The sequence below is a fragment of the Lissotriton vulgaris genome, chromosome 5 (genome assembly GCF_964263255.1).
Source record: "Lissotriton vulgaris chromosome 5, aLisVul1.2, whole genome shotgun sequence".
Taxonomy (NCBI): Eukaryota; Metazoa; Chordata; class Amphibia; order Caudata; family Salamandridae; genus Lissotriton; species Lissotriton vulgaris.
The window spans coordinates 1,446,527,684-1,446,599,772 of record NC_141693.1 but is presented as its reverse complement, the minus strand read 5'-3'; the positions used below and the strand labels follow the sequence as shown (position 1 = coordinate 1,446,599,772).

General features: G+C 44.1%; 1 protein-coding gene and 1 pseudogene across 1 annotated transcript; one reads left to right on the top strand and one right to left on the bottom strand.

Moving 5' to 3' along the window:
- The first annotated feature begins 4,362 nt into the window (after nt 1-4,362).
- Nucleotides 4,363-6,550, top strand: LOC147712718 (histone-lysine N-methyltransferase SMYD3 pseudogene; annotated as a pseudogene).
- Nucleotides 6,551-19,198: 12,648 nt separating this feature from the next.
- Nucleotides 19,199-47,567, bottom strand: LOC147712717 (uncharacterized). The gene is made up of 2 exons (XM_086919695.1): nt 45,926-47,567; nt 19,199-19,219 (listed from the first exon to the last, which is right to left on the bottom strand). Exons 1-2 carry the CDS (start codon nt 47,360-47,362, stop codon nt 19,199-19,201), a joined length of 1,458 nt encoding a protein of 485 aa, XP_086775821.1. The 5' UTR covers nt 47,363-47,567.
- Between the last annotated feature and the right edge of the window lie 24,522 nt (nt 47,568-72,089).

The following is a 72,089-nucleotide window of genomic DNA, read 5'->3' as shown; positions in this document are numbered from 1 at the left end:
TGATTCTTTGCTATAGGAGTTGGATTTAATTAATGAGGAGCTACTCAAATTTGAACCCAATGATCTTATTATATCAATGAGAAAGGAGATCCAGGAAAGGGTCAACGCACATGAAGAAAAAATCAAGGTGCGCAAAGCGTGGAAGTTTGCGCGCAAATTTGATGATGCAAAACGGTTGAAAATCAATCAAAATAAAGCACCAGTTCAAGCAGGTGGAGGAGCAACCTCATCAAATACCAGTACACGTGAAAATCTCATTGAACGAGCACCCAGTACAAGTGACTCCAATTCCAATTTGAGTAGCAACTATAGTGAAAACTCAACAGTAGGAGACGAACATGACGAACCTTCAATGGTTTTGGATTTGGGCGAAGAAATTGATTTTTTAGTCAATGCACGATTGCAAACTCTACGCCCAAGGAAGCAATTACAAAAACAAAAACAGCAGAAAACAGGGCCAGAATCAATCGCCGCAGAAAAGAGCGACGCCGAAAAAACAGGCACAAAAAACAACAACAAAAAGAAAAAATTCTGGCGCAAGAACAAAAATCAAATGAAAAAACAATAATCAATCTTTCATCTACAGTACTGACAACAGTGGAAAAACAGTTGCTCAGTCTTGGTCTTACCTACTGTCCACTTACATACAGACTTCAGTTACACTGCCACAAGAATAGATGTGTTCCGCTACATTCGTAAACTTAAGTTGTCCAAATTCTTCAAAATTAAACAAAACCCTAACTCCACGGAATCAAACTTAGCAATACCCTCCACTTCAAGTCTCCAATCTAGTGATGTTAGAGGCTTACTCACTCTATGCCAGATGGGTGAAGGAGTGAATGACACGAGTGATGACTTGACAACGCAAGAGGAGCTAAGGACTGCTGAAATCCAACAAATTGGAGCAGGATCAAGTCCTTTCAAACCATCGTCCAATTTCATGCCCATCATGCCTAAGGATGCAATAGATGCATTCCATGATGTAGTGATCTCAGACCTCAAGAAATTACACCACCAGGTGAAACATCGAGGCAGAATCAAGCAAGACCAAGAAAAACAATATTGGGCTTTGGTTTCGAAATTGAAAAACAACCATCGCAATGTGGTGTGCAGTTCTGATAAGGGAGGTAATATTGTGATCTGGCCTCAAGAACAATACATCGCGGAGGCCAGTCATCAACTATCAGATACTGCCTGTTACACTAAAACTTGTGTCAAGCAATATGACCTAGACAGGGAGAAATTAAGGAAACTCCTCCTTCAATACAAGAGGGAGGGTTTAATTTCCACTCAAGAATTTAAATTCCTGCATGTTGAACTACCGGTCATGGCACGTTTTTATCTCATACCCAAGGTCCATAAGGAAACATTCCCCGTACCTGGACGGCCAATTATCTCGGCCATCAACAGTATGGGTGAACATCTTGCTCAATACATAGATTACTTTCTACAACTGTTGGTGGTCAAGTTGCCCATCTATATTAAGGATACGGGACATTTCTTGAATAAAATCAACAATACCACTTGGATAGAAGACTCTCTTTTGATTACGCTTGACATTGAGGCTCTATATACGAGCATAGAACATCAAATTGGACTTAGGGCTCTTGAATACTTTCTGAGCACCAGGCCTGTAGATTGCTATAACCATAGTAAGATACTGGTTGCTTAAGTTGCATGGAGCCTCAATCATAATTTTTTCATGTTTGGCAAGGACATCTATTTACAAAAGAGGGGAGTGGCGATGGGGGCCTACTTTTCCCCTAACTACGCGTGCTTGCACGTGGGCTATTGGGAAAAGCAGGTCCTCATGGGCACGCATCATGACATCTTTACAGAAAAGTGCAAATGTGGGTACGATTTATTGACGATGTGTTTTTAATTTGGAGAGGGGATGAATTGAGTGCACTTGCTTTTATTGACAAACTTAAAGCTAATGAGTATAATCTAAAGTTCACCCACCATATCAGCAGTAAATCAGTTGATTTCTTAGACGTTAAAGTATTCCATAAGTCAGGCAAGTTGGCTACCACCCTCCACAGAAAGGCCACTGCGGGTAATTCTACTCTGCATGCTAGTAGTGCGGATACGTACCACACAATTGAAAATATCCCTTATGGGGAACTGCTCCGGCTTAAAAGGATTTGTAGCAGTGAAGAAGAATTGGAGAAGTGTACAATGGAAGCTCTGAATAGGTTCAAAACAAGAGGGTACCATGTTGATACTCTTAAAAGAGCAGTCAATAAAATGAATCAGAAGTCTAGACACTGCCTCCTTCAACAGAAAGGAATGAGATCAACACTTAGTGAAGACCCTGAAAAATTTGTGTTGAGATTTATTACACCATACAGTTGTCAAAATAGGAAAATAAGATCAATCCTAATGAAGAGTTGGCCAATTCTTCAAACAGATAGTGTTATCTCACCTGAACTCCCTGATAACCCTAAAATCACTTTCAGGAGAGGACCTTCTTTACGCAACCATGTCACCAATCCATTCCCTGAAATTCTAAAACAGAAACCCTGGTTCCCGCAACGTCGAGGTTTTTTTAAATGCTCGAGTTGCCGAGCTTGCAAGTTCGGTGTCAACACCAGCACCTACATGACTCCATTCAGTCCAACACCAATACAGATCAAGGGTAATTACAATTGCAGGACGGAGTTTGCCGTTTATGTCCTGGCTTGCAATTGCGGCCTGAGGTACGTCGGTAGTACTCGGCTTGAGGTGCATGCCAGGATATTACAGCATCTCCGTGCAATTGTCAATAATGACAATTCTTATCCAGTGGCGAGACACTTCAAGAGTGTACACAACAACAATCTGGAGTGTCTCAGCTACTACGTTTTGACATCTGTACCCCAACCCCGCCGGGGAGGGGACAGAGACAAAATGCTTCGCCAACTCGAATCTAAAATGATATTAGAGCTTGATACGAAGGTTCCAAATGATCTTAACACTACAGAAGACCTATATCATTTTCTTTAAGATTACCCTGTTTCTGTAACCCACTGAGATTTTATAATTTGTGTTCACTTTTGGAGTATAAGTCCGCCTATTTGAAATCATATTGACTTTCCTCGAAACCCAAATAGAAGATTTTTTGTTCCCTTCCTTTTTTAGTTTTCATTCTTCATTTACCCTGACTATATATTTTCTCATTCATTGAATTTAAGAGTGAACCCAAATTACTAGTCTTTATTCGACTATATAAAAAAACATAACTATATAGAAAAATGATTTTTCTTTTGTTTATTTCACTTATTAGATGTTGGGCACACATCTCACTAAATTTGGAGATTAACTATCAGTCGTAGGAAATGGGTTTGACAAAGGAGGGGTTGCCATCATGTTTAGATGTCCCCTCAATATCAACACCGAGTAGGGGTTGCCATCAATATTAGATGTCCCCACAAGATTGTAAATAGGGCTTAGGGGTTTTTTGTGTATATATGTATAGTATTTATTGGCAATTTTTGTACATAATATATCATTTTTATTGTATAGGTATATGCTACATTTTAGAACGTTTGTTCATAATGATACCTTTTAGTGATATAGTATGTGTGTTCAGCGACATTAGCTTGTTTGTATATGCTCTTTTCCGTATTACGTTTTATGGAAGTCAGTATGTATCCATCATGCAAAGCTGCTGATATATGTAATTGCCTATAGTATATACATGTTTGTATTTTACCACCTTTCCCATTTTTCAAGCATTTATGCAGAAGCAATCTTGGTTTTATACATAATGAATTTATTCAGATATCAATTGGTGTTTGGGAGACTTAAAGCATGCATAGTAATTGTCTTCCTTCCTGCCTCAAATCCATGCCAGTGATACGTAGTAATAGTATTTTTTCCTTCTCTATTGTTATCACATGGTGTGCACTAGCACTTTAAAAGTTCAGGCATGAGGGGTTAAGATTTGACTGTGATCAAGGGCATCCGCTCGAAACGGGTCAGTTTTTGCTTCTGTCCAGCTTTGCTCAATAAAGTCACCTGCCTCAGATCGGATTCGTTGAGTCATCTGTTCGGCCCTGGGGATCCGGGGCTGCAGTGTGGCTTTCTTTGTTCTATATATATATATATATCTCAAAGGATCTAGCCGCTTATCAGCTGCATCATATTCTTACATTCACAATGTTGTGATAGTTGAAATGCTGCAGTTGATATTCTTGTACTTCAATATTTTTAACTCTGATATTCTAACATACAACCATAGCCTATTGTTTGCTGCATTAAGTAATTATACTAGATAGTAGTAATCACTGTAGGATATAATTTCGTCATCAATTTCAGTGCCATGACACTTGGTGGCCAGTAAGCAATTGTAACTCATTATCTGTCTTTATTCACAGCGAAAGTGTCCAGAAGATTGTTGCTGTTCATTCAGCTCATGACCTGAGCTTTCACACTCAAACATAACAGTGACCGTCCCTGAAAAAGAAGAAAAGGAAAGCTTCACGCCCTCTTCAGACAGTCTGGTCCCTAGTTTCAGCAGATCACAATTTGATGATGAGCCAGTTCCCTACTATGACGCGCAAGATGGAGAAATTTCTGAGTGTTGGCAAAGGAAATGGGTTACGGGCTACTGTGCATATGTCACCCGGAGAAGTGCTGTATATTGCTGAGCCTTTTGCCTACACTGTCAACAAGCAAGGAAGGGGACTAGTGTGCGAGTGCTGCCTGCGCACTACACAAAAACTCCTTCAGTGCTCTCAGTGCAAGTTTGCCAAATACTGTAGCAAAGCATGCCAGACAGAAGCCTGGCTTGACCACAAGAGAGAGTGCAAATGTCTAAAGAGTGCCAAGTCTAAATTTGACACTGACACAGTGAGGCTTGTTGGCAAGATTGTCTTCAAGATGAATCGAAAATCACCTTGTCCTTCAGAAGAGCTCTATTCTGTGTCTGAACTTGAGTCTAATTTTGGAAAAATAAGCAAAGAATATAAAAATGAGTTTGAATTATTTTCAGACATGTTAGAGATGTATCTGAAAGAAGAAATCTCAGATCCCTCCCAGTTCCTCGCTGATATAAACCTTCCTGACTTCTTTGCGAAAGTGACCTGCAACCGTTGCTCAGTTGTTAATGGAGAACTGCTAGGTGTTGCAGTTGGTCTGTATCCGAGCATGTGTCTTCTCAACCACAGTTGTGAGCCAAACTGTACAACCATTTTCATAGGACGGCACCTCCACTTGCGGGCAATCAGAAAGATTCAGGCAGGAGAGGAGCTTACTATTACCTACATTGACCAACTGATGCTCACAGTAGAACGGCAGAATCAGCTCAAGGTCAAATATTGCTTTGAATGTGACTGTCGTCTGTGTCAGACACATGCCAATGATGAGAGGATGCTGGCAGGCGACAGACAAGCTTCGAATAAGACCAAGGACTTGGTATCAAAAGTGCTTGAACTACAATCAAAGAAACAGTGGAGGGAGAGCCTGGCTCTGTGCAGGGCTCAATTAGAGAGGAACACTGGACTAGTTCCAGACGAGAACATCTATCAGCTAAACATACTGACTTGTGCTATGGAGGCCTGCATGATACTCAATTTACCAGAAGAAGCTTTGAGCTATGGATACAGAGCTCTGGAACCCCTTAGACAATATACTTCAGGAATCAATGCTTCGCAAGCAATGCATATGATGAAAATGGGCTCATTACTAATGCAGCAAGTCAAGTTCCCTGAATGTATGTCTGTGTTTCAAGAAGCATATGGTATTATGAAAATATTTTATGGCAAAGAACATCCAATGACACAATTACTGATGAAGATACCAGGATGTTAACAAGGCGACTAAACACATAGTTTTTTCATCTCTTCAACTGTGCATATTTACGAAGTACAGAACAATGGTGATACTTACAATTGCACACATTTTTTCCATCACCCAACCAAATAGATATCCTATGTTTATATCCTTGAAATAAGTGACTAAATTGGTCGTTCTTTTCACTTTCCTTCTGTACTTCCTTTTGTTGTGATTTTAGTGATCCATACGAAATCCAAACCACATCTTTCCCCTCTGTGATCAAGAGGTGTTGTGGTAGGATGGATATCCAATTGATGACACTGGCCTCTCTTGGCAGTTGATGGAAATCCGACCATTTCGTAATGGTCGCTTTCTTGTCTATTAAGCATATCTGTTGGGGTTCTGTACTCTTTTTGTGTGGTATGTAACTAGTCTTTTTGCTCCCCTTTTGCCCCTGCTTTTGACCACCAGATTTGTTTGTAATGGATATCATTTAAATTGGGGATTAAATCTGTGAGTTAGTCGGTAAACTGTCCCTAGGACCCTCTTCCCTTTGTGGATTCTCGTTAGTTATATTATATAGATACTTAAAATTGGGCATTACATGTGATTTGCGTTTGCTTAGTGTGGCATTGCTCTTAGGTAGAGCTATTTCAATGAAAATAAATCGTTTTTGGAGTACACTTCCAACATGTAGGAATGCTCATGTGGCATAGATTTTGAATAGGTAGAGAAGGAAGGAGGAAGAGAAGGAGGGGGTAATACATCCGTATGGAGTGCCTAACTAGTTGAAATGGATGTTTCTGCTGCAGCAACATGCCGTATTGTCAATTAAACTGTTCAAAATTGAAACTGTAATTTGCTTGCATTATAGAGAAATATGGGTGTTTGTATTAATGTAACTGTGATGACAATAAAGGCTAAAAGAATCCCTCATACTCAGTGTGGTCCATGAAGGAAATGTTTAATTTCTGACTCAAACTCACCTCTTTTCAACGTGCTAAGGTCAAGTGGAGGACTATCTAAACAGAACAGCCAATTAGAGAGCACAGGAAGCAGGGCACAGATCATACAGAGGAAGCTGAGAACAGGTTTGGCCCTGCATACTCTCATGGTGTTATCAAGTCTGTCATCATTTCATCTGTTCACGCTGTTGTTAACATTCAAAAGCATATGATAGCGACATTTAAAAAAAGTGAATGGTTGACACAAATTCATTTCGGTTAGACTGTACTGTATAGCATTCAAGTTTATATGGAAAACACAGATGTGGCCTACTTCTCAAAGTAGGTTATATGTTGCTTATCTGGCTGTAAGTTATTAACCACACATTAGCTTGCTGCCATGGTAGTGGGCTGTTCTGTTAAAGTTCCAGCACTCAGTGGGGTTCCAATGTTCGGTACTGTTTGGGCCTATAAAGCTGCCAGTTGGCGCTGGAAGTCAATGACCCACCTCACTATGCTGTTTAATAAATACCCCTCCATAGTCTGACAGCCTGTGCCTTATCCCATCTTTTGTGCTACCACAAAGTGATAATGTACAGACTGTTAAATCCAAATTAGTTCTTTTGGCCCAGGATGGTCATTTGGGCCAAACACTGACTAAAGGCGGTTGAGAGAGACATTTTGGTGGACCAGAATAGATGGTGAAGATTTACAGTGGGTAGTGAAGAGTACTGATTGCAGAAAGTGTGTGAGTAGAGGCTCATGGTTGAGAGTCTAGAGTGAGAGTAAAAGAGGACCCCGGTAGCGGTGAGGTTATTCAAGGAAATTTACCTCATATTCGGTAACTGACAAGAGTGTCCAATTAGGCTGTGAGATAAAGCACATTTGCTACTCTCTGCACAACACAGAGTTTAATGGTGTTGCAGAGCGTTCTAATAATATATTGATCCATTGCTGTGGTGAGGAGACTTGGGGCCTGATTCACAAAGGTACGTTTACAAGGTAAGATCTACTCACATGTAGATCTACTCCTACACCAGGTGTACAGCTCCACCTTTTTGCTATACACCATTTTCAAGTGAGGAACTACCCCAGATGTAGACTCCAGAGTCTCCACCTCTTCAAACAAAAGGCAGTGAAGTTAAGGATCTGTATATTGAAGTTAAAATGTATGAATGCAAGAGTGAAGCTGAGTTCAAAGCAGCTTTTAGAGGAAGCCCAGCTGAAAAATAATTTTGAAAATTGATGCAAGATCCAACTAGCACTTCCATAACTGACTGAATGTTTTTTGGAGATGGGAGAGAAAACTGCCTCATTTTCATCTCTAAGGAAGTGTGCGGGTGTAGATTCCATGATTGTTTTTTTTATGCCAGAACCAACTGTGTTGAGCATCAACGATAACTCAGAAGATTTGACATTGAAGCTGTAACTACTGTGTCGTCCTTTAAGCAAACAATTAAACTGATCTGAATGAAGAAACCACCCATTGCCACATCAACTCATCACTTATATGATTGGAGTTCTTTGCCCCACCAACTACCTGCTGGACCTCAATGGACCATGGTAGATTTTACCGATGTCATGGCCATGCTTTGCTAAATTTATATGAGGTTTCTAGATTACTCCATGTCACCAAGGATACAATGCACATGTCCTGGAATTATATTTTACAGATCATTGTTTTCAGGTCTGTTAGTTGAGTGAGTCAGCTGAAGTGAACCAGCAGTACAGTTACCAGGACGTATTAGGAGGAAAACGAAGCACTGCCCTGCACGGTGACATTGAGTCACCTATTACCTATAATTACAGACCCTGAATTCCAATCTCTTCTTCGGTACCACTGTGTTTTATATTCTCCTAGATTCCTTGTCGCAAGCTTACAGTTATGACTCTGTGCAACATTTCTGTTCAAGATGCCCCAAAACATGAACAACATAATGAATCTTCTCCAGTAATATACTATATGAGGAGTTATAATTGACGATACCTAGCCTTTGTAACACTTTAATCTGGATGGCAATATTCACATTTATGATTTTTATTAGTGATACACTGCTACCAGTATGTCATTTGGTCTGGTAGCAAGCTCATAAGAGTTACTGCAACATTATTTACACTGGCCTCTTCAAGAACCTCATTGCCAGGCTACAAAGATTAGAGAACTTGGCAGGTGCAATAAGACTCCCCTTCAGCTTGTGCAACCATATCAAACCTGCCCCACAGGTCACAAAGCATATGGAAATAAAGGCACAGAATGCTTACAGACACTAACACCTCATTATGCATCCACCCCGAATCTCTGTCAGCATCCTTCCACATGATCACAAGAGCTTTCAAGATGATGAGGTTTTCAATTGGGCCCGACTACTCAAAGATAGAGTGCCTACGCTTACATTTAGATCCCAATCCAAACACTAGCTGTTCCGGAAAGTTCTACAAACCTAACTATTCACACTTGCTCTCAACTGAACCTCTATATACATTCAACAGACACAACATAAGAACATCAGATGACGTTTTTAACTTTTTCAATCAATTCTAACTTACTCTTCCTCTGTATGTGTGTGTCTTTATTTCCAAGTCAGATTTGATGTGACATGTACCCAGGTGGCTACATTAGAGGATGCTTGCCTGGTTGTCCCAGCCTTTCCTGTGCCCTGGCTGGCAGCCTGCAGCTGCTGCAACCAAGACAGGAATCTGGCCAACTGCCAGGAGGTGTGAACACTCCCAGGAGTCAGAAACAAATGTCTACCTGGGCGGAAGGTGTCACCTTCCCCCCTGACAGGATGGCTTATGAAGTAGCACCTCAAGTCGGTGAGCTTTAAAGCCCACAGCACTTCTGATATGCAATCTGGCTGATTCCAAAAGGAGGGCAAAGCAATCCCCTTCCCCCAGGCACATTTGCAACCTGGCAGACGGGAAAATTAGGTTGTCAGGAAGTATAAGCCCCCAGAAGGCTTGCCGCAAACCTAGGGTGGGCTGCCTGGTCGGTGTAGAGGAGGATGGGTTCTGCCATTTTGAAAAGTGGTAGGACAGAAGGTTCTTGGTAGAAAATTTGGCTCCCCCCAGATAGCCAGAACCCGTTCCTAGGAAGCTGAATTCCTTTCCAGGAAAGACATGGCTTGGCAGTTCGAGGTGGATTGTTCCCATGAGGCGCAGGGTCAAGGCTGATTTGCATATGGCCATGTCTGAACTGGGGTGGTGTGGAGTGCAAAAAACGATGGATTTAGGCCCAGATCTCTGTACTGGGGTGAATGTATGACATTGTTTTGCATTCTGTCCATCAATTGTTGTTTTTGCAATTGTCACCCCGAGTGGGATGGGTATGCTCAGACGGGAGTCCCATGCTCTCCACACCACTGGAGTCAAGCTATCCTGGCTGAAGACGGCTAATAGCCAGAAACCGGTCCTAGTATGCTTATTTCCGGTCCAGGAAAGACATGGCTTGGCAGTTCGGGCTGGACTGTTCCCATGAGGCACAGGGTCAAGGCTGATTTGCATATGGCCATGTCTGAACTGGGGTGGTGTGGAGTGCAAAAAAACGATGGATTTTGGCCCAGATATCTGTATGACATTGTTCTGCATTCTGTCCGCCTGTGACGACTCCTGGTGGCCCCCTGCCCTGGGCAGCGCACCCAAACCAACAGACCACGCACGCAACCTGGGCTTCATCTTGGACTCCTCCCTCTCCATGACCAGACAAGTCAACGCCGTCTCCTCGTCATGCTTCAACATCCTACGCATGCTACGTAAGATCTTCCAGAGGATCCCCACCGAATCCTGGAAGACGGTCACCCAGGCCCTCGTCACCAGCCGACTGGACTACTGCAACTCCCTCTACGCCAGAACCACCGGAAAACTCCAGAAAAGACTCCAGCGCATTCAGAACGCCTCAGCACGACCTATACTGGACATCCCCCGACACAGCCACATCTCCGCACACCTGAGGAACCTGCACTGGCTCCCTGTCAACAAGAGAATCACGTTCCGACTCCTCACCCACGCACACAAAGCTCTCCACAACCAAGGCCCAAGATACCTCAACGACCGCCTGAACTGCTACACTCCCATCAGCTGGCTTCGATCGACCAGCCACGCCCTCGCTGCCGTCCCCCGCATCCGAAGAGCCACAACGGGAGGAAGATCCTTCTCCCACCTGGCCGCCAAGACGTGGAACTCCCTCCCCACCCACCTCCGCCTGACCCAAGACCACCTCGCCTTCAGGAAGCAACTCAAGACCTGGCTGTTCGAGCAGTAGCGGACCCCCTACCCCAAGCGCCTTGAGACCCTCCGGGTGAGTAGCGCGCTATACAAATGCTTGATTGATTGATTGATTGTCGATCAATTGTTGTTTTTGCAATTGTCACCCCGAGTGGGATGGGTATGCTCAGCCGTGATCCCATGCTCTCCAAACCACTGCAGTCAAGCTATCCTGGCTGAAGACGGCTGATAGCCAGAAACCGGTCCTAGGATGCTTGATTCCAGTCCAGGAAAGACATGGCTTGGCAGTTCGGGCTGGACTGTTCCCATGAGGCACAGGGTCAAGGCTGATTTGCATATGGCCATGTCTGAACTGGGGTGGTGTGGAGTGCAAAAAAAGATGGATTTAGGCCAAGATCTCTGTACTGGGGTGACTGTATGACATTTTTCTGCATTCTGTCCATCAATTGTTGTTTTTGCAATTGTCACCCGAGTGGGATGGGTATGCTCAGACGTAAGTCCCATGCTCTCCACACCACTGGAGTCAAGCTATCCTGGCTGAAAACGGCTGATAGCCAGAAACCGGTCCTAGGTTGCTTGATTCCGGTCCAGGAAAGACATGTCTTGGCAGTTCGGGCTGGACTGTTCCCATGAGGCACAGGGTCAAGGCTGATTTGCATATGGCCATGTCTGAACTGGGGTGGTGTGGAGTGTAAAACAATGATGGATTTAGGCTCAGATTTCTGTACTGGGGTGAATGTATGACATTGTTCTGCATTATGTCCATCAATTGTTGTTTTTGCAATTGTCCCCTCCAGATTAGCCACTGTGGCTAGTAGCTCATTGGCTACTTGCTCCCACATTCCTAATGTCCCTAAATCTAGGATTTAAGGGGCACCCCTGGCACCACATCTGAATCGACTTGCAAGAAAGGACAAAGAAAAGACCTGAGTGAAAAAACCTGCACCTGTGGCAACCACCCTGCAACTGCACGACTGCAACTCATCCTGGATCAGAGACTGATTCCAAAAAGAGAGAACCAAAATCAACTCCAGTACTCCCTTGGACTAGTGGTACTAATCCCCTGCAGTCTGCAGGCACAGAATGCTCTCAGAACCAAAGAATCATTGGCCATCGGGCCTGCCAAGGGATCACCCAAAAGTAAATGGTTTAGTGCATATTGGGAAACTATTTTCTACTGGACTCCAGGACGTTGAAGTTACCCAAATCTGAGCTTACTGCTGCCACGGCTTGTTGGTGGCAAGTCCGGCTACTACTACCTTTGTTCTACACTGCACCTCGAGGGAACACCGCAACACCTTCAGCTCGCCACCTCAGGGGCCCAGTTGCAGAGCTTTTCCATCTGTTTCCTCACCTGCACCGTCTAAATGGTAGAATTAGCTCTCCTGCATCTCCCACTTCAGCACCAAGGATAGCCAGGACAACTCTGCACCCAGGCCCCACCAGCCAGGTAAAATTAAAATGACTGCTGAGGCATGGTCCTGGGACCTGCATCATTTTAATCTCCAGTGGTTTCTACAGGACTCTACATGCCAATGATAACTCTGGTTATACTCATCTGATTATGTTAGTTTTAGTGTCTCAATTTATTTAAAAAACCTGCCCTGTTTTTATAAATTGGGGTGAAATTCCTTTTGACTCATCATTTAATTATCATCCATGTTGGTGCTATGAAATGCTTAACACATGTTCCTCTAGTTAAGCCTGACTGCTCTGTGCCAGGACTGAGCTAGGGCTTTATTAGCGTGAATTGAAAGGACACATTTTGGGGTACTGTGAGTGTATTGCATAGAGAAGCCTAACTAGACTCACTGCATAATATTCCACTTTACTACATTAGCGTTACAGCGGTGGGATTCTGAACTTTTGTTTCGCATTACCACTTGGACATGCAAGAGAAATCCACTATTGGCATTAGACCCAAATTGATATTTCAGATTTTTTTCAAAAGAGTTTTTTAATTGGAATTGTTAGGGCACTGTGTAGACCCCCATTTTACCATAATCCAAACGTTTTAGAAAGTTAGCCAAAATGTTAAAACGTTTTTAAAAGTTTTTAAAAGGTACCAATTTTCAAGTAAAGTTATTGCACAATGGAGGTTGATAAGAATCTTGACCTGTCTGTCATGCCAGCTCTGACGATCAGTGATCCAAGTGTGTTTTGCTAAGCTAGGCGCATTGACTATAGAGCAACAGCCAAAAGGAATGACTGAAAAAGCCCTCAGCCTCTATGAGAAAGTATAGCTATAGAGACAGGGCCATTATTCAAAAGATCACCCTGAAGAAGATACCCAAGCCTAAACTGATGATTGGGAAGAAGGTGAAGACCACAACTGTTAATAGGGAAAAAGAGGAAACCTTTGACCCTAAGATCCCATAAAGTAATTGTCTCAAAGTTTAGTGATAGTGATGACATCAACAAATGGTATGCAGTCTTTGGGATGCCTGCAGAATGAGGATAGGTTGCCAGAATTGAGGCTCTCTATTGTGGGAGTTATTCTCAGTGAAGCGCAGAGACAGACTTCTGACCTTTAATGAGGATGTGGCTGAGTCCTATCAGCATATGAAGGCAACTTTGATAGAAGGATTTTAACTCTGCGCAGAAGAGTACAGAGTGAAGTTTAGGGGCACACAGAAAGGTCAAAACCAGACCAAGGTAGACTCCTCATTCAAGACAGTGGAAGGCTGGATAAAAGGCAATTAAGTGGACACTTATGATGGACTATATCATTTAATTATAAAAGAGAGCATGTTAACTAAATGTACCACAGATACATTGCATCAGCATCTGGTGGATTTTAAGTTGTCTACTAGAGAGTTGGGAAATATAGCTGACAAGTGGGTCAAAGCCAGGGAGACCATGAAGGCCCTTGGTGGTAGTAACCACAAGAAGGGTGCTCAGAATCCCCAGCAGGTGAAGGAGGCACACAGCAACAAGGATAAAAAGGAGGAGTTTTCAAAAGTCCGTAAAAGTTCTTCCAAGGAGGGTGGGCACAAGACTATTCCCAGTCCAAGGGCAAGGGTTATCAAGGTAAAAACTGGGATCCTACAAAGGCAGGTGGATTATGATATGGCTGTCAGCAGCCTGGGCATAAGAGAGAGGACTCAGCATGCCCTAAAAGTCCCACAGTGGTGGAGAGTCCAAGGGATTGCTAGCGTTAGAGTGAGGGTTGAGGGTGGAAGTGTAATCTGGAGAGCCAGAGGTCACACTGAGGTGTGTGGATATTGAAGCCCTGGCAGTCTTACCTCCAAACATGGAGAAGTAGAGACAAAGGCCTAACATCAATGCGACTGACGTAGACGCTCTGAAGAATACAGGTGCCAGTGTCCCCATCGTGGCAGGTAGACTGGTTTCCCCAGACAAAATTACGCCTGATGTCAATCACCAGGTGAGCAATGTTGATAATGAGACTAAGCTCCATTCAATGGCCTTCTCAAGTTTAGAGCAAGAAGGGGGTTCTGGCCCAAGGAAGGTGGTTGTGTCCCCTGCCATCCCAGTAGAGTGTCTTTTGGGATCCTGGAAACTTATGATTGGGCAGAAGTAAATAGGAAGGCTAATGCAGAAATGCTGGGTCTCCCTGAGTGGGTATGTGTGATAATCAGAGCACAAGCTGCACAACAGGGAGGTCAAGGGCATTATAGAGCCTGAAATAATAGTGCATGAATCGAAGTACAAGAGGACTGTTAAGACAGCTTCAAAGAGGACACAGGACTGTATATTGAGGCGAGGAACCCTAAACCAGGGCCAACCAGAAGAGCGGTGGTCACCCAAGTGCACAGTGTTTATTCTGACCATAGCCCATGACATTCCCCTAGCTGGACATTTGAGAGAAACCAAAACCTAGAACAGGTTGGTTGCCCATTTTTATTGGCCCCAGATGTCTGAGATAGTGAAGGAGTTGTATCACTCCTGTGTCACCTGTCAGGCCTGTGGCAAGATATGGGGATAAATCAAGGCTCCCTTAATTTCACTTCTAGTGGTTGGGACTCACTTTGAGAGGGTAGGAATTGACCCTCAAACTGCATCTGGGAACAGATTCATACCAGTGGTAGTGGACTGTCCACTAGGTACCTAGAGACAATGCCTCTCAGGACTGCCACTGCTCCGGCAGTTTTTGCTAGAATAAAAAGGGCAACCCATGGACCTGGGCTGGACAATTATTCAACAATAAAGTGGTCCATATGAGAGAATTTGATGGTGGATATAAACGCTTGTTTTACGGGTGTTGACTTCAAACATTCTGTTGTCCCTATCAGCCACATATATATATATTACTTATTTATTTATTTATTTATTTAATTTTGTGTTTTATAGAGCGTGAACTTGACACGTGAGGGTATCAGAGCGCTTTACATGGTATGAAGTGATACAAATAAAAGTTTAAAGTGCAGAAATATACAAGATTAGCATGTAGAGTTACAATCACTAATAAAGTTTGTAATAATACAAGGACCCATATGATCTCGGCGTGAGGATTTGGTGATCTGGGAAAGCGGTAGTCTTGGATTAGTCAGGCAATGCGGTGGTTCCGAGTAGGCCTTAGACAAGGAATTTACCCATGAGGAAGGCTGTGGCCTCGTTTTTGAAACATGCTAGAGAAGGGATTCTTCTGATGGCAGGTGGAAGAGAGTTCCAAATTCGTGGCGCTGCTCCGGTAAACGCCCTGTTGTAGGTTTTATTTTTCTGAAAGGAGGCGGGTTGGAGTAGGAGGTTTCTAGCAGACAGCGAGTTCCTGCTTCCTCCAGATATCACTCATTTCTGTGCCAGATAGGCGGGGGAGTTTGTGTATAGGGCCTTGTGTGTAATGCATGCAAGTTTCAGCTGAATTCTGGCCTCTAGAGGGAGCCAGTTCCGAGCTTTCATGTGTGGCGAGATGTGGTCGAACTTCCTGGTGCCTGTAAGTAGCCTGGCGGCCGCGTTTAGGGCATGCTTTTAAAGGCGCTAATGAGATCTTGGGCAGTCCAGTGAGGGTGGAACAGCCATATTCCACTCTGGAGATGACTAGTGCTTGAACTGCCAATTTTAGGTCAGGAGCATCGATGAAAGGTTTCAGCTTCCAGAGGTAGCTCAAGTGGAATCTGTCTGCTTTAGCCATTGAGTCAATGTGGTCTTGCATGTTCAGGTTGCAGTCGAGGATTATGCCCAGGGATTTGGCGGAGTCCACCACGGTCGGTGGACAGTTCAGGGCTGTGATGGACTTGATCCAATTTTGAATCTCCGGGTTGGCTTTTGAAGGGGAGATTAGGAGAAATTCCGTTTTCTTTGCATTAAGTTTGAGTTGGGTATCGACTAGCCACTGCACTGTCATTTTCAGGGTCTCATTCAGGCAGCGAATCTCCATGAGCGAAGAGATATTGATGTATATTTGGGTGTCATCCGCATACATATGGTAGGAGATGTTGGCAGTACGGAGAACTTTGGTGAGTAATTCAAGGAAAAATTAAAGAGGGTTGGAGACAGGGTTAAGCCTTGGGGGACTCCAACCGTGACCGGGGTGGGAACTGATAAGTTGTCATTAATGAGGCAGCTCTGAGAATAGTTGTGGAGGAAGGACCTGAACCATTCTAGGGTTATTAGAGATAGGTCTGAAATTATCAGGGGAGGCTAGGTTCAGTGAGGGTTTTTTCAAAATGGGAGGACTTGGTGGTCCGGGATTAAGCCTTGCTGAAGCGAGGCGTTGATAATTGTAGTCCATCAAGGGACGATGGATTGGGAGACAGCAGCGAGGCAGTTTGAGGGTAACGGTCGTTGAAGTGGTTATTAGGCTTTAAGGTAGAGAGGATTTTTGAATTAGCATCTTCGGTATAGTATTCTAGGTCAGTTCAGTGGGCTTTGTTCTTTGGATGGGCTAGAACGGTTGGTGCGGAAGAATGGGGCAGGACGGGAAGAGGTTGGGAGTAGGTGGTGGTACGGAGTTCAATTCCTAGTGCCGATATTTTATCAGCGAAGAAAGAGGAGAATTCATATGACGATATTAGCGTTTGGGGGATTCATTCGGTGTTTTTGCCAGTTTATTAGATTGGAGTTTGACTAGTTCGAAGAGCTTTTGGGGTCTATTCTTGGCGTTCCCCAGTTCCGATCTGAAATATTCTTTTTTGCAATTGAGGATGTGCTTATTGTAGGCATTTCTCGCCTGGCGGAGGAGTTTTAGATGCGTTGCAGAGAGGTGTTGTCTCCAGATTGTTTCAGATTGCCGTAGGGATCTCCTATCCATATTGAGGGAGCCAGTGAACCACGGGTTTCTGTCTTTGATTTGAGTTCTTTTTAGTTTAAGGGGGGGCAAGGTTGTCAAGAATGTTTGGGATGGATGACGAGTAATGCTCATTGAGGTCGCTGACCATGGTTATGTGCGAGGGGGGGGAGGTCGGATTTGCAACGGGACTTTGGTCTCATCAGGTCGAGATTCTTAGTATCTCTGGTCCAGCGTTTGGGAATCACCGGTTGAGACGACTTTGTCTTGCGGGCCCCAGGTAAAATGAAAGAGATGGAGTGATTGTCAGACCAGTCACAAGGGTCTATGGAGATGAGCTTGACTGCGGCGTCCTTCGAGATGATCCAGTCGAGGATGGCCCCTTTTGAGTGGGTTGGCAGTGAGCAGGCTTGAGTCAGGGCTAGGTCACTCAAGAGGTCTTTTATGGTGTTGCAGTGGGGATCTTTAGTGTTGTTCCAGTGCAGGTTGATATCACCCAAGAAAACCTCTGTGGCATTGGAGGAAATCTTTGTTGTCATGATTTCCAAGAGGTGATCAGTGAAAGAGTCGTTGGAACCTGGGGGGTAGTAGAATATGTGCAGGTTACAAAGGTGTAATGAGTTGCTGCTGATGGAGAGTGCGAGGTATTCGCAGGAGTCAGTGGAGACCGTTGTGAGTTCTGTGACAAGCAGGGAGGATCTGTAGATACAGGCAATGCCTCCTCCTTTCTTGTTAGAGTGTCTGTCCAGTCTGGCTATGTAGTAATTAGGTGGGATTAATAAGTCCAGACAGGGGGTAGAGTATTAGTTTAGCCAAGATTCAGTTAGTATGGCTAGGTCTAGGTTTTTGTCCTGGACGAGTTCCACAATATCAACGGCATGTTTGACTGCTGAACGGCAGTTGAATAATAGACCAGATTAGGAGGTGTCTGGAGGAGTGTCAGGAGTTTGGGCTGATAGAGATACAGGTGCGAGGTTGCTTTTTACCACACTTGTGTTCTGGAGAGTGGCTCGCCTGTTAGGGTTGATGGTGACTGTGCTGATGGGATGTTCAGGACTCATATCTAGCAGACGGGGGATGGCTGGGATAGAGTTGTGGTCTTGGAGGATGGCTAGGATTTCGCTTCCTGTGAGGTCTAGAGGATTGGAGGAGGCAGTAGGTGCGTTGTAGGAGAGTGCAAGAGCGCGGGATTCCTCCTCAGATAGGAGGTAGGGTGGTTAACGTGGGCGAAGATGTCTCAAAGGCAGCGGGAGTGGATGCTTGGGAGGCTCGGTGTTCGGTGGGGGGGAAGTAAGTGGTGGTTTGAGGTTAGCAAGTGAGATATCGGCAAGGTGAAGGAGGTACAAGAGGTCCAGAATGGAGCTATGAATGCTCTGGGTGAGTTTAGCCGCTCTGGAGTGCAGAGTTTCAAGGTCGTTATAAATAGGGGGAATCTAAAGGACAGGGGTTCAAAGTTTCAGGAGCCGTCACAGGGGCATGTAAAGGTGGAAGGGGAGAAGTATTGGCTAGAGCAGGCTCCTGGGTCTTTGGGAGTATCTAGCTCACAATGTTGGCGGATGGCTGGCGGGGAGGAGCTCGGAGGTCTAGGGGTGGAACTGTTATAGGTGCCGGGGGGACGAATTATAATGGACGGGGTGAACGGTGTTGGGAGCTATTGGAGGGTTAGCTTTTTCTGAGACAGGGGTCAATGGGAGCGTATCGGTCTCCCCATCAGTGGGGGGCACTAGGTGGGAGGGGATCATAGGTGTAGGGGAGATTCTGTAGTCGGGGACAGGAGACATGTTGGGGGGGATAGGGTGGGCAGAGGAAGAGGCCCTTGGAGGGTTGGTCTGTGGATGGCTAGGCATGTTAGGCTGGCAGGACGGAGGGTCATTGGTGCGGGTGTTGGTTACTCTATCCGAGTTATTCAGGTGGTTTATGAGGAGGGGGAAAAGGTCTGAGAATTTATTGATGTTGTTGGTTAAGGCTTGAATTAGAACAATGCCGTTTTTGTAGAGGGTGATGGTGAGGTCAGCTCGCAAGGTATATGAGGGTGCTATTGTGAGCTTGGTGCCGTAAGTGAATATTGAGAAGGTGCGCAAGGGTTTTACGCCAGAAGGCGGTTCTTCTGGAAAAGAAGATAAGGTCATTAATGACGGTGCCTATATCCGCTCTGTGGCGCAGGTTGGTTATCAGCGTCTCTAGGTGTCTTTTTAGGGTAGCGTGTTTGAATGATTTAGTTGCAGTTTTGGAGAGCTTTGGGGGGTAGACTATGGTATAGGAGTTGTCACCGGACACAGATAGGTCAGGGTTCGACATGATGTTTGTGTGGGGAGGGAAAAGGGGCTCCAGGTAGCGCGGCGTGATGGAGCTAAGTCGGCTGAGTTAGGTCACTCGAGAGAGATGCTTGTCAGTCACCAATTGGGCAACAGCTCAGGTGAGCAGGGGATGATGAGGTCAACATAGATCAAATTTTGAAGAAGGTCATCAGAAAGGACAAAGACAGACAAAAGTGCTGCTTTCCAGCAAACCGGAAAAAGAGAATTAGTCGGAGTTAACCTTAACAAGATACCTGCTGTACTAGTTGTAGTCCAAATTAGAGGAAGGGAGCTGTTTAGGGTGTCCATTGGGTGAGAGTTAACCCTTGTATGGCGGCTGCCAATTTGATAGGGGACCCTTTTATGCCCTGTATGTGGTGAATTTACTTTAGTTTACACTGCTGCAATAGCAGTATCTCATGTCTCTTGACACTGTAGTGTTGTTGGAGTATTTTTATTCCAAACTATTTGTTCCAGGCTGTTGTTATGCACCATTCCAAGATGGCCACCGCTTTTCCTTTGTGTATATAGTCCTCTTTCTATGTTCATTAATGTGGGGTCTTCCCATCGAGCCAAGTGCTCTTATGGCAGCAGAGACCCCAAAATTGAGGATTTGAGTCCTGGTCACCCGGGGTCCCCTCTCCCCTTGAAGCCAGTAACTAGGGGGGGAGCTGGCCCAGATCAAGATCATGGCCCCAGGAAGGTCCGCTGGTTGAGGGAACTGTGGTTTCAACGCAGCTCCTTGGCTGATGGGAACACTTTCTTCCCACCTCAATCAGCCAGATACAGTCTCTGAGGCATGGTTATTAGCCTCTTATCCTTCCCAAGCCCATCCTCACATAGCCGGGCTCCGCTGTGCGCGCCCAGAGCACTAGGGCTCAGCGCGCTGCTGTCTCACCTCACAGGCCGTGTCTGAACACCAGGGCTCCACTGCCGATTCTGCCTCGGTGCGCGCCTCAGCCTCCACAGATCCTGGAGCTGGCTCTGGCTTCCCCCGGCAGGGCTCTGGCTTTCACAGCTGCCGTTGTCTGTATTGTTAACTGGCGAGCTCCAAGCGCTGTAGATCCTGTAGATCGGGTGAGAGCAACGCCGCCATTTTAGGTCCAGGCGGAGATACGGTGCAATATCCCGGTGAAGCTGCGTTGTGTGCGACAGTTGATGAACAAGGGTGTTAGATCTGGGGGTCTCTAGTTGGCAATGGTTATCACCTTTGTCCAAATCGGGACCCTTAATAGTAAGTCAGGCAAAGGGGATTACACTCCTTAATAACCCCTGATTACCCCCTTGGTAGCTTGGCACGAGCAGACAGGCTTATCTCAGAGTCAGTGTGTTAAGCATTTGTGAAGATACACAGTAATACAGTGATAACACTACAGATGGACACAACACCGGTTTTATAAAAATAAGTATTCTTTATATAGACTTAAACACAAGACCACAAACAACAAAAATCCACAATATTACACTTAAGATTGCTTAAAAGATGATTCAAGATGATGATAAATGCGGCAAAGTTCTCAACAAAGTACCTGGATGCATGAAGCAAAGTAAACAAAAGGCTCGCAAAAGGGGAGATGCGTTGGTTCCGTGATCCGGGAGAGATGATGGTTAGTGCCTCAATGCTTGAGCAGAGTAGGGGATGCGTCGTGCTTCTTACCGGTGCGGAGGTGATGCGTAGATTCTCGTTCTGCGGCCCCGTTGCGGTGCGCAAGATGGCGCTGTGATGCGATGCGATGATCCAGTTGCGATGTGAGAAGATGATGCCCTTGATGCTGCGATGCGATGACGCCCTGGCAGCCTTGCGATGACTCTCTACTTTGGATCCACGACAGGCCCTGCGACGCACTTCTCCGGTGATGCAATGACGGCTCTCTCGATGCGTCACGCTTCTCCGGCGATGCGACAGCAGGCAGCTTCGATGGACACACGCTTTCAGGGAGATGTGACAAAAGCTCGCTTCTCCGGCGTTGCGACGATGTCAGCTGCGGCGGCGACACGCTTCTTCTCGATGCGTCGCGCTTCCAGCTCCCAGCGGCACGCAAGTGAATGGAGTGGGAATTCCCAGCAGGAAATTCAGGGGGGAGCTGGAGGTGAAGTCTTTTGGCCCTGAAACTTCAGCAGGAGGCAAGCACAGTTCAAGCCCTTGGAGAATATTCTGTAGATAAATGAAAGTCCTTAAAAGTTCCTTCTCCTTTCCCTTGGCAATGAAGCAACCACTGCAGGCCAACCCAGGAAACAGCACACTGGCAGAGGGGCAGTCCAAACTCCTGCATCTTCCTTGGTTCTTCTCCTTGGCCGAAATGTTTCTTGTTCCAGAAGTGATCTAAAGTCTGTGGGACTGGGTTCCAATATTTATACCTCAAAATCCTTTGTTCTCTGAAGGCAGAGAGGTCTCTGCCTAGTTCACTTCAAACCAGTTCCTGAGCACTGTGTTTACATGACTCTTCTCTTCCTTTCACTGTGCAGGGCAGAAACATCAGACGCCCCACAGGAGTTGTAGCTAGCACAGGAGAGGGAAGATACAGCTCTGGAGCACTCTGTTGACATGATTCCCCTTCTCCTTTCATAGTGCAGGGCAGAGACATCAGACAAGCCACAGGAGGTGGAGCCAGTATTGTGGAGGGAAGGCCTAGCCCTATTCAGGTCCCAGCTGCACACCTCCCTCCCATCTAGGTGCTGATCTCTTTATTCACCACTGGGCTGCCCCAGCCTGTCTCCTGGAATTTCCCCAGCCCTGTCACACACAAACCCAGACAAGGAATACACAAGTCAACAGAGGCGGGCTCAAATGAATAGGCAAGCAAATACCTACTTTCTAAAAGTGTTATTTGCAAAAACAGGATATTAAAATAAACTTTACTAAAAGATGTATTTTATTATTCTGAGTTCAGGCATACTAATTTCGAATTTCTACCATGTTGCCTGAGTCAGTTAGGATTGTAGGAATTTAACAATCTTAACTGACCATTCTGGACTATGAGAACAGGTAGCCTTCAATAGTGAAAAATGAAAATGGCTGTAATTCACTATTAGAACATGCTACACACACCAGAACATGTCCTACCTTATACTTACAATGCGCCCTGCCCTTGGGCCTACCAGAGGGGTGTCTAATATGAAGCAAAGGGAAGGTTTAGGGACTGGCAAGGGGTTGCCGTTGGCCAAGTCAACATGGTAGTCACAGACTACCCATAGGCCTTGCAGTGGCAGGCCTGAGACACAGTTTACAAGCTGCTTCTGTGGGTGGCACAACCAGTGCTGCAAGCCCACCAGGAGCATCTGATCTACAAGCCCTGGGCACACATGGTGCACTGTACTAGGGGCTGACTGTAAATCAAATAAGCCAATCATGGAATCCAATCAGTATATCAATTTAACATAGGGAGCACGTGCACTGTGTCACTGATTAGCAGTGGCACAGGGCCCAAAGCATAAATCCAGCAAAAACATCAAAACAGAGGAGGCAATCCGTCAAAAATGGAAGGGAGACTCACGCCAATGATGTCAGGTCTAAAAGAGGGGGAGATGTGTCGCGGTAACCAAGCGCCGTTGCGCTGCACCGCAAGCTCGCGACTCGGCTCAAAAACCAATCACGGACCGAGAGGAGCTCGTTGGAATGGCATCGGCGAGATTGGGTCGCGACACCAGAGCGGGAGGAGCAGGTACGCAACGGGCGGGTATCACCACGCCGGCAGATCTCAAGCTCGGTGCAAGTCGAAGGACCAAGGCTGTGATTCCTCGGGCCCAGTGCAGGCCGCAGGGTTCAGGTCGATGGGCCCAGGTCGACTCACTGAGGGAGTCACAGAGGGGACCAGGGACCAGATGCCAGGGTCAGGGTCTCGCCATTGGAGCTCCGTCCTTCCCGGGTAATGGGCATCTGCCAGGCAACGCGCAGATTACTCTGGAGGCTTGACACCGGCCAAGTCGAGCTGCGCTGGTGTCCGGCGGCGGTGGGGTCCGGGGGGTGAAGGCACCGATCAGAGCTGCAGAGGTCGAGAATCCAGGTACGTTCCCAACCAAACTTTGTTTCGGTAGTATGAATCGGAGGGTACAGCAGTCTGGTTCAGGTAGCGGGCAAGTGGTGTGTTGGTGATGTGGTTTTACCGGGGATTTTCGCCAGAAGGTGATCCCCAAGCCAGGAGCTCCTCGGGGTGCTCCAGATAGATAGATAGATAGAGTGAGGGCGTAGAACATAGCAAAAATGCAGGTCTTATTCACCATATATCACTTTCACTGTGCCATCACCTTTTAGGAGCAGTTTGTAGAAGTATTACATTATACTGTTCAAATTGATTCACTTATTCTTAAATGAGATACGTATAAATAAATAAACTAAATGAATAACTGTAACTTACTCATTTGAGAGGTTTTATTCTATCCCTTGTATAACACTATTGTTATGGAAGTCAAAGTCTACACTTCTCTTATAGGGACTACTTTATTGTTGAATAACTGCTCCAGCAGTGGCAAAGGCCCTGTTTGGCATCTTCACTAGGGTGGGTTTACCTAAAGAGGTGGTATCTGATGGAGGGACACAGTTCATGTTGCGTACCTAAAAGCTATGAGGGATGAATGTAGTGTGAACTACAAGTTCACTACTCCGTATCACCCCCAGACAAATGGTTTCATTGAGAGGTTCAACAAAACCAAGAAGGGCATGATAATGGGTCTCCCTGAAAAACTCAGAAGGAGATGGGATGTCCTGCTACCTTGCCTCTTGTTGCAGACAGAGAGGTGCCTCAGAAGGGGGTTGGCTTTAGTGACTTTAAACTTCAGTTTGGCTATCCTGTAAGAGGTCCCCTAAGCTTGATGAGGCAAGGTTAGGTAAATCTTCTCAAAGATCCCAAGCTGGACATAGTGGACTCTGTACTGGGCCTGCGCTCATACATAACAGAGTACATGAAAAAGGCAAACAAAACCACATGTTCACAGACTACGGTGTATGTAATCTCCGCATAATGTGCTTCAGTGGATTGCGTCTTCATCGGGTCTTGTCACTTGAGTGTCCTGTTCTACAAGTGACCTCAAAACCTCCACCAGGAGGGAGAATGTCTGGGAGGTGACAGTGGTGAGTAGATGAACATTATCTCCTATCCTTTAGGTGAAACTTTATTGAGGAAAAAGAGTAGGATAGTTAATGAAGTGGATACAGATGTCAGCCTCCCTGTCAAAAGTTAAAGTATGCATCAAATCTGAAGTAAGCAAGATGCTAGAACTTGGGGTGATTGAACCATCTGACAGTCCCCTGGCATGCCTAATGGGACTGGTCCCCAAGCCTCACACAAAGGGTGGAAAACCAGAGATGATGTTTTGTGTGGATTACAGTCACTAAAACTGATGGACACCCCATACCAACAGCAGGTGAGCTCATAGATAAGTTGTGTGCAGGCACATTCTTAACTACATTTGATTTAACATCAGGAACTGGCCGATTGGACTCGCCAAAGTAGCAAATGAGAAATCTGCTTTTTCAACACCAGGACACTTTCAGTTTAAAGTGATGCCTTTTGACTTGAAAAATGCACCTGACACTTTTCAAAGGTTGGTGAATCGAGTTCTTTCAGGATTGGACAACTTTAGTGCAGCATATCTGTATGATATTGTTGTATTTAATTCCACCTAAGAGGATCACCTGGTCCACCTGCGAGAAGTATTACAGGCCCTGCAGCAGGCAGGCCCAACTATCAAAGCTAGTAAGTGCCAGATACGGCAGAGCTCAGTTGTTTACTTGGGCCACCTTCTAGATGGAGGCCAAGAGCAACTTCTGCCATTAGTTATAATGGGGTAACCCAGTGACTCTCAGAACGTGGGTCTGGAAGCTAAACAAAAACAGTGGTCCTGTCGGGAATAGAACAATTTCTTTAATTCACTGTACTTAATACATATTATGCAGCAAAATCGGGTGTATGGGAAACAAAGACACACAACACTGAATTTAGTACCAAAGGTTACTCTTTAGTATATACCTTGCATGTATTAATCAATGGATAAATGGCTGTCCGAAACAAAGTAACATAAAAAACAAAAATGAACCGTGAAATCCTTAGTGACCGGTAGTGAGTGGTGATGACCGTGCTGTACAAGGATAAGAAAGGTGACATATATTCATACATATTCATACATATAAACAAAACATAAGTTCTTGTGTGTCCACTTTTAAAACCAATAGTCACAACAGAATGAAGTTTTGAATGCATCTGTGTCGGGTCTTCATCAGGACAGGAGGTGTGTTGGACAGCCTGAAAACACGTGGGAAGCTAGAGTAATGGTTTCAGTAGTTCCTGTTCACGGGGGTGTCAGCCGACACCCTCGTATGGTTTCCTTTGGGTAAGCAAATCTTGAATCAAAGAAATTGTTCCATTCCTGAAAGAACCACTGTTTTTGTTAAGAGCAGCGTCTGCAGCTGATGCTACAGACAATTCTAGATTGGGAGGCTCCCGAGACCTAGACCCAAGCCAGAGGTTTCCTTGGCTTGACTGGGAATTACTGGAGAGTAGTGAAGGGGTATGGTACCATTGTGGCCCCTCTCAATGAGCTTACCTCCAAGAAGGAGCCAAAGAAGGTCATCTGGACAACAGGATGCCAAAAGGCTTTTGACACGCTGAAAGAGGGTATGTACTCAGCACTAGTCTTGAAAGCACCAGACAATGGGAAAGAGTTCATTATTCAAACAGATACTTCTGAATGGGATTGGGGAAGAGTTGTCACAAACAAATGAGGGCCAGGACCTACCTGTTGCCGATATCATCAGGTGACTCCTCCCTAGAGAGCAGCGTTGACTTGCCATTGAGAGGGAAGCCTTGTGGAAGCGGATTATTTAAAACTCATCCGTCATCCACGGGTTCTTTAACAAGTAAGGAGGAATCGACACTGAAGTGAAGTACAAACCAATGATCATTTATTAGCATTCATGAATGGGGCCTCATCCGGTAAACACCATAGAGATACTCAAGGAGGAAGTACACTGAATGATAGTTACATGGGTTTTTATAGCAAAAGATCACAAACAAGTGATGCCCAGAGGTCAATAGGGCTTTGGGAAAAACACATAAATGAGGTAACGGTAAGAATCAACAGCCTTGGTGTCTTTGTGCAGTCCTCGCATCCTAAGGCTGCACAACAAGATATGCTATCTGGGTAAACTTAGCTTGAGGCTTTATCATTGTCTGAAAAACCAAGAGCAGACGCCAGCTGTTCTTTTGCGCTGACTCCGCATGTATACATAGCCTACAATTCCCTAATCTAGATTCTTTACCAATGTTTATGCAGGTGTGGTGTCAAGGATAGAGCCAGGGCTGAAAGTAGGGCAGGGGGGAAAATGCATACCTCAATCAAAAAACAAGAGAATCAGATTTTAAATTTCAACAGCCTTTGCTGGGGTTTGGTCCTTGAAGAATCTGAGACCCTACCTGTTTGGGACTCACTTCAAGGGTCAAACTGACTACAGGCCTTTCAGGTGGCTGATGCAGACAAGAGGAGAGAATCCCAAATTGTTGAGGTGGTACAGTCCCCTACAAAGTGTAGTCTTTTCAGTGGAACACAGACCTGGTACTGACAATGCCAATGCAGATTGCCTTTTCAAGTTCTTCCACTTAGATGATAAGAACTACCAGGGTGTTGTATTGCTTTCCCCTCTCAGATAATACAGCTCCCACACGATGGCTCAAAACCCGGCGAAGCAAAAGACTTTAACACAAAACAAACAACAACTTTAGAAAAGGGTTTTATTTTACAAAATGCAAGGACTCTCTCTGTTTTAGAACAAGGTTTGGGGTTTTATTTTACAGAATGCTCTCTAACAAAAAGATGGCAAATGCACAGATTCAAATACACAAAGAGATATATATGTTTTTTATGTAAGCAATAATAACACACTACCATGAATAAACAAGCTACAAATAATATGAGATAACACTGAAGAAAATATAGTATGCTGGACGTCCTGCAAGAGATCAGAAAGATATATACACTGAATACAACAAATGAGTACTTTTGAGATGCACCTTGACTCACTCACACATCACAAAGAAAACACATCAAATGATCAAAGCCACTGGCCAAACATCACAATAGCAATAACCAAAACTCAACACTTCAAATGACCACAGCCACTGGAACCACGCATCACAATGGCACAAGTCAAAACTCAATACTTCATCATGGTGCAAACACTGCATCTCAGCCCACTACTAACTGGGGAAGTTAAACAGCTGTGGTTGAGTTCCTCAGCAGTCAGGGTTCCACACTCCGAAGTAGACGTGTCCGTCCACGTTCGGAGTCAAAACTCCCGATTTATTATTCAACAACCCTCAGCTTTATAATGTCAAAACACATTAGAAGGTTCGGGAGAGACCTCCCCACGCAAGAAGAATCTTACCAGAACTGGCCAGGATCCTAGCAAGCATTCCCATGGCAGGATGGAGTGGCGAACAACCTTTACAAAGCAACTTTTACCACGCAGTGCCTTTGCAACGCGGTATTTACAATGCAAACCATTACAACGCATTGTGCTGGGGGGCGCTCTAGGATAGGGAATACGTTTAATTTACTATCCAACACCTTCCCTAGTGTCCACGGGGACTTCCAGTAGAGATGCGGTTGCTAGATGATCTTTTAGCCTTTCGCAAAGCTTTAAAAACTTTTCTGTTTTAATAATTCGCCTTTGTCTCTCTTTCTGTTGTGTTCCCTGTGGGTGTTGCATATTACCTGCCATGCGCCAGGACGCCCCTTAGCTGGGGCAGCTGTGCACAATACAAAAGTATCTAACATAACATAACATAACAATAGTAAATTAAACTTTTCACTATCCAGCACCCCAAAGCGTTATGCGTTGTAATGGTTTGCGATGTAAAAACGGTGTTGTAAAGGCATGCGTGGTAAAAGCATGCATTGTAATGTCATACATCCGGATGGAGTTCCCACATCCCCCTCTCCAAATCTCCCATGTTCCAGCCTTTATCTTGACAAAGCTCACAAAGCCTTCCGGGTACATTAAACAATCTGTCACAAAAACAATCCTTGAACGTGAATAACCCAAACAACTTGCAAGCGCTGCTGTGCATGCAGAAAAAGCTCAAGCAAGGCAGAGTCAGAAAAAAGGATGACATGAGGCCATGTCAAAGCCAATAGTAAGAACTTTATAATTCTCATCAATGTACAACCCAATGCACAATTCTGCACAACTGCTTATAGATTCTCATACTTCATCTCTCAATGTCCTATAGCATCACATACTTTATCTCTCAATGTACAACACCGAGCACATGTGTGCATCACTGCCCACAACACTGTACTTCGGAACCAAAAAGTACATTCCACACCTCTCTCTCCCTCTCACGCTTTCAAATGCACATACCACAGATCCTGGTCTTGGCAAGGCTGTCCTACTCCGTGACAGCTCCCACTGAAAGACTGCAAGATTACAAGAAAGAAACCTGTAAGAGAAACAAGCATATGCAGGACATCATACATTCAGACTAGGATAAAATAACAAGCTAAAGTCAATTAAAATAATGTAGTCAAAGGTCATCACAGGGTGTCAGACCACAAGAGTACCTCTACCACTACAGGTGTAGGTTAGTTGCTCATCACCTTTCGTCTGGGGGGGTGGGGTCATGTAGGAAAGTGCCATTTTGTATTGTCACCCCACACCTTTTACCCCAATGCTGATGATTATGACTCTGAAGGTTAACTGGAGTCTTCTAACCAGGCCTCAGCGCCAGTGCTTTCTCTGTAAATTTGATCAATATAAACTGGCATCCCCAATTGGCAAATACTTTAACCCCCTTATGGTACCTGTGATACCCAGGGCATGGGAGTTAAAGTGGTCACAAGGCCCTGAAGCACTGTTTGTGCCTCCCTAATTGACTCAAATAAACGGATGACAGCAGGCCTGCCATCGCATACTGCAGGAGCAGTGTAAACTGCTCTAATTTGATTTTGCCCTCACCATGTGTGGCAAGGCCACAGCATTATTTGCCATTCACCTCTAAGGTAGGCCTCCTAAGCCTAGGTGGCAGGGTGCATTATATTAAAGGTGAAGACATAGAAGTCAAGCTTATATATCCCTAAATATTCACTTTCCATTAAGGGCTACTATAAGTGGTCAGGAGACCATAGCCTAACACGGGCTGGCCCCTGGGCATCCGGGGTTGCGAATTTCATTATTGCCCGCTGAAATATTTCATGGTTAATATCAATCGACTTGTCTCATTAAACCTCATTATTTCAAAGTCAGATTTAATGTGACATGCACCCAGGTGGCTACTTTAGAGGTTGCCCCAGCCTTTCCTGTGCCCTGGCTGGAAGCCTAGTGGTGCCGCCAAGACAGGATTTTGACCCCTGCCAGGAGGTTTTGACACTCCCAGGAGTCAGAAACAAAGGCCTGCCTGGGCAGGAAGTGTCGCCTCCCTCCCTGACAGGATGTCTAGGGAAGTGGCACATCAAGGCAGTGAGCTTCAAAGCCCACACCACCTCTGATGTGCAATCAGGCTGACTTACAAAAGAGGACAAAGCCATCCTCCTGCCTCAGGTACATTTGCACCTGGGCAAGTGGAAAAATTAGCAGGAGGCGTACACCCCCAGAAGGCTAGCCACACCCTTAGGGTGGACTGCTTGCTCTGTGCAGCCGAGGATGGGTTCTGCTTTTTAAAAGTGGTAGAATAGAGGATTCTGGAGGGAAAAGGTGGCCTGCTCCCTGGATGTGGTCACTTCAGGTGTGGATTGGCTGCTGGAGCTAGTAGCCCATCCGCTACTTGCACCCACACTCCCAATGCCCCTAAATCTTGGATTTAAGGGGCACCCCTGGCACCAGTACCTTGGATCTCATTCAATTTGAAATATATGACAAAGAAGAGATCTGTGTCTGTGACTTCGGGACGTGTACAAAGCAAAGGCACGATAACCTGCACCTGTGGCAACCACCCTGTAACTGCATGACTGAGACTCGTCCTGGACCAGAGACCAGTTCCAAAAGCAAGAGGATCTTTTCTGAGCACCAAATGCAACTCCAGAACTCCCTTGGACTAGAGGTACTAGTCCCCTGCAGCCCGCAGGCACTGGACACTCCCAGAACCAAAGAATCACTGGCCATCAGCCCGCCCAAAAGTAAATGGCCTAGTACATTGTAGGAAATGTAGCCCTGATCTCCAGCAAGTTTCAGGTGACTACCATTTCCCAAAACACACTATTTAACGGAGGGTCTAAGGGCAGGTTTTACGACTCAAGACTGGACACAGGCCCCTACACAACTTATAACAACAAAGGGTGTCCAGGAGTCGCCACTCAATGTTTGTACTCGAGACCTCTCAACCAGTGACTATATGAGTTAGACTGTGTGTGCTCAGATGTGAAGAAACGTTTAACTACTCATATATACGACATGCAACATGGGTAGGAATTTTTCCCATCAGTTGCCGTCTGTACCACCATTATCACATCATGTGGGTTCTCCTTACCCAGGAGTTAGTATACAAGATCAATCACACTCTAACAGGTGTGAGGAGTAGGGATACCGATGTAAAATGTTTGTGTGATGGTATCAAAATATGGTGTTTAAACAAAAAGTTGTACACCTGAGGGAAAGCAGTGCAGTGAGTGTAAAGTGATAAGTGAGTAAAATTGGGTGAAACTGAGTAGAAAAGTGATTTATTAGTATCTCTCAGACCCCAAGGTTAAAAACAAGTGAAAGGTAGATTTGACAAAATATCTACCGGCAAGAGGTCAACATGTTTCTGCATGCCATCGGAAGATTTTCCTTATGCATTCGTCAGGACCTAGATGGTGCTACTGCTTGCAATTAAATAAGTGAAGTTAAAAGGGAAAAATTTCACCTGAAAAGCAGGTGTAGAATCTCCACCACAGTCTACAAAAGTCACATAGGAGACAAAGAAAAGAGAAAAACATTACACATATTAGAGAATGCACCCAGTACATCGTGCTATTCTGGTGGTCACGTATTGACATTTAGACAGACGTGATAACACTCACCCAAAACTTGTGGGGATGGCGCCTCACCTCGCCTGGCAGCAGCTCAGGTAGAATAGGAGCACCGCTCTGTTTTGCAAAACATAATCACAGGGACACTCAACCGATTCCGTTAAAACAAGACAAAACAACTACCATGTGTGTCTCCGATAGCGTGAGAGACAACTTGTAAGTTTTCAAAATGTCATCGGTGCCGTACCAGAAAAGTTATACAAGTATAGGCTTCTATCACTGTAAAGCTGAAGGGCTCGTAGCGGACAGGGTTGCCTATCTAGATTACGTAACCGCACTCTCACCTCTCCGTCGGTGTCTCCAAGCGTCCCTCTGGGCTGTTCTGGGGAGGCACCGAACAAGAGAAAAGGGCGGGTATATGAGTAAAACCAGTGTGGTGCATGATGGGAGTCGTAGTTTTTTTAGGTGACAAGGAAACTAGGAAAAGATGGAAAATGGCTCGATGATTTCATAATGACATCCACCGTATTGGTTCGTTCAGGCCATCCTTGTCACTGTTTAATTTGTAAACCCACTTCTGCTCTATTTTGAACAGAAACTTTCCGACATCAGGGCAGTGATCAGGTATCGTCGGCTGACAAAGACATCATCTATGTATCGCTTCCACAGGCGAAGCGATACATAGTATGGGTTGTCTTGGTGCAGTATTTTTATTTCTTCTAGTACATGAACATAGAGATTCATGAGAGTTTTTGCGCCTAGTCTGGCGAATCTCTATGTTCATGTACTAGAAGAAACAAAAATACTGCACCAAGACAACCCATACTATGTATCGCTTCGCCTGTGGAAGCGATACATAGATAATGTCTTTGTCATATGGAGAGGATCTGAGGCCAGTCTGTTAGAGTTCCACAATTGGCTTAACAACTGCAATGAATTTCTGAACTTCACCTTAGAGTTCAGTAGAAAGGAACTACCGTTCTTAGATCTCTTGATAGTGGTCACAGAAGACGGATTAAAAACGGAACTGTACAGGAAACCCATGGCACGCAATGCTCTTCTGAGCTACGATAGTTGCCACCCCCGGGCGCTCATGGATAACTTGCCCTTTGGGCAATTCCTGAGACTCAGGAGAAACTGTTCAACAAAAGAGTCATTCGAAAAACACTCTGAGACACTCTCAGAATATTTACGAGAAAAGAAATACCCAGCCAAAATCATCCGCCAGTCGAAGAAAAGGGCCTCTAATAATAACAGGGATGCCCTATTGGAGACTATTCCGAAAGAAAGATCTAACAGAATGACCTTCGTGAACACTTTTCACACGAGATCTAATGAGGTACGGAAAATAGTAACCAAACATTGGTCTATTTTGAATTCTAGTGGAGAAACTTTACCACCGCCACTTTTTGCCTTCAAAAGAGGACCCAACACAAAAGACCACCTAGTTCACACTCGTCCCAAAACTAAACAATCTAGACAAGTGGGAGCACTTTGGGACCTACCGCCAGTACAAGGACACCATCCGTGTGGCAGTTGCTCGGCATGTCCACAAACCACCAAGTCCACCAGTGTGGATATCGGAACTATGCGCCCATGGCAACAGCGTAAGTTCACGAACTGTAACAGCGAGAATACAATTTACATGATCACTTGCCCGTGCGGAAAGAGATATGTGGGGATGACAACCCGTAAAACCAAAATAAGAATTGGCGAGCACAAGAGCACAGTTCGCTGTCGTAAACAAGCAACTCGCCTGACAGCCCACTTTCTGGAAAAAGGCCATGGTCCCAGTGAGTTTAAGTGGACAATACTCGAACAGCCGACGATACCTGATCACTGCCCTGATGTCGGAAAGTTTCTGTTCAAAATAGAGCAGAAGTGGGTTTACAAATTAAACAGTGACAAGGATGGCCTGAACGAACCAATACCGTGGATGTCATTATGAAATCATTGAGCCATTTTCCATCTTTTCCTAGTTTCCTTGTCACCTAAAAAAACTACGACTCCCATCATGCACCACACTGGTTTTACTCATATACCCGCCCTTTTCTCTTGTTCGGTGCCTCCCCAGAACAGCCCAGAGGGACGCTTGGAGACACCGACGGAGAGGTGAGAGTGCGGTTACGTAATCTAGATAGGCAACCCTGTCCGCTACGAGCCCTTCAGCTTTACAGTGATAGAAGCCTATACTTGTATAACTTTTCCGGTACGGCACCGATGACATTTTGAAAACTTACAAGTTGTCTCTCACGCTATCGGAGACACACATGATAGTTGTTTTGTCTTGTTTTAACGGAATCGGTTGAGTGTCCCTGTGATTATGTTTTGCAAAACAGAGCGGTGCTCCTATTCTACCTGAGCTGCTGCCAGGCGAGGTGAGGCGCCATCCCCACAAGTTTTGGGTGAGTGTTATCACGTCTGTCTAAATGTCAATACGTGACCACCAGAATAGCACGATGTACTGAGTGCATTCTCTAATATGTGTAATGTTTTTCTCTTTTCTTTGTCTCCTATGTGACTTTTGTAGACTGTGGTGGAGATTCTACACCTGCTTTTCAGGTGAAATTTTTCCCTTTTAACTTCACTTATTTAATTGCAAGCAGTAGCACCATCTAGGTCCTGACGAATGCATAAGGAAAATCTTCCGATGGTATGCAGAAACATGTTGACCTCTTGCCGGTAGATATTTTGTCAAATCTACCTTTCACTTGTTTTTAACCTTGGGGTCTGAGAGATACTAATAAATCACTTTTCTACTCAGTTTCACCCAATTTTACTCACTTATCACTTTACACTCACTGCACTGCTTTCCCTCAGGTGTACAACTTTTTGTTTAAACACCATATTTTGATACCATCACACAAACATTTTACATTGGTCTCCCTACTCCTCACACCTGTTAGAGTGTGATTGATCTTGTATACTAACTCCTGGGTAAGGAGAACCCACATGATGTGATAATGGTGGTACAGAACGGCAACTGATGGGAAAAATTCCTACCCATGTTGCATGTCGTATATATGAGTAGTTAAACGTTTCTTCACATCTGAGCACACACAGTCTAACTCATATAGTCACTGGTTGAGAGGTCTCGAGTACAAACATTGAGTGGCGACTCCTGGACACCCTTTGTTGTTATAAGTTGTGTAGGGGCCTGTGTCCAGTCTTGAGTCGTAAAACCTGCCCTTAGACCCTCCGTTAAATAGTGTGTTTTGTGATTGAGTACAGCCCCGGCTGTGGGTCTTCTATTGAAAAGAACGGGCTTACATAGGCCTGTAACTTAGCTCTGTTTTGACTCCTACTTTAGTCACTGAACGCTCCCCTTTTTGTGAAGAACTTGGCAAACTCTCTAGTGTTACAAATGGCATCGAACAGCGGTTTGGCTTTTGAAGAGGCAGAAATTCAAAACATCTTAGATGACAACCCTAGTCTACTGGGGAATACCCCGCCCGCAGCTAATACTTCAGATGAGGGTTGGAGTAAGATCTTGATCCTAAAAAAATCTCACTCAAGAACTTTAGTACACGGAACCATCATGGCCCAGTACCTCCATGGGGATTGTGCACCGTCAGGACTTATTGTGACCAACACACCGAGGTTATTCTTGGATGATAAGGAATTTCTAAAAGATTGGTCATTAATCGCCTGGCGATGCACAAGGGACTGGCTAGTCCTTATTATTAAAACAGTCAAACGTGTAGCTGATAAAATCCTAGTTGAGATCCAACTCCTAGAAGGTAAAATCAAGGCCACCCTAAAGAACCCTGCTTACAAAACGGGGCAGGATGATACCAACAAAAAGAATACCGAATTCAAAGAATCCATTCTCTTTACAAAAATGGAGAAATTTAAAAAGACTTAGCTAAATTCTCCAGCGAGAAGGTGTATCCATACACCAGTGATTCCTATGTAGCACCTACATTTAACCAGAATGGAGGTCGAAGGGGTTCTAGTTATGCTACCTCAAGCTCTGACGACAACTCCAGTGATTCGGATACATCACAACGAGGAAATGGACGACCATACAAAGGACGTGGTAATAGAAGAGGCAACAGAGGCAACTTCAACAATTTTGGTCAAAACCAGTTCCAACCCTTCTGGCAACCGGGCCCATGGATGTATGGCCCCAACTTTCCCCAAATGGGACCCCCTTTCTTCCCTCCACAAATGCAGCAACCCCAAGGACAACCGCCTTTTTTAGGGTATGGCCAGAGGACAAACAGAGGGAGAAGAAGACAGGGACAAGGATCCCAGGTCCGGTGGACGACCCCGTTGCAACAACCAACTATGGACCTGAGGAATGGGAAGAAGATCCCGCAGGACAGAGCAGGGACGAGCATAACCCCAGATCAACCAGCCTCGTAATCAACCTGAGTTCCTACAACCTGTCCGAAGACGAGGAACAACTCCTGAACCGTGGACTAGGCTTCGTGGCAACCAACGAAGGGGACCATTTTACCACCCAAATAGAGATCTCTAAATTGTTCAGGAAGGTTCGACTCCACTACCTCTTTGCCAAACAGAATCCTGGAGAAAACACAGACTCTGTCGTCAATACTGGTCTGAAGAAACCATCGACCTTTAATCCCACAACAATTGGATTACCTAGTAGGGTTCAAACTTTTGAAGAAGCTGTTGAAACAGACATTGAACGTCTCTACAAAACAAAGAAACCAAAGTCCTTTGTAAACCTACCGAATAGAGAGAAACTAGCACTACAGTCACTGTCATCCAATGAATCGATCATTATAAAGCCTGCAGATAAGGGCGGTGGCATCGTGATCCTCGACAAAGAAACCTATAGACAAGAATGTCTTAGGCAACTACACGATCGCAAGTCATACCTACCTCTGAAAGACGATCCCACTGAAAGGCTCAAAACCAAGATCAGCCATCTAGTGGAAGAGGCGACATCTCAAGGATGGATCACTCCACAAGAAGGTCAATTTCTCTGTACCTCTCACCCGTCGATCCCCTATTTCTACTGCCTACCAAAGGTGCACAAACAGAAGAGACCACCACCCGGGAGACCAATCATCTCTGGCATAGGTTCAGTTTTAGAGCCACTCTCTACATTTGTGGACCACTTCCTTAATCCTATTGTCAAAGAAATGCCGACATATCTCAAGGACACAAAGGATATGTTACGTTTACTTCCGGACGTAAACTTTGATAGTTCCATGGATCTACTTGTGTCCTTTGACGTAGAGTCTCTGTATACGTCAATCCCTCAAACAGAGACCTTGGAAGTGGTAGGCAATATCCTTCAAGAAAGGGACCTACAGACAACTACTCCAGTTTCCTTCATTATGGAATTGGCAGAAATGGCAATGAAAGACAATTACTTTAAATTCGAGGATACCATCTACCTCCAGACCTCTGGCACCAGTATGGGCAGTGTTTTTGCACCTAGTCTGGCGAATCTCTATGTTCATGTACTAGAAGAAACAAAAATACTGCACCAAGACAACCCATACTATGTATCGCTTCGCCTGTGGAAGCGATACATAGATGATGTCTTTGTCATATGGAGAGGATCTGAGGCCAGTCTGTTAGAGTTCCACAATTGGCTTAACAACTGCAATGAATTTCTGAACTTCACCTTAGAGTTCAGTAGAAAGGAACTACCGTTCTTAGATCTCTTGATAGTGGTCACAGAAGACGGATTAAAAACGGAACTGTACAGGAAACCCATGGCACGCAATGCTCTTCTGAGCTACGATAGTTGCCACCCCCGGGCGCTCAGGGATAACTTGCCCTTTGGGCAATTCCTGAGACTCAGGAGAAACTGTTCAACAAAAGAGTCATTCGAAAAACACTCTGAGACACTCTCAGAATATTTACGAGAAAAGAAATACCCAGCCAAAATCATCCGCCAGTCGAAGAAAAGGGACTCTAATAATAACAGGGATGCCCTATTGGAGACTATTCCGAAAGAAAGATCTAACAGTATGACCTTCGTGAACACTTTTCACACGAGATCTAATGAGGTACGGAAAATAGTAACCAAACATTGGTCTATTTTGAATTCTAGTGGAGAAACTTTACCACCGCCACTTTTTGCCTTCAAAAGAGGACCCAACACAAAAGACCACCTAGTTCACACTCGTCCCAAAACTAAACAATCTAGACAAGTGGGAGCACTTTGGGACCTACCGCCAGTACAAGGACACCATCCGTGTGGCAGTTGCTCGGCATGTTCACAAACCACCAAGTCCACCAGTGTGGATATCGGAACTATGCGCCCATGGCAACAGCGTAAGTTCACGAACTGTAACAGCGAGAATACAATTTACATGATCACTTGCCCGTGCGGAAAGAGATATGTGGGGATGACAACCCGTAAAACCAAAATAAGAATTGGCGAGCACAAGAGCACAGTTCGCTGTCGTAAACAAGCAACTCGCCTGACAGCCCACTTTCTGGAAAAAGGCCATGGTCCCAGTGAGTTTAAGTGGACAATACTCGAACAGCCGACGATACCTGATCACTGCCCTGATGTCGGAAAGTTTCTGTTCAAAATAGAGCAGAAGTGGGTTTACAAATTAAACAGTGACAAGGATGGCCTGAACGAACCAATACCGTGGATGTCATTATGAAATCATTGAGCCATTTTCCTAGTTTCCTTGTCACCTAAAAAAACTACGACTCCCATCATGCACCACACTGGTTTTACTCATATACCCGCCCTTTTCTCTTGTTCGGTGCCTCTCCAGAACAGCCCAGAGGGACGCTTGGAGACACCGACGGAGAGGTGAGAGTGCGGTTACGTAATCTAGATAGGCAACCCTGTCCGCTACGAGCCCTTCAGCTTTACAGTGATAGAAGCCTATACTTGTATAACTTTTCCGGTACGGCACCGATGACATTTTGAAAACTTACAAGTTGTCTCTCACGCTATCGGAGACACACATGATAGTTGTTTTGTCTTGTTTTAACGGAATCGGTTGAGTGTCCCTGTGATTATGTTTTGCAAAACAGAGCGGTGCTCCTATTCTACCTGAGCTGCTGCCAGGCGAGGTGAGGCGCCATCCCCACAAGTTTTGGGTGAGTGTTATCACGTCTGTCTAAATGTCAATACGTGACCACCAGAATAGCACGATGTACTGAGTGCATTCTCTAATATGTGTAATGTTTTTCTCTTTTCTTTGTCTCCTATGTGACTTTTGTAGACTGTGGTGGAGATTCTACACCTGCTTTTCAGGTGAAATTTTTCCCTTTTAACTTCACTTATTTAATTGCAAGCAGTAGCACCATCTAGGTCCTGACGAATGCATAAGGAAAATCTTCCGATGGTATGCAGAAACATGTTGACCTCTTGCCGGTAGATATTTTGTCAAATCTACTTATTCACTTGTTTTTAACCTTGGGGTCTGAGAGATACTAATAAATCACTTTTCTACTCAGTTTCACCCAATTTTACTCACTTATCACTTTACACTCACTGCACTGCTTTCCCTCAGGTGTACAACTTTTTGTTTAAACACCATATTTTGATACCATCACACAAACATTTTACATCGGTCTCCCTACTCCTCACACCTGTTAGAGTGTGATTGATCTTGTATACTAACTCCTGGGTCTGGAGAACCCACATGATGTGATAATGGTGGTACAGAACGGCAACTGATGGGAAAAATTCCTACCCATGTTGCATGTCGTATATATGAGTAGTTAAACGTTTCTTCACATCTGAGCACACACAGTCTAACTCATATAGTCACTGGTTGAGAGGTCTCGAGTACAAACATTGAGTGGCGACTCCTGGACACCCTTTGTTGTTATGACTACCATTTCCCCCCAGACTCCAGGACATCGAAGTAACCCAAAGATGATCTTACTGCAGCCAAGGCTTGTTGGTGACCAGTCCAGCTGCCACGACCGTTGTTCGATGCTGCACTTCGAGGGGTACCTGCGACACTTTTAGATCACCACCTCAGTGGCCCCCTTGTCAAGATTTTGGAGCCATTTCCTCACCAACACCGTTTATTGGTCAATTCAGCACTGCTGCGGCTCCCGCTTCAGCACCAAGGACAGCTAAGACAACTCTGCACCCAGGCCCCCTGGAGCCAGGTAAAATTGAACTGACTTAAGACTTGGTCATGTGACCTGCATTACCTTAACCCCAAGTGATTTCCACTGGACTCAACCTGCAAGAGACCGATTGTCACTAGCTGTTTTCTCAATTGACCGCAACGTTAATGTTTTGCAGTAGTGAATTACACTGATTTTTTTTTCCTTGGAAAATCTATAACTCCAGTTATACTTATCTGTTTGTGTTGTTTTGGTGTCTAAACTTATATAAAAGCCTGCACTAGTTTTAGAAATTTGTGTTGGATTTCTTTTGTGTTCTGTCCGCAGCGGCCAGGGCAACTGACGCTGGAATCTGGGGATCACGGTTCGATGCCCGGTTCTGGCGGCAGATTAGCCCAGCACCATGTGTCTCTGGGCAATAGCTTGCTTAATCTTCCCGACGGCCCCCAGCGCCTAGAGACCCTTGCGGGTGATTGTGCGCTTTACAAATGTGGATTTATTTATTATTTATTTTTATTATCCATGTTGAACCCTGAAAAACTTACCACATGTTCCTCTAGTAAAGCCTGACTGCTCTGTGGCACACTACCAGGACTGAGTTAGGGATTTATTAGTATGAATATTGCATAGTGAAGCCTAGCCAGCATTACTGCAAGACCCTACAAGATGATGAAATATGCAGTTGGGCCCGACTACTCAAGGATAGAGCACCTTCATCATTAGTCTTAGATCCCAATCCGACCACTAGCTGTTCAGGAAAGTTCTGAAAACAGAACTATTCTCACCTGCTCTCAACTGATACTCCATATACATTCAACAGACACAGCATAAGAACATCAGATGAGTTTTTTTGTTTTTTTGTTTAATAAGCTTTATCAAATAATAAGAAATGCCACAAAGAGCCAGCAGTAACAGAGCTGATAACAATAAGCAAAAAACATAAAAAAAATCGGCTCGCAATAAGAAACAGAGGAGAAAGCTATTTACGTTTTAAAACAGCATCATGGGAAGATGAGTTTTTTAAACTTTGAAATTGATTCTAACTCATTCTTCCTCTCTCTCTCTCTCTCTCTCTCTCTCTCTCTCTGTCTGCCTTCCTGTACAGTCCTCAGCGTTCAAACGCCTTATGAAGCACTATAAAATAAATAGTGAAACTACAAAGAGTTATTTTCCTGTCATTTAGCTTCCAATCACGTAACCCAGGAACTTCACTGGCCCTTTTATTTAATGGCAGTATTTAAGCAACAGGGAAGTACAGGTGTGACATGGGGTAAGGTGAAGTTTTGTGTTTACGATCTGCTCAATTACGGGTGAAAGGTGTGACATCCAGTATCATGCCTCAGAGTCAAAAAAATGATTGAGTCCATCCACTCCTATTTTGTAGTTTAGCCAGATGAAGAACCCGAGAGTGCCTCCTGAACAAAGCTGAATGTTTCAATGTACATGTGATTGCTATATTGTTGTTTAGTTACTTGCATTTGCGTAGAACAGTTCTGCCATGTGTATGGTATATATCCTGGTGGACAATATTTCCAAAGGACTTACTTTTACTGGGGATAGCTTGCAATTTGTCCTAATTACCTTCTTTACAAGTTTAATCTCAGACATCACCTTGAAAAGTTCTTGGATTTCCTGTAAAAACAATTGGCTTTGTGCCTATAGGTTCTGATTCTAGTTTTTATTTCTACTTATTGTGGTAAACAGTTCTACAACACAGCTTCTAAACACAAATGTTTCTTTCTTGTTAGGAAGTTCATCACACGCCCACTTTTCAAGGATGGCAGTGTATTATTGGATACAAACTACTCAGGTGACGTGTAATAGCCAGAACACTTTGAAAATTATTAGATGATGGTTTATTACTTAGTGCTAATATACCCTTCTGCAATCAAGGAACGTCTGTGAGATGAGTGAGCTCATGGCAAGATGTCCTAGGCAATCCCTATAAGAAGCCACCAGGGTCGGATGTTCTTTTTTCTCTCTTATCAAAATCCCCTTCCTCACTCGTGTCTATATATCCTATGTATATACAAATATGGAGGTGGGGGCAGACAGTGTTGGGGGAGTGGTTTCTGCTGCTCTAAAATCCATATTGTCTTTCCACGATCTACATGACGATCATGATCGAGCCAAAACGACGAGCTCACAAATGACTCTCCTGGGTGGACATAATGGACCTTAAGGCCATTACCCTTTCTGGTTTAGCTCAAATGATTATGTAGCAGTAAAGGGAAAATCAAGCTGTATCTGAAGACTTGAAAGAACCCCAGGATGCTAGCCATACTCTAGCACAAAGTCTCAATTGCCTTTAATGGTCTGTTTCTTCTTGGTCCCTTCCTCCACCTATTGACCTTTGTCCTCCAAGTAGGCCGACCACATTTCAGTTTAATGAAAGGACTGTATGGCTGAGATACCCGCCACCCCCTCTCAACACGATCCCCAAAAGAAGGGAAACCGGAAACAGTTCTTCAAAGTTTTTGGATGTGGGAGGGAGTGACCCTCCCGCGGCCGTATTTATTAAAACAAAAAATTAAACATTAAACGTTTCATATTATGTACAATTTCATTATCACATTTGCGATGTTTGGCTAATCTTAACATATTCTCTAATACAGAGGTTCTCCTAGCCGAACTAGCATCCTACAGAAACATTCTCTATAAACACTGAAATTGTACATCCTAACGTTTAAGGGCCAACGGCAAGGTCATAACCGGTGTCAAGATCCCTAACCAGACTTACCCCTCCCACTTGGGAAGGGCGACAGCACAGAGGCTTACCTCAAGTGCAACTACTAACAATTTCCCTTGACTTGTCGGGGGCACTTAAGACTCGACGCCATTTAAAGGTCGTTCGAATACTTGTGTGTGGTATCTAGAAGGTATCGTGGACCTCCCCCCACCCCACACAACTTACCGCATCTGCCGTCGCAGATGACCCTGGCCCCGGGAAATTCCTCAGGAGGGGGCTGTAACCCCTCCTACACAGGAAGGGGCCTTGACCGCCTTTCCTTAACTTCCGGCGACCCGCCCTTAGACGGGACCGCCTCCCCATTGAGGGGCCAATGGCCACCTCCCCCGAGCGCTCCCATCCGTGTTGGGTGACGCCCACTCATAGGGATCTACCAATTAGTGCTCACCGATCATGACCTTACCGCCTACCAAAAAATAAATACGACAATTCGAACTTATGAAAACATTGGTCGCTACGACCGAAAGAGCATGCTCAAAAAGCAACACTACATCAAGTCCTTTTAATCGTAACAACCTAAATGATATTCACCATACTTTATTATGAAAAACAACAAAACTGATACTTTCACAACCTGTAAACGAAAAAGGAAGAACATACTTAGAAAATCCACTTTATTGCACAACAACTTGCTGTCCTCAGGGGCTGGTGGGTGGGTCAAAATTGGCTCTTTGTTCTGTCCCGAGCTCACGTGTAGCGAGGAGGTGCAGCTTCGGAGCACAAGAACAAGAGGACGTCTTCCGGCCTTGCGTCTCCTTTTATCCGTCTTCAGGGCGGGCGTAAACCCGCCCCTGCCCGTCCCGAGGGCGTGGCTGGCTGCGTCAGTGTCTAGGCCAGCCCACTCTAGGGCGGGAACAGGCGCGCCCCGGCTACGCCGCTTCGGGCATACCAGCCGAGACGCGCCTCCCGCCCAAAAATGGCTTCCCGGGGGGATCGAGGCACTCCGCCATACGTTCGGGGGGACCGAGTGGTCGCCCCTTTCCATATGGCTGAGATACCCGCCACCCCCTCTCAACACGATCCCCAAAAGAAGGGAAACCGGAAACAGTTCTTCAAAGTTTTTGGATGTGGGAGGGAGTGACCCTCCCGCGGCCGTATTTATTAAAACAAAAAATTAAACATTAAACGTTTCATATTATGTACAATTTCATTATCACATTTGCGATGTTTGGCTAATCTTAACATATTCTCTAATACAGAGGTTCTCCTAGCCGAACTAGCATCCTACAGAAACATTCTCTATAAACACTGAAATTGTACATCCTAACGTTTAAGGGCCAACGGCAAGGTCATAACCGGTGTCAAGATCCCTAACCAGACTTACCCCTCCCACTTGGGAAGGGCGACAGCACAGAGGCTTACCTCAAGTGCAACTACTAACAATTTCCCTTGACTTGTCGGGGGCACTTAAGACTCGACGCCATTTAAAGGTCGTTCGAATACTTGTGTGTGGTATCTAGAAGGTATCGTGGACCTCCCCCCACCCCACACAACTTACCGCATCTGCCGTCGCAGATGACCCTGGCCCCGGGAAATTCCTCAGGAGGGGGCTGTAACCCCTCCTACACAGGAAGGGGCCTTGACCGCCTTTCCTTAACTTCCGGCGACCCGCCCTTAGACGGGACCGCCTCCCCATTGAGGGGCCAATGGCCACCTCCCCCGAGCGCTCCCATCCGTGTTGGGTGACGCCCACTCATAGGGATCTACCAATTAGTGCTCACCGATCATGACCTTACCGCCACAGGTCCGGATAGTTGACCGGCTATCCGGACCCCCCACCAAACTCCTACCTAAAGGTCATGTTTTAACGATTTTAACCAAGCTAGGAAGTCACCTATGAGTAACTCATTGCCCACCCTCGACAAATGCACACCATCCCGCAAATACATACTGTCATCATTAATACAACTATGCGAGATCGAATGTAATGTCTTGGAACGGAACAACCGACTCACTTTGTTATTCAATTTTTTAACGGAATGATTCAAAGCAGGGATCGAGATAGCCCCCCGCCACACTTTTCGTGGGATCATATGAGACCACGCAATTGTACACCCCGGAACTCTCCTTGCTAACCAACTTACCGTGGAAAGCATAGCCTCCAGGAGAAGTCGTCTACCGGTGGTGACTAGATCATTGCCCCCCAAATGTACTATGACTATGGACGGCGGTGACCTCATCCGCTCTAACAAACCCTCAAAAAATGCCTGAAACTGGTCAATACAGAGACCGCCCCTTCCGTAGAAGGACACTCTGTACCCGTATTCCCCAGGTACGTGAATCATATCACCTGCTTTGAATACGTCTGCGGCCCGTCTCACGTATGAGTGGCCTACAACCCACACCTCCTTTCTCTCAGCCGGTGATGTGTGACCGCTGGCCTGGTGTTGGGTCAACTGCACAGTCCGCCCTGCCGCGTAGGCTTGCGCAACTGAAAACAAACAAAAGACAAGAAGCGTGAGTACATGATTACAGCTTCACAACATGTGCAATCGCACATACCTCTTATAACAATTGGAGGACCAACGCCCCACCCGTTTCACTTGTTCTACATTGAGACCCCTGGCTGTAGCTTCTGTGGCAGCCCCTATACGAAAGGAATGGGTCCCAAATTCACCCGGGTCCAAGCCCGCTGCGGCAATGGCCATTGCAAGCACCCGCTGAAACTGAAACCTCGTCAGCGGGGTGGCGTCTACATGCCTCAACAATGTCCCCCCCCATGATGCCACCCTTCGTGCTAGGTAATCTTCTAAGCACTGAACCGGACACATGGATGACTCGGGGATCCTGCGGATGATCGTGCAGTCCCCCCTCCCATCTTGGTCAGTCTTGGACCTGAGAAAGGAGACAATCATCGCATCACCCCTGATCTGAACCTGCTCCCTGCACAAGCCCCCCGTCACATCCCGTTTGTTCCTTGCCACTAGCTCACTAACTCTCATAGCCCCGTGAAATGCCAGCATAAATGCAGTCCGGAACAAACAGGTCTCGAACGGGGACGAGCATGTGTTAGGGAGTGTGGTCAGCAACTGGGACAACCTGTCTAGACCTATCGGTCGTCTTACGTCTACTCTGCGACCCTCCAGACGTTGCCACCCTCGCAGCGCTTTCTGTACCGTAAAAGACGCTGTCGGGTCCAGGATGCCATGGGCCCTGGCAACAAAGGAAATGGCGGCACGATGCCTTTGGGCCGTGGCCACCGATTTCCCAGCCCTACGTAAGGACATCAGGAAAAGTACTACCAACTCCTCCTGCCCCCAAAGTCCCCCTCTCTCTGCCCCCAAAAAGGCTAAATAGGCCTGGAACGCCCCTTCATATGCCTTCCTTGTCCTGGGTGCTAGACTCTCTCCCACGAGGTGACGAAGTTCGGGGCACCGAGAGACCAGAGAGCTTCGGGGAAGGGTGCCGGCTCCGGGTCCGCTGAAGGAAGGAAGCCCGAGAAAGCCTGCATGTGAAAACGAGACAGTGCATCAGCGGCCTGATTCATCACCCCAGGGACATGTTTTGCTCTGAATACCACGTTCAGTTGCATACACAGTAAGACAATTTCTTTGAGCAGCCTCAAAATCAATTTACAACGGGCTGCCTGACTATTGATGCATTCTACCACGGTCATATTGTCGGACCAGAACACAACAGAATGATCTCTGAACCCTTCTGGCCAGGTTCTCAGGGCCACCAGAATGGGAAATAATTCGAGGAAAGCGATGTTACTTGTCAGCCCCTTCTCGTGCCACCATAGGGGCCACTTCTGTGCCGACCATTTTGTGCCGAAGATGGCGCCAAAACCTACGCTTCCTGCTGAATCTGTCCATAGCCCAAGCTCATCGGAGGACATGACTGGCTTGTTCCAGACAACTCGGCCATTGAAGTCCGCCAAGAATGCTAACCAAATCCGCATGTCCTGGCGGACCTCAGTCGATAACCTTGTGCGATGATGACCCTCCTTCAGGCCAACCATCGCTTGGGCAATTGAGCGGGAAAAGGGGCGAGCCATTGGTATCACTCTCAAGGCAAAGTTCAACTTTCCCACTAACTGTTGCAACTGATGCAGTGTAACCTTGGATGCAGTTAAACATACTTGGAGGGCTGCCCTAAATTTCGACACCTTGCTAGCTGGTAAACGGAAGCACCCCTCCCTTGAGTCCAACTCGATCCCCAGAAACTCGAGGCAAGTCGTGGGACCCATAGTTTTACCCGGTGCCAACGGCACGCCGAGATGACCCATTAACACACAGAATTTGTCTAAAGCCTGAGCACATTCGGGACTACCGGCGGGGCCAAGGAACAGAAAGTCGTCAAGGTAATGCATTACATTTCGGAAACCCGCTGTCTCAGTGAACACCCACTGCAGGAAAGTACTGAATTGCTCAAAGTAAGCACATGAAATAGAGCAACCCATTGGCATACACCTATCCATGTAAAATGATCCCTGGAACCCGAATCCCAAAAGACGCTGATCGTCTGGGTGTACCGGGAGCAACCGGAACGCTGACTCGATATCAGATTTCGCCATCAACGTCCCGTGCCCCAGGCGATTCAAGATGGCTACTGCCTCATCAAAAGATGCGTATCGCACCGAACAAACTTCTGGATCAATTGCGTCGTTCACCGAAAGACCTCGTGGAGCAGACAGATTATGGATCAAACGGAACTCACCCGGGTCCTTCTTGGGGACCACCCCTAACGGAGAACAAACGAAACCTGGTACCGGAGGTTCACTAAACGGGCCGGCGACCCGTCCCCGGCTAACCTCTTTCTGAATTTTCTCCTGCACTACCGATGTATGTTGTAAAACGGAAAGTTGATTTTTGCACGTCCCTACACCCTGAAAGTCCCCTACCGGGATGCGGAAACCATGTGTAAAACCGTTCCGTAGCACCCCGGCAGAAGTACGATCCGGGTATTCGCTGAGCCAGGGAATCATTGCCAAGGTATCAATCGGGGTTGGTAAAGGCGCCCCTCGGCCTAGCTTAGACCTGTTTGGCGCCCCCCTTACCCCCATTCTCACCCGTTCTGGCTCTGCACGATGACTCAGGATGGGACGACCCACACGTACTACACTCATGTTTGAACTTACACGATCCCGGAGGCCTGGTACATTTCCCCTTGTTGAAATTAAAACAGAAACCCTTTTTCCCTGTATTGCCTGCGGGCCTTGACTGGTCGTCGGTGCTCGTACTTGGTCGAAAGGGCGTCCCCACATTCTGGCGGGAGTAATCAACAACATTGCTCCCGACCAATGGCATTCTTAACATTCCTGATTCTTTCATTTTGTCCCAAGTTAACGAATCGTAACAATCCCAAGTCAAACTCTTGTTATGTTCCTTTTCCTTTCTGAACAGATTGTCATAACAAAACCAATGGTTACCTTGATACGTTGTCGAGTAACCCATAATTCGTGATTGGTAAACGGGAAACTCAGGGAGCAACTCGGGCCTACGTTCCCCAAAAATCGATGTGAAAATACCCCATGCATTGCCCCAGTTGCCAATGTTCTCATTAACCTTAAAGGCGGCCATTTTTGCGCGCCAAACACTCGGATGCATCAAGTCCTTCTGACTTTTCACATGCTCCACATCATAATGATCAACAAGCAGGGAAAAGATATTCACGTACTCTCCCGCCCAGATCTTCTCTTTTATAGCTAACGGCACATGTTGTCCCAATCTCTCTCTACGAGAGGGTGCTGACTCGTCCCTTGCAATCGGCAATGGCCGCTTACCTGCACCGGACGCAGCTTCTGCCGCTTGCGGCTTGTCTATCCCCGCCACTCTAGCTGCCTCTTTCTTCTCACGAAGCCCTTTTATCAGCGCCTGTGCCTCGGCAGCCGTGGCGCCATCACCACTATCCCCCAACCACGCTGCTAGCTGTGCTGCCAGCTCGGGGGGCATGTCTTCCTTGGATGTCGGGGAGACGACCCCCGGGATTGGATTCCCCTCTATCGGTACTGGGGTCGGCGCCTCGAGAGGGGCAGAGGGAACCGGGACGTCCCCACCGGCTGGAACCTTCCTCGGCCTCTTAGGTCTCCCTCCAGCCGGCGAAGGGCCCGAACCCTCCTCCCCATCTCGCTCCGCCAACCGTTTCTTTATGTCGGACATATCTTTAAAGAGTGCCCGAACCATCTGGTCAGTCGTCATTCTCTTTTCGCCTTTCCTGGGCATCTTCTTCGACGAAGTATCTGGAAGACAAAGAAAAAGATCAAAACGCTCAAAATTGGCTCTTTGTTCTGTCCCGAGCTCACGTGTAGCGAGGAGGTGCAGCTTCGGAGCACAAGAACAAGAGGACGTCTTCCGGCCTTGCGTCTCCTTTTATCCGTCTTCAGGGCGGGCGTAAACCCGCCCCTGCCCGTCCCGAGGGCGTGGCTGGCTGCGTCAGTGTCTAGGCCAGCCCACTCTAGGGCGGGAACAGGCGCGCCCCGGCTACGCCGCTTCGGGCATACCAGCCGAGACGCGCCTCCCGCCCAAAAATGGCTTCCCGGGGGGATCGAGGCACTCCGCCATACGTTCGGGGGGACCGAGTGGTCGCCCCTTTCCATTCATAAAATATAGGTGAACCGGCAGTTCCAGCCTCAGGTGAGATTCCTATGGGTCAGATTGTAACCCCGCAGTCTGAACGCTTTAGCAGGGACATAGATACATTTGCAGTGTTTCTCTCCCAGTACCAGTATCACTTTATTTGTCACCATACTAACTTTCCAAGTGAGCAGTCTGTGCTCCCTTATTTTGCTGGTACTGCAGCTTCATGGACGGTACAATTAATTGAAGGAGATAACCCAGTTCAGTATACTTACAATTCTTTTAAAGCAGAATTTACAAAAGGTTTTTCCAAACATACGTATGTCCAATCTGCAGATATGGAATAATTACGTTTGATACATTTGAAGCAAAGCACTAATGATCTCGTAATTTACCTGATAGAATTCAATCTATTATTTGCTGATGAGGGCGGCCAGAGTGCAAACAAGAATCCTTTTTATAGAGGGTTTCAGGATGATTTGAAAAATCTACTGGCACAAATAGCAGAGATTCCTCAATTTTTTTTCCCATCTAATCGATCTAGTGGTAGAATTAGCAGGGATGTCTTAAGGGTTTTGGAGTCCCTGGGCCACACCTGTTCCCAACAACTTTGAGTTTATGATCCATTCAGTGGCGTAGCAAGGTCAGGTGGTACCCGGTGCGGAAAATGTCTTGTCACCCCTCCCCCTGTTGACTTGTTCAGATTCATTGATTTTCATATTAAGTTATTAAACTCGTTAAAAAAAATATAATTTTTTCCCAAAAAGTGTTGTGAGTCCTAAACACGTATTTTTGCCATTTTGTCACCTCCCTCAGTGATGAGACCCGGGGCACCCGCACACACCGCACCCTCCTTCCTACGCCAGTGGATCCATTATCATCTAAATCACGCCATTTGACCATTCGTTAAAAGTTAAGAAATGTTAAAAGGGAGAAGAAAAATGATAGGCAATTGCTTATTTAAAATCAGGAACCGTACCATTTATCATCCTTATTTTTCTCGAGTTGCCCTTGGGTTGCGTCGATCCACATACAGCACACAGATTGGTATGGAAGTGGACTATGGGACAGCCCTGTGTGAGGCTGTGGTATACCGCCCAACATTCTATGACAAAAGAGGTACAGGTAGATATTACAACTTGCCTATTTGGTTAAATTAATGAAAATTATGAATTAGAGAATTAGAGCATCGGTTGACTGAACATTGGCATGAAAAATGTTGAATGTTATTAAAGAAAAAAAGTTTGAGCCCATCCCTAAAACTGATGAAAGCAAGTCAATGCAGATAGGAGGATTTAGGTCAAAAGAGGAACCATTGTTTTTATTGTGGACAATCTGATAATTTTTTGATAGATTGTCCTATATAACCAAAGAATAAGCTTAGAGTACTTGGCCAAGAAGGGCAGGGAAAAGAAATCTTTCATAATGAATGGTTATACTTCTGAGTTTAATATTGTCCCAGCCTCTCATAAACTGTTAAATCTTGAATTTGATTTTAGTATGCATTTCCTAGTATCTATCTCAGTAACTGTGCAGGGGCTTTTTGGAAACAGCAGTATCAGCATTAATTGACTCAGGCAGCAGGCCTTTTTATGGGTATTGTTTTTGCGAATACCATACAGATGTCTACAAAGGATAATAAGAAACCTGAGACCGTTTAAAACTATTAATCACTCTGAACTAATCTAAGGATCAATTGTATGTTAAACAGTAGATTCATTAATGAGATTTCAAGCAGATCTTTCAGAGGAAATCAGTTTTTATCCACTCTTCTCATGAAAATCTCAGCTCATTTTAGGTCCACTTTGGTTTCATATGCATGACCCTCAAATTGATTTAGAAATGTATTCTATTGAATTTGAGCTATTGTCTGTTAGGTACATTGCTTGAAAATCCTAACCCCCTTCTAGCAGGGATTGTCAAGTAAAACAAAAGGGATTCAGGGTAGAAGGCTGCTGGGAGTGTGCCGCAACTACCAAGACCGCTCCGGGCCGATCTCAGGAAATCATTAAACTTTCTTGTGCCAGACTGTGGGGTTGGAGTAGGGGATTGTTAGGCCTAGGCTGGGAAATCAAGAGAGTCTCAGCAGTCTGCAGACATGTGGCATAATTTCCAGAATTGAACTTGTGTGTCAGGTCATGGAGACCCGGTTCTAGAAGGTGGGTCAGGCCCACCCAAACATGAGCTTTGGCCCTCCCAGTGCTGACATGAAGGCCAATAGAAAATGCCCACTTTAATAGAAAACGTTCCTCCGAACTTTGTGTTTCTTCCTGTTCCAGGAGTTGTGCGATTGGACGGGGCTCTTTTTCACAGGAACCCCCAATCATGCATCTCCTTATAGAAAGGTGGCTGTGTCCCCGCCCAATCATGCAGTAATAATAGAGGCATGGCGAGTGGACAAATCCTCTCCTTTGGCAGCGGCTATCTTTTACCTGTTGCCCTGCTGCGTGGATCTTGCCTTTTCTATTCAGCACTGGAGAAAAGAAGTTTGTTTATCCTGTTACTGATTCACCTTTCCTGACCCCTGCAACTGCTGCTTTATTAGATCAAACTTCAAGGCAGAGTTCAACGTCCCAAGCAGGTCAGAGAATTTGTAGCTATTTCTTCTTGTTTTTAAAAACTGCAGGGGCTAACAAGACACATACTTTGTGTATGCTTCATTTAAATCGTTTTCATCATTATCATCTGCGATGGATGCAAGGCAACAATAAAAATGTCCAGATAACTGTTGCTTAATGATCCTGCTGGAGAGAAAAACTTGGCATTTTTGAAATGCAGGTACCCCGCATTTTGATACCCTGCATTTTATGTGGAAAGCTCAGTGGGTTACTGCCTTTGTCACAGAGATCCTTTAGTTACTTGCAGTTCAGAAGCTACGATCTTAATATAGGACAATGACCTATGAACTGTCATCAAAGAGCTGCATACAAACTGAATGATAAAGTTAGAACTATGCTTTTTTTTGTCATTTTGTGATGCAATATAGTTAGAACTTCCCCAGTCTTTCATTATTCTAATGTTGCTAAAAATAGTTTGTTTGGGCAGATATACATTTTTTATTAGGAAAGCCAACCCCCACCCACCGGGTTACGCTTTAAATTCTGAGTTTGTGCTTCTCCAGACCAAACCCTCTTAAAATATACTGCCCCCAGTATGGATGACATGTGATTCCTACACCTTGTAATCCTCATTGTCTTATTTACTGCTCTATATTCAATGTTTCAAGTTTGTACGTGATTTTACTAATCTTTTTTACAGGGAATAATGAAAGTGGAGGCGGATGGTAGCTTATATGGGGTTGGGGCCCAAAGTCAACTGTGAGATAAGGTGCATGGGAGAGGGATGGTAGAAAAGTGGATAATCATGCCTTGAAGGGAATGTGCTGCAGAGTCCAGGGTCAGGTAGAGGTAGTAATGAAGAGAAATTTTCTCTGAAGGCTGGCAAAGAGGGAACCTGAGTAGTGTCACTTGCCTGATACTCCAACCTCAGAAATGTCCTCTTCCCATCAAAAGGGCCATTACATGAAAAAAATGTTTTGAGTGAGTTGACATTTAGAAAAAGACTTGGAAAAGAGTTTGTTTTAATTTGCCTAATAAGTCTAAGAAGAGATAAAGGAGTGCCCTGAAGTAGGCCTGGCAAGACATATGGGCCCCGTCCTAGAGGTGGGTTAGAAAACAAATTAACAGGAAGAGTCGTGACAGTTGAGCCAAATGTTTGGAACAAACCGATTCCTGAAAAGGTTTGCATTGTAAATTATGCAACGTACCGCACGTAAAATCTCTTCAACATTCAAAAAAGTGCCTCTCTTCCATTGGAAGAGATTTTACAGGCGGGGGGCGGGGGGTGGGGGGGGTACCAACACCTCTCTGGAGCAAATAGATACTCCGACCAGAGGGTACCGGCACTGCTGAGGAGCAAATAGTTACTCCAGATGCTGAATACTGACACTTCTCAGGAGCAAAAAGTTACTCTGAATAGAGAGTACAAGCACTACTCAGGGACAAATAGATACGCAAAATAGAGAGTTCTGGTGCTTCTCTGGAGCAAATAGGTACTCCGAATGCAGAGCTCCTGCACTTCTGGATTTCCATTTAAAGCACTGAGTAAACAAGATTCTTGAGCTCTTCCAATGCATCTCAGCCCTGATTCGCAGCCCTGCTTTTTCTGCATTAATTATCACTAATGTTTTTTACATTACGTTTAAAATATGACTTTAGTGCCCCTACGTTGCCTCTTGAAAACTGCCTCAGAGCTCTTTCAGTGTAGCGCAGTCATGCACTGTTTCTGATTTTTGACCTACTGCTATACTGTTTTTGAACCTATCAATACTAACATGTTCAAACTCACAAGCAGTTCACTCGGTGCACCTCAACTCAGATTCTTGCCTCCGGTGCTGATTCTGCATTAAATATTTCCAGTTTCTCCAATGTATCTCCACCCCTTAAGCAAATTTATCAGGACCCGCTGACGACGACGACTAGAACTATAACAGTAAAAAAGATGTGTGTCTTTAAGATTAACGTTGAGTCACTGTGCCCAGGACTTAAATAACGGAATTTGGAAAGAGAAATATCCCGTTTGGTTGGGCTATTGTGCTCACAACTTAAATTTACGAAGCTTGGAAAAGAGAAAATATCCTGTTTGAAAGACGGAAAATTGTTAATGGTGAAGAATATGTAATGAAGAAGGAGAAGTAGGAGACAGTACCAGCATTCAGAAATTATAATTTAATGAGCCCTGATGATGGCATAAGGAGGACGAAACGTGTAGGCTGCTCTTAACAAAGGCTGTTCTGTTTGTGGAATTAATGATCTGGATGGAATAATTGTCATATTGATTGAATCTATGTATTAATGAATTTTTTTATTAGAATTTGGACTCGGACAACCTGAATTTTCTTGCTTTGGATTGTGGAATTCTATAATTGGCGAATAAAGAAATCGAATAAGAAAGAAATTTACATGGACTTTAATATTTGATTGTTAATAATATTCTACTTTTGCATCAGACGGCCCTTCCATTGTCATTCATTTAAATTTTTTTCATTTTTTTTATCTCCACCTGTAGTGTAGTTCCCTATATTCCCAATAGGCTCTGCGCATTGGAATAATATATCCTATAGATATGACGTAGGACCTAGGTCAGTAGGTCTCTATCGAATATACTAAACTTAATTGTGAGTGCCAGCTAGCTCAGAGATCACTAGAAACGTTCTCGAATACACAAGAAGGGATTAGTTTCTGACAACCGCAAAAACATGACAACTTTCTTTCCCTAGGACTGGAATAACTATCTTCAGAGTCGTGGAAACAATAGATAAGTATTTCACTCAGTCAATTGTGCAAGCTTCGTTTCTACAGAGGGTGCACAGAAATAGAGAGACTGGTGTTTCAATAAAAAAGGGTTTATTGAACAGTCTTCTTTCTCATGCAAGAGAAGTGAACTGCTACAATAGTTAGGCAGAATGTAAAGTATAATGCGTACAGCGTAAACAGTAATATGAAATAATACTGTAAGAGCATTGTATGGTTTCTAAGCAATATAAAAATACATACATAAATAACATAGGCTGAAATACTTAACTGGTGCTTCTAAAATACGCCTACCCCAATGTACCTAACCTAAGTCTAGTACGAGGGAAGAAGTAAGTATGGTCTTTTAGCATAGGTTTAGTTTTGCCAAGAATTTGCAGAAGGTTTCTCTAGGTTCTAATCAGCTCCATACCTTTAGAATGAAGGAGTCTGTTATCTCAGCATCGGACTCAATTTCCCAACACCCCGCTAGGGGAGTCAGAAACACTGGAGCTGGAATCTCGGCAGAGGAGGGCAGCTTCCTGCTCAGTGCGTCAGCTGGAGAGTGGGCTTCCTTCGGCACTTGCTGTAGTTAGCTGCGTCGGGCAAGAAGGTTGTCAAACTGAATCGAACCACACCGTGCTTTGCCATAGCAAGTGAAGGTATATTTATACCTTGAAGGTGTTTAGAAATGCCAGAATTGACGTAAAGTCGGGCATATGAACGTTATGAATGAACCCCTAAGGAATAGATGTTCATTGTAAAATAACTGAGTTCTTGGAGAAATCAATATTCAAGCAAGGGGAAGTCCCTAGCAGATTTAAGCAGGTTTTCTAAGAAATCGTTGTGACGTAGATGTACGGATGCAAGTATTTGGATAGCACGGGCTATGCCTCAATAAGGGCTTGATTTCTATGCCTATATAAGGGCAACGTGAATTGTACCTATATAAGGGCATGAATCAGGAAAATTCATTCCGAATCTAAAACGCCATACAACATAACCCTACCTGCTGGAAAAAGGCCATGGCCCATCTGTGCAATAAATACTGCCTTAAGTGCTTAGAGAGCACTTGGCTGTGGCCTTACCTTGGGCGGAGTTCGGGAGTTCCAAGTGCAAAAAAAAACTCTGCTGTTCTACGCGGAGCTCCACTAGTGCCGGAGTGTGTTGAATAAATGCCGTTCGCGGTGATTGTCCGTGCCAGATGCTTGTCCGCACTATGCAATCATTGTAAATGACGCCATGCAAAGCGCAGTGGGCGCTGGCTTCCCTTTCTGTCGCTCAAGTCGATTTTTACTCGAGAGGCAGAGTTCTCAACGCGAACGGACAGTTTCTCAATGCGAGCGGTCGCGAGCATACACAACCACTCTCCTTGAGAAATCTGACCCCTCGCGTTGAGAAAGCTCACCGGGAAGTTGATTTCTGCACTCGCCAACTTGATGTCGATTGCGAATGAGGAAAAATCAAGCGGGAGGTGGATTTTCCTTGCTTGCGTCGCCAACTTGACGTTGACGAACACGAGCGAGGAAGAGCGGAGCGGAGTTCACTGTCCAGGGTTATGACCCATGGCTATTTATGCATTAAACTCTCTCTTCCAGTGCCCCTCAGTCATGCTTTGAAAAGCATTTATTAAAAGTGATAGTTTTTTAAAATCAACTGAAACATTCATGTCCCCCTACTCAAAGCTTTTAGTGTCCTACTTGTGGCTTAGATTCTTAGTACATATGAAGTACCATTATAGTATACTAAATCGAACTGTTTTTGTACACTGCACATCTTGAACACATGTGTTTGAAGGTGCCCTCTTCTGTGATGATAAATAAAGAAGGCTCAGGGAAATAAAGATTTGGCTAGGATCACTCAATTTGGTAAACATGGAAGCCAAGATTGATCCCAGGTTTTCTAGTTTCACATTGTGCAATTAAGCCACTAGATGGGTATCTCATTCTCTTGTTTTGCATTACAGATTAATGCTTTATCTTTCATACTTGGCACATGATGTTACAGCCTGGGCAACAGGCAAAAGCCAAATGAAAGCTAGGCTTGTTATGGGATGCGAGGGTCCAAGAAGATGTTGAACTGAACCAGGAATCAGGCTCAAGCCTTCAATGGCTCTCCACCTCTATCCAGCTCCATTATAAGGTGGCCCTGGTCCTTCAGAAGCAGGCCTCAATTGTCCTCAGACCCTCTGAGTTCCCCACACCCCATCATAGGGAAATACCCAAAGAGGTAAATCGTCAGTCCGCCCCTTCTACCACATACAGGAGTAACTTTTTTTCTTTCATATGCCCTTAATTTCACTCTTCCTGCCTGCCCTCTACCTCTGCCTCTCTCTCACTTGTCCAGTAGTGTAGCCAGTGTATCGTGGGCCCTAGTGCAGGAAGGAAATAAACCCCCCAGGCTGCTACTTGCATTTTTAAAAACAACAATAAACAGGGTTTAGTAAGCCCACGGTGCCACTGTACCTGCTGCACCAATGGAAGCTACGCTCCTGCACACTTTTCTCCCAGTCTCTAATTTCACCTTTAGGGCATCCTTTTCTGTGATTGACTACACATCTCTGACCTCTGGTTTGGTTTTCTTTTACTTTGTGTTTTTAAGAAATTTTGTCTGTAGACATACAAACAGAACAGCTCATAATTATGTGTCCATAACACCCCTACTTATGCAGTGAAAGCAGTGTTGGGGGAGAGGGTCAAGATGCCACTGCCTAGATGCACTGTATTATTGAATGACATTGTGCTTTGTACAAATTCCTTAAAGTTACAATGGTAACCTGTATCTGGTGAAAGGATTAAGATACCCCTCTGTCGCACATGGGTGGATGCATCGTGCATTTGTGGCTGCCTGTAATGGGTGCACTCCTTTGGATCGCTTGTCATCACTGCTGGTTGGACTCAAGATTATTTGCCATGGCTAGCTGTATACCGTTCAGGCCTGTTGGGTGTTTATCTGTAAATCTGGGGGTTTATAGAGCTATAGCATGACTGCCATTCTCAAGCATGTGATGGATCCTAAGGTAGCCTGCTCAATCACTCACAACAATAAATATATTTAATTTGCATGTATTCCAACTCGTTCTCCCCTCCTTGCTATTAAATATCTACTTGCAATGACCTAATAAACCATGAGAGCTTCACTCTGATCACTCATGCACAATACTGAAACACTTCTCAAGCAGGCCACACTGCGCTGCACCACTCTTATAACTAGTCCTCAACAGGATAATTTAGGAAACCATAGGCAGATAAAATGCAGGATATTGCATTGTGAAAGACTCCAGACAAATGGATCATTTGATAGAAAACAAATCCACAGGAGATGGTATTGGACAAACATACCTCAGACAGTTTACGTCTCCATGAACCATGCAAGGATGTACGCAGCTCAACAAGCCTACAGAATGCAAATGTGGAATGCCTTGGATTGAGGGACAGAATAGAAATGGGCCCCATATAACACATATTCACTTCATTGCCTATACAGCACTGCACCCTCATTTGGACATTCATAATTGAAGATTATTATTTTAATTGCAATATGCGACTCATGGCAGGTTTGCATAAAAGAGCAGGGTCTGTTCTGTATATGCAGATAATTTCATGATACCAAAGCGGTGTGTTACCGCTACAACGCATCTTTTACAACGTAATGCTGTTACAACGCAGCTATTACATCGCAAATACCATTACAATGCATGCCATTACAACGCATGGCATTACATAGCAGATGGTATTACAACGCATACCATTACATCGTAAGTATTGGTAAGTATTTATTTTTTATTTTTATTTTATTTAATATGTTATTATTGATTTAATTATTATTAATTATAAAAAAATATTTATTTCGTTTTTAAATATTATAAATTAAATATATTAATTTAAGTATTTTTTAAAATAAGTATGAGTATAGGAGTATATGTTTTGGGGTACTGATGAATATGTTTTGGGGTGTTTGGGTATTTTTAGGTTTTAGGGCAGTGTTTGGGTTTTGGGGTACAGGGGTGTTTTTAGGTTTTAGGGCAGGGTTTGGGTTTTGGGGTACAGGGGTGTTTTTAGGTTTTAGGGTAGGGTTTGGGTTTTGGGGTACAGGGGTGTTTTTAGGTTTTAGGGTAGGGTTTGGGTTTTGGGGTACAGGGGTGTTTTTAGGTTTTAGGGCAGGGTTTGGGTTTTGGGGTACAGGGGTGTTTTTAGGTTTTAGGGCAGTGTTTGGGTTTTGGGGTACAGGGGTGTTTTTAGGTTTTAGGGCAGGGTTTGGGTTTTGGGGTACAGGGGTGTTTTTAGGTTTTAGGGTAGGGTTTGGGTTTTGGGGTACAGGGGTGTTTTTAGGTTTTAGGGTAGGGTTTGGGTTTTGGGGTACAGGGGTGTTTTTAGGTTTTAGGGCAGGGTTTGGGTTTTGGGGTACAGGGGTGTTTTTAGGTTTTAGGGCAGTGTTAGGGTTTTGGGGTACAGGGGTGTTTTTAGGTTTTAGGGCAGGGTTTGGGTTTTGGGGTACAGGGGTGTTTTTAGGTTTTAGGGCAGGGTTTGGGTTTTGGGGTACAGGGGTGTTTTTAGGTTTTAGGGCAGGGTTTGGGTTTTGGGGTACAGGGGTGTTTTTAGGTTTTAGGGCAGGGTTTGGGTTTTGGGGTACAGGGGTGTTTTTAGGTTTTAGGGCAGGGTTTGGGTTTTGGGGTACAGGGGTATTACGACTTTATATAAATTAAATTTATTAAATTAAATGTTTAATTAATTAAATTCTTTTAATTTTATTAAATATAATTATGTTATGTATTATTTATAACTTAATTAAATTATAATTATATTTATTGTAATTAATTGCATTATATTATTTTCTATTTATAATTTTTTTATATATCATTAATTGTATTATTTAAAATATATTAAATTAATATATTATTAATTTAATTATATTAATAAACGATTATAATTAAATTATATTATTTAAAATGTTTAATTAATTAAATTCTTTTAATTTTATTAAATATAATTATATTATGTATTATTTATAATTAATTAAATTATAATTATATTTATTGTAATTAATTACATTATATTATTTTCTATTTATAAATTTTTTATATATCAATAATTATATTATTTTAAATTACTATAATTAAATTAATTACTGTTTTAAAAATGTTATATTATTTTTATTATTTTAAATTATTTTAATTAACTTTATTACATTTTTTTAAAAAAAGATATACTTACCTATACTTACGATGTAATGCCATGCGTTGTAAAAGTATCTGCTATGTAATGCCATGCGTTGTAATGGCATGCATTGTAATGGTTTTTGCGATGTAAAAATCGCGTTGTAACGGAACGCGTTGTAAAACATCGCGTTGTACTGACACCAATCCTACCAAAGCTATTCATGGCTGCAATTGTATTCTGCTTATTGAGGAATTTTCTAGTTTCCAAGAACACACTTCAGGATTTTTTGTTTTTACATTTTAATAATTGTACGGGCACTATTATGAATTTTCAGCAACCTTTTTTTATGTTTTTAAGGTGCTTGCCCTATGGTATTTTAACCTGATATTTCAGGATTTTTTTAACTAATCAATATATATATATATTTCAGTTGCTTCTAAGCCTAGCTCAGTTATCATGGACAGATCCGTCATTCAGAGAGCTTCTTTAGACTCCATCCGCAATCCCTTGTGTTATAATCCAAATCCTGTACCAGCGGGAAATGGCAAATACAACAACCGCCAAACAACTCGTTGCCTTTACAACATGGGCAAAATAATGAATGCGTCTGAACAATGCATTACTATTACAATTCAAGTCATTACAACGACATGTGTTAGGTGAAGTGGTGTTGGACTTTAAAGTCCAATGCTTTCCCTACTGTAAGTATGACTGGAGTTGGAATAGTAAATTATACTATTCCAAAGTCCAGCACCCCCCTAAGGCAAGTTACTGGTAAAGTGTGTTAGCATCTGGTACCAGTTTTGCTAAACATGTGGCCAGTCAAACACACACACATATACTGGCAGAGGCATCTAAGAGAGGGGAAAGAGTAGATATAAAAGCCTTTTTATTAGATACAAAAGTAATAGAAGATAATCAATATTACTTAAAAAGCATTGGAGAAGTCATTCAGTTTCTTGTTGATAATGAGATTCCCGTGAGTAGCTGCAAAGGAGATGCTTTTGATTCAACAGGTGGTTTATTTTTAAAGCTTTTCCCATACACTCTGAAAAAAGATAAAAGCTAGCCGGAATTATACACTATATTCCCCTAAATGCAAAATATACATCTAAATGTATCCAAAACAAAGTAATCGGTACTATAACTGGCAGGGTTCTCTCACAAGTCAAAAAGCAGTACAAAAGTTGTGATTCAAAAGGTTTTTGTATTATAAACAATTGCACCCATGATAAATGTAAGATTGAGAATCTGTACCTCATGGTGTGTTTTGTGAGCAATGCTAAACCTGAGGAACATTTAATTGGTCTTTTACAGATGAAACAATCAGATGCTGAATATATAACTGAGCAGATTTTAAGCCACTTAGTTGTCTGTGATTTCAAACCAGAAGTCTTTTTAAGTCAGTGATATATTGGAGCATCTGTGATGAGTGGATGCAATAGGAGTGTTCAAGCAGTGATTCAGAGAAGATAAAATACATATATTCCTTGCAGACACTGTTACAATCATCAGTTTCATGTTATGTTATGTTAAGGAAATTTGTAGAGCGCATGGCAGTCCCGGCAAAGGGACGCCCCAGTGCTAAATGTCAGAGGTGAGGATGCGAGAGGGACTGACGATCATTGAAAGAGCCAGGTATTCCCTGCCTTTCTAAAGGATAGAAGGTTAGGGATGTTTCTGATGGAAAGAGGCAGAGAGTTTCAAAGAGTTGGTGCAAGCACCTTAAATGAGCATCCGCCTGCTCTGGATCTACGGAACTGGGGCACGCGTGTCAAATGAAGGTCAGCCGAGCGTAGGGCACGAGTCGGAGTGTAAGAGTGGCCAGGTCACTCAGAATTGCTGTACCTGGGCTTATAAGAATTTTATGCATAATGCAAAGCGCTTTGAACTGAATTCTTCACTCTATAGGCAGCCAGTTAAAGCGGAGCAGCAGACCAGAAACTGAACTATACCTAGGCAGGGCAAACAACATGCGGGCTTCTGCATTCATAGTACGCTGCAGCCTGTTAATCCCAGATTTATTTGAACCAAGCAGCAGACTGTTGTAGTAGTTCAGCCTGGCCAAAACCGAAGCTTGAACGACCAGCTGGTGGGTATGGGAGTCAAACAAACCCATTATGGGTTTGAGACCGCGCAGCAGGCTGAAACAAGTCCCAGCCACGGACTAGCATGACCTCCAAAGGATAGGGCGTTGTCGACCCGTATGCCGAGGTTTTTTGCAACGACTTTTGGCACAGTGGGGGTGCCCAGCTTAGGAGACCACCACTTGCTGCCCCAGAGATGAGAGTCTCTACCTAGTAGGAGGATTTCGGATTTTGAAGAATTCAACTGGAGACAGTTTGCCTCCATCCAGACAGCTATGGCAGTCAGGTCCTCCTGGAACTTAGCAGCATCCAGGCTAGGGTCCTTGGCAAAGGATAGTACCAGCTGCGTGTCAACCGCATATGACACCAGCGAGATATTGCGGGCTTGGACCAGCACAGCCAATGGCCAAATATAGACATGGTCGGACTCAGTGCTGATCCCTGAGGGACGACATAGAGTAACAAATGAGTCTGAGAGTGAAAGGGAGGGGCAATAACTTGAAAGGACCTATTGGACAGGAAAGATATGAACCAAGCGAGGGCTTTGCTGGTGATACCGATCTCCTAAAACCGGAGGAGCAGGATGTTGTGCGAGACCGTATCAAAGGCGGCACTTAGATCTAGCAGGATAAGTGCGGATGTTCTGCCCTCATCCATGGATGCTCTAAGTTGCCCAGTTACTGCCAATAGGACTTACTCTGTGCTGTGACTCGACCCGAAGCTATTTTGCAAGGGGTCTAGTATGGAGTGAGATTCCAAATATAGCCATGAACGTAAGCAGAGAGATCGGACAATAGTTCTCCAGCCTAGAGGCATCTAACAACCGGTTATTTGATAATGTAATGACTTTTGAGTGCTACTAGGATTGCAGGAACTCTGCTGGTTATAGGCAGAGGTTGATGAGTTCCGAACAGCAGGGAAGAAGGCAGTCTTGGAGTTTAACAAAAAGTTCCGGTTTGAGGGGGTCTACTGGAGACCCCGATTTATCTTGGTGAACCAGGCCTTGAGGCCAACAGCCAAGATAGATGGGAACGCAGAGAGGGAATGGATCTCACTGCCAGCGAGATCTCCCCTCATCGGGAATATGGCATCACTCTTCGGGTGGAAGCTATCGTAGATGCCCACCACTTAATTGATGAAATAGGTTGCCAAAGTTTCACATTGAGCATTATTATTATTATTTACAGATGTCAGCAGAGATTTCACCATATCCTTTAACAAGGAGAAAATAGTTTTCGAGGGGTTATTGCTGGTGTTGATTTTGATGGCAAAATATGTGGCACGAGCTTTCCGTATCCGTTTATGATAGACTTTCCTGGCCGTCTTATATTCAAGTTTAGTAGTGGGAATAAAAGCGTGTCTCCAAGTTCGTCTTGTTGTCATACATGACGTCCAAAATTCACCAAGGGCAAAGAGATTCTTTGATCTTTGTAATATGCTGTACAATTTCTTTCATCTTCAATATGTGAGTCAACAATGTAATGGACCGACATTCAAACGTCTTCTTGAAATTTGATGGACTAGCCATTATGAGGGTACAAAATGTGTAGTTAAAAACATTGGCAACATTTCTGATCTTATATAATACATATATCATTATGACCAGCTACATCTGAGTTGAAAAGCAAAACAGAACAAGTGGCCAGTCAGGTTTGTTTTATAATGATTTAGGAGGCACCCAGCCTGTATGTACTGAGTGTACCACAGATTTGTTTGAAAAACATTTTTTATTTTATTTTATTCAAATTTTCATTAACTTCTTAGTATGTCCTCAAAGGCACATTTATCAAAACAATCAAGTAAACATTCAGACAAAAATGTGCGCAATATATACAGGTGTTGAATCTGTACACAATAAATACTCAGAATTCAGAGACACCAAAAACAGAGATATATACAAATCAATTGGAACATAAAAATCACTTAACAACCTGTTAGCTTAATGTAACAAAAATTAGAAGTAGAGATAACAAATTCTAAAAGTCTATGGACTCTTTAAATCACTACTGTCTTCACTGATTAACAGTGTTCTTTGATTAAAGTTTTAAAGTCTTAATTCTTCTCTTCTCTTTCAGGGAAACAAGAAAGTTCTTTGGTCAGGATTCAAATAATTGTCTTTGAATTATTGCTAGGTAAGTATGTTTTTTTCCAGGTTGCTGCTTGCTTGCGATGGGCGCCTGCTTTAATGTAGAAAATAAGTTCACTTAGCTATGGTATGCTTGTCTTTCCTTTGTTGCAGCATTCCAGGAGATGAAGGTTTCTGTGGCTTTCGCTGGCTCCCAGGGCGTTGTCTCGATGTTGCATCTCCAGGAAAGCAGGACATGTGAGTTCACTCGAAAGAAAGGAAGGCAAAGCATCTCGGTAACGTTGGATGCGGCTATTAATACTCATGCCACACCCAAACGGCTCTGACACATTGCGCACATTTTCCTGCGTGCATATGCGTCCTACACTGTACTTCTTTTGCCGGTAACTGAGACGAAAGCGAAGCAAGCTCTCTCGTCTCTGCAAACAGAGTCGGCGAGAATTAACCAGTCCCCCAACAAATCATGACACTCTTTGCATAAATATGAGGCCTGCTTATTTCCCAAAATAACGATTTGTTACAAATACATTGAATAACAACTATGATGCACAATTAGAATGTACAATAAGTATACAAGTTGAAATCACATAAAATCACTGGTGTGCAGGATGCACGGGACAGGGGTGGGTTTCAAAGTGGGATAAGCTCCTTTGAGGGCATTGCGCCTACTTCTTGGGTGACGTAACAGATATCATGACAGTACTCCCCACTTAAGATTCCCCCTAAAACTTGAGGGACTGGTTTTGGTTTCTCTGGGTATCTCAGATGAAATTGTTTTACCAAACGAGGAGCATTCTGCAAGTTAGCAAGGGGCTCCCAAGAGTGCTCTTCTGGTCCTTAGCCCTTCTACTGTACCAGATAAAACAATTTACCACAAATTCTTTTTGAATCCACAATTCTTTGTACTTCAAATTCTGGGACCCCATCAATTAACACAGCTGAGGGAATTTTCTTTAATCTGGTCATGGGATTAAATAGTTCAATCAAAAACACATGAAACACTTTGTGACATCGATATTTATGAGGTAAAGTCAACTTAACACTGACTGGGTTTATTATTTTCTCTATGACAAATGGTCCCATGAAACGGGGACAGAATTTCTTACAAGTTTTTATCTTAAGATGTGTTGTGGATAATAACTAGAGGAAGTGCGGATATCCATGTTTAAAGTTTTCCCTAGATGTTGCCAGAAATGAGAAATGAATTAGGGGCCTCTATTTGAAATTATCACCAAGAGAATTCTATGTAAACGAATTATTTCTTTAGACAATATTTGAGGTAATTCTTTAGCTGTAGATATCTTTTTTAATGGGGCAATATGAGCCATTCGAGAAAAATAATCAACTATGGTTAAAATGGTGGTAAAACCATTACTTGTTTTAGGGAGCTCAACTATAAAATCTAAAGAAACTGTATGCCAAGGTTGAGGTGGAATTGGAAGAGGAAGAAGAAGACCACTAGGTGCTTGATGTTGTGCTGTATTCTGAATACAGATAACACAGGTCTCAACTCATTTTGTAACATCCAATAACATGGATGGCCACCAAAATTTCCTTTTAATTAAATGGTAAGTTTTTGTTATGCCAGGATGTGCAGATACTAACGTATCATGATGGAGTTGTATTACTTGAGCTTGTAAGAATGGTGTGGGTACAAAAATGTGTTCATTCATGTACAACAATTTGTCTTTTAATTGCAATAAAGGATTTTGTTTCGGCCACTCATGTGTTGGCTTTTCTTGTAACCTTTTTTTAATATCCTCTACAATATCCGTAAATATCGCTCCAATTTGAAAAAAGTAATCAGATAATATAGGTTGAATAACTTCTGGGAAGTAACATTTTTCGTCAGAAATTCCCATACGTGACAAGGCATCAGCTTTTTGATTCGCTTTTCCTGGACGATAAGTAATTCAAAAATTGTAATCATTAAAGAAAAGTGTCCAACGTAACTGTCTTGGAGTAAGAGCTTTTACTGAACGTAGACTCCGTGGATTTCAATGATCAGTATAAATTGTCACAGAATGTCTAGCACCTAACAAGTAATGACGCCATTCTTCAAATACAGCTTTTATGGCTAACAACTCTCTATCCGCAATAGCATGGTTTTGTTCTGTGGGGATTAATTTTCTCGAATAATCTGAATCTTTATGTCTTTGGGACAAAATTCCCTCAACAACAAATTGGGATGCATCAGCTTCAACTATAAAGGGAAGGGAAGGGAAGGATCAGGATGCATTAAGATTGGAGCCGAAGTAAATTGTTTTTTTACATTTTGAAAAGCTTCTTCAGCATCTTTTGTCCATTCGAACTTTACGTTCTTTCGTAATAATCTGGTGATTGGTGCTATTATTTGAGAAAAATTACAAATAAATTGCCTATTAAAGTAAGCGAATCCTAAAAAACTCTGAATTTGTTTAACTGTGGAAGGACTGGGCCAATCAAGAACTGCCTATATCTTTTTTGGGTCCATTTCTATTCCTTTCGTACTTAGAATATATCCAAGGAATTCCACCCTTGTATTATGAAAGGTACTTTTTTCTAATTTTGTAAATAGAGAATTTTCAAGAAGCTGTTGAAGAATTGCTCCTACTTGTTTTACATGTTCTACAGTGTTCTTTGAATAAATAAGAATGTCATCTATGTAAACTACACAACAAACATCCAAAAATCTCTCAAGACCTCATTTATAAAAAAATTGGAATGCTGCTGGAGCATTGCAGAGTCCGAAAGGCATGATTTGGTATTCATATAGGCCGAATTTGGTACGAAATGCAGTTTTCCATTCATCACCCTCTCGGACTCTTACTAGATGATATGCTCCACGCAGATCCAACTTAGTGTAAATGGTAGCATCTTTTAATTGGTCTAACATAACCCTGGGCGAAGGACTTCGCTACGCCCAAGAAGTGGACGCAGTGTTGCCTACTTCGCCCTTTGCAAAGTAGGCGAAGCAGGCAACACTACGCCCACTCCTTGGGCGAAGCGAAGTTGACCGCCACCCGCCTCCCGCCTCTCGTGAGAAATGCGCATGCGCAGCCACCAGCGCATGCGCAGCCACCAGCGCATGCGCATTGGTTAGCAGACGGCGGCGTGAACGAGCAGAGGGAGCCCCGGACAAGGTAAGTGCATTTTATTTATTTTGATGTGCCCATTTAATAAAATTAGGGATGTAGGGGAGGGGGCATGCGGCGCGTAGTGGGGCTACGCGAAGTGCGCAGGTGGACGTAGTTTCTCGCCCACTTTGCGTAGCTTCCCGTAGCCCCACAACGCACACTACGCCCAGGGTTAGTCTAACATAGTTGGAATAAGTGGAAGCGGGTATCTGTTTTTGATAGTTACATTGTTTAAAGCGCGATAATCAATGCACGTTTGCAATTCTCCCCTTTTCTTCGGAATAAAAAATAGAGGGGAAGATACAGGGGATTTGAAATGTCGAATAAAACCATTGGCTAAATATTCATCTAGATATTCTCTCAGGTGTTCATTTTCTTTTTCTGTGAGAGCATAAATTCTGCTACATAGCAAAGTAGCTCCAGGCATTAAATCAATTTGACAATCAAAATCTCTATGTGTAGGTGGAGTATTAGCTTTCTTTTTATCGAATACATCAACAAGATCTGAATATTCCATTGGGACTCCTTCCAACAATAATACACTTTTAGAATCCTGTGGAAAATCATAACCTTGAACTAATAGTTCTGAGACCTGACGCTGTAAACAAATAGAATGACAAAATTCAGCGTTAAACAAGATTGTCTTCTTCACCCAATCAATCTTGGGATTATGCTTCACAAGCAATGGGATTCCTAAAATAAGACGAACTTGTGGAGAATCTATGATGTCAAATGTAATGTCTTCTTTATGTATGGAGGAACATGACATACTAAGAGTTTCAGTGTGGTATTGTATAAGTCCAGAAGATAATTATTTTCCGTCAACTGCTCTGACTATTTCTGGGTGAAGTGTGGGTTCTGACCTTAAATCTAATTCCTGTAAAAAGTGTGTGTCAATTAAATTGCCTGTGGCTCCTGAATCAATTAAAGCGTCAACTGGCCAGATTCTTCCTTGTCTTGAATGAGACGATAATGAGATTTTAATACTAAGATGTTGAAAAGTTACATTTGGAGTCACGGAGGCCAAACTAGATAATTCACATGACAAACTGACTTCTTGTTTTGTCGAGCACATTAGTTTTCTGAATGCTGAATTAAACCTGCTTCAGTAGTCTTTCCTTTATGTTTCTTTGGGCGTGTTGGACATTCTTACACGAAATGCCCTGCTTTGTCACAGTAAAGGCATTGATTTAGCATTCTTATTTTGCCTTTCTCTTCTTTTGAGAGAGGTCCTTGAATAGTACCAATTTGCATTGGTTCTCCCAGGTCTACTTTTGTCGTAGGTTTGTCTTTAAAACTAACCCTGTCTCATTTCTGTGTGGGTGATTGAAGTGTGGGGTGAATGGGGTGGCTGTGTACGTCCTGGCACCTGCAGGGGGAGAGCAGATTGGCGTGTTTGGTTGTTGCCGGTATTATGCTCGTTAAGGGGGGGTCCTGTTTCAAGCATTCGTTGTGGGGAAAGGTTTATGGCATTGTTTGTATTACAGGTCGGGCACCGGAAGTGACGTACTCTGTATATAGCCGGGCACGGCGGAGTGAGTTATATTGGCAGTCATGGGGTATAAGTTTTTGACTTGGAACGTGAGGGGATTGGGCACATGCACAAAAAGGTACAGGATTCTCTCCTTCCTCCGCAGGCACAATGTGTCTATAACTTGCCTGCAAGAGACCCATTTGATGGATGAGGGGGCGCAGAAGTTGGCAAAGAAATGGAGGGAAGGATCACTTGTCCTGCATAACGTCGGGTATGCGGGAATGGTTCTTTCAAGTTCCAATAAAAAACCCTCATGCATGTGTTGGTGAGTGGCGATGTAAAGCAGTATATCTTGGTTCTCCGCTGTCCCTCACACGTGTCTGCATAATCATGGGGTTTAGTGGTTTATGCAACCTCCAACCGGGAGGTAATACCCTCTGTTAAAAACAGTAGTGATCAGTGATAGTGACTGTGACGTGATAAGGTGAAAATGAGTAAAAAGTCTCTCTCTTCCAGACAAATATTTTAATAGTTCTGGTTTCTGGAGGCAAATTTAAAAATTGATGTAGGTGAACAAGAATGATTATGACTCTTTCACACTAGAATTGTGGTGTAGGTCGACATGTTTCAGCCCTTGGTCGCCAGAAGGTCGGTGGGGCTTTCATCAGGACCATGGTGCAAAGTGTATAGAGACCTCTCACGTCTCTACATGTGAAATTTCCAAGTAAGTTTAGATTTAAAGGAACATGTCGTTATGCTGTTCCTAAAAAGTCACATTGTACCTTTAAAAAGAAAAGACATACTAGACAATGGGAAGGGCATAGGAAAACACATAGGACTAATCAACTGGTTTTTAAATACCAGGAACACACATAACGCACACTGGCGTAGCAACTAAAAAATGGCAATACTTCGAACTGACTACCCTAAATCTAGGTTAGAGTCGACTCTCTCATAATTGGCGAAATAGTATATGGAAATCCTGTGATTGACAAGTTATTAGGTCATTTATTTGTCTCATGGGTTAGCCAGATATCATTGATGGTATTCTGGTTTTTAATTTTTACCCCAGGCAGTATGGGCTTCTCTCAAAAGTACATGGAGGTTTAATTATTAATACCACTCATAACCGCAGGTCGTTTTTTTATAGGCAGCCGGGATTCAGTTAATTGCTGGACTGATTGCTTTTGACTCCTGGCTAGCTTTATGTTAAATCTTATAAACATTACACGTAAGTGAAGTGGCGTTTTTCAAGCTTAGGGTGGAGCCATGCGCTAGGTTAAATAATCGTATTCTCCACATTGAACAAGTCGATATCATTAAATAACGTACCTTCATTAGTGGTTATGTTAAACCTCATCAGGATCCAGGTGGGTCAGGGAGGCACGCTATAACAACGAATAATAGTTCAGTAAAAGTTTAAAGTTGTAAGGATACATTACGGTGTGCTCGATTCTGCTTCTCCCGCTACCTCGGTCACTCCGTCATTCTGCTTGTACTGACTCTGCCAGCGCTGGTCCCGGAAACAGGTTGTGGTTCCAGGGTCACATATTTGTTGTTGCAAACGGAGGAAAACTGTAAACAGACTATTGGATGCAAACAGTGGTCTGTCTTTTAGTTAGTCTCTACAAACCTCCATGTACTTTTGACTGAAGCCCATACTGCCCGGGGTAAAAATTAAAAACCAGAATACTATCAATGATATCTGGCTAACCCATGAGACAAATAAATGACCTAATAACTTACTTGGAAATTTCACATATAGAGGATGAGAGGTCTACACTTTGCACCGTGGTCCTGATGAAAGCCCCACCGACCTTCTGGCGACCAAGGGCTGAAACATGTCGACCTATACCACAATTCTAGTGTGAAAGAGTCATAATCACTCTTGTTCACCTACATCAATTTTTAAATTTGCCTCCAGAAACCAGAACTATTAAAATATTTGTCTGGAAGAGAGAGACTTTTTACTAATTTTCACCTTATCACGTCACAGTCACTATCACTGATCACTACTGTTTTTAACAGAGGGTATTACCTTCCGGTTGGAGGTTGCATAAACCACTAAACCCCATGATTATGCAGACACATGTGAGGGATATCGGCGAACCAAGATATACCGCTTTACATCGCCACTCACCAACACGTGCATGAGGGTTTTTTATTGGGACTTGAAAGAACCATTCCTGCATATCTGACGTTATGCAGGATTAGTGATCCTTCCCTTTTGATTAGATTATATATGATTGCAGGAAACTGAACGGATCACGTATTCCTCCCCTCCCCCAACATTGATCTTGAAAGAAATGGAGGGGTCAACTGTTTCACGCGTCTTTCTCCACATATGCTCGGGGGGTTCTGATCTGGGAGGCGGCCGGAGTTCCGTTCGCTCTCCAGTATATGGAAGCGGATATTCATGGACGTTATTTGTTGCTCAAGGCCAGTGGCGGCTGGTGAGATTTGAAAGTGGTGCAGCTGGAAATTTTAGGCGTAGAATGGCGTGCGAGCGAGCGCACCGAGCGACCCCGAACCACCTAAGGAGGGTTCGGGGGGGTTCTCCCCCCGAGAAAATTTTGAAAAATTAGCAGCCATATGGTGGATTTTCAAGACTTTCGGAAGCCATTGTGCTCAACAAAAACAGGCCACTGCCTCCCCTAAAACTATAATCAGTTCCAAGGCCTCATGAATAAACCATTCTAAATTGCAATAAACCACAATTAATTTTAACAATGTTGCATAAATAGGTTGGATCTGGCTACTTGAGATAAAATGGCATTCAAGGTAGCCCATCAGAGTAAAATGCCTACTTTTTCCACATATAATTGAATCTCATATTGGTTAGTGTTCATTTTTTGGAACTCAGTAGCATGCATAAAGGCACCATGTATAAACAAAAAACACATAAGCATACAGAGATAAAATATATACATGCATGCAACAAATGTTTCCCCTACCTGTGCTTGTCTGTTTCCTTTATGAATCATTTGTTCAAAGCAAGGTACACAGGAGGTGAATAAAATCTTCATATGATATAATTGGCTACAGATAGAAATATTCATTTGAAGAAAAAAATAATTAAATCTTTAAGACTGTCAACCAAACTTTGAGCCGGCTAGCTTTACAGTTGAAACACGAAACCAATTCCAATTCCAAAAATTCTTTATTTCGGCCACATAGGCCATAAAAGATGCAATAAAATACAGTACATATATTACACAGTAAAATGCAGTACCTATAATACACAGTATTTACATATAAAAAGTCTGGAGGGTCTGCATGGGGTAAGGAATGCACGGTAGTACCAGTTCAGGGGGACATTTTCTTCCTTATTATCCAAGCTGCCATTAGGAATTTTGAAACAGCGAAGACAATATGTCCCAGGGTATTGGTTTTCATGACCCTATATGCTTGTAGGTACTCCCGAAAACCCAGGTTTCGGCACATCGGTGCTATCCAGCGCTTCCTGGGACTCTGGTATGCGTGGCAAACAAACATTATGTGCAAATCATCTTCATCCTTGGTTTTACAACAAGGACAGAGTTTATCACCCCCTATGGACCATTTATGGGTGAATACTTTGGTGGGGAGTGTGCCAAACCTCCATTGCAGGAACAGTTTCCTCGCCAAAAGAGGAAAAATAAAATCCATAAAAGGTTCAAAAAGGTAAGAATTTTTGGATTCCATAAAACGTCCCGTCAGGGTGCCGCTGCTATGAGCATTATCCATATCAGCCAGATTTTTGTTTTTGTAGAGCTGGGCAAGAGTTTTACGCGTGATCCTTTGGCAACCCTGGGCTGGATCGTCCCATAGGTCTGGCAAGTTCAAACTGTACAATTCCGTCTTGATAAAGGCCAGCCAGGGAATTTTGTTGCTACCATTCAGCCTCAGTACATGGATAAGGTCCTGTCTGTAATGGTACAGTTCCTCGGTAGTCCATATCCGGTGCCAAAACTTCACGGGTTTCGAGAGGAGATCTTCAGCAATGGAGTGTAGCCCCAAATCTAATCTTAGGGGGAGGAGTGGGGTACCTTGCGGGAGAGCAAGTAGGCGTCTCAAAAAACTATTTTCCACCGCTGCCAGTGCCTTCCCTGCTTTGTGACCCCACAACTCACTGCCATACATGGCTGCTGCCTTCGCTTGGGATCTGTATGTTTCAAGGGCCGGGCTTACAGGCTTAAAGGTGGACTTATTTACCACCTTCAGGAGTGCGCCCGCTAGCTGGGATA

Bases quoted from the DNA above. Each gene is read 5' to 3' on its own strand.
- LOC147712717 (XM_086919695.1), bottom strand. From the start codon at position 47,362: ATGTTGTTGATTACTCCCGCCAGAATGTGGGGACGCCCTTTCGACCAA. The intron at 19,220-45,925 runs GTAGGTTTTGGC...CTTCTTTTCCAG, and splicing joins GGACAGATTCAGCAGGAAGC to AAGAACCGCCTTCTGGCGTA.